This window comes from Salvelinus fontinalis, chromosome 11 (assembly GCF_029448725.1).
Source record: "Salvelinus fontinalis isolate EN_2023a chromosome 11, ASM2944872v1, whole genome shotgun sequence".
Classification (NCBI taxonomy): Eukaryota; Metazoa; Chordata; class Actinopteri; order Salmoniformes; family Salmonidae; genus Salvelinus; species Salvelinus fontinalis.
The window spans coordinates 31978112-32050200 of record NC_074675.1 but is presented as its reverse complement, the minus strand read 5'-3'; the positions used below and the strand labels follow the sequence as shown (position 1 = coordinate 32050200).

Genomic DNA, 72089 nt, shown 5'->3' with positions numbered 1-72089 from the left:
TATATTCAGCGATAGTAACGTGTGGGCCTACTATATTAGGTTAGCCTACTATATTAAATCGACATGTTGTGGTTGGATGGTAGTGGGTCGGAGAATTAGACGAGAGATAGAGAGAATAGAGAGATGGAGAGAAGGGATAGCAAATGTATTCCTTTATTTAAAATAAGTGTAACTTTAAACCCAGACATGCCACACTCACAGCAGTGTTTATGGTTTAGAGGTTTTCCCTATATAGTGCACTACACTTTAAACCAGAAGCCCTGTTAAAAAATTGTGCCAACAGTGGCGCAAATTTGGTTTTAGAAGTGGGGGGGCAGATACATATTTGAATTATAAACTGGGTGGTTATATACCTGAATGCTGATTGGCTGACAGCCGTGGTATATCGTATAACACGGGTATGACAAAATTAATTAATTAAAAGTTAATCAAAAGTTAATTAAAAATTAACTAATTACATTGGTAACCAGTTTATAATAGCAATGAGGCACCTAATTGTTCTTAAGCACATTGCGTCACGCCTAAGAACAGCCTTTAGCCGTGGTATATTGGCCATATATCACACACCCTCGTGCCTTATTGCTAATTGATATTTTTTTAATCCAGTCGGATAAACACTCCAAACAGGCTACCCGACCGCTCGGAGGTGTCTGCATGGTCCTAAAGCACACTTTTGATTTGTTTTGTATCACATTCCAATGATAAAACTGGTGGGGACAAAAATGCAATTTCAGACTGTGGGGGGACACAGTGGAAGTTTCACCCCAGGATATCGTGATATGAAATGTGAATACCTACCGCCAAAACGTTTTAAGTGCAATAAGCAGTGGTTGACCCGTCATACAGCCCCACATTTTTAGCAAAAAAATGTATACAAATGTATATATAGATAGATATTTAAAATTTTTGGGGCTTGCTTGTTTTGCATGTTATTTTGCCATTAATATGTGTCACGAAGCAGTTTGCAAACACTGTAAAAAAAATATATAATTCAGTTGATTAATAAAGTTGCATATACACATGGTCTCTTTTTTGTTTTCTTGAGTAAGGCAGCTCCAAAATGCAGGTGTTTCAGCTTAGCTCTGTGCTTTCTGTGGTGGGGTGAGCCAGCAGAAAACAGGAGCATTGTGCTGTGATTGGCTCAGTGTTCTGCCAATCATGGGGACAGTATGTCATCGCCAAGTTTAAGTCCTTAGTAAGGGTAGACATCCAAAATATCATCACTTTGGGGCCTGCCATAGAGTTATATAAAAGTGCCCTTCCAAGAAGGCTCAATTTCATTGGCCACAGATAAAATTACATCAAATCACGTTATATGTACAGTAGCTTTGATTGGACTGATCATGTCAACATCTTACTTTCAAAGTCTTAGCTAGCAGTCATCATCATGAATCAAGTCAACAATCTACTGGCAAATCCTTTTTAATCCTTGTCATATGAAGAGAAATAATGAAGAAAAATGATAGATAAAACGTATCGGTGCCCATCGGCCATAAAGATTACACAAAAGTTGGAAATCTCAAATTCAACAATGAGTCGTTTGGAAGGAATCAGTGGCTAACTGCAAGCATTGCAAAGCAATCACTAACGTTAGCCTGATATTCAATGGAGTGGCTGTGTGTTTTCCCCCCCGAGTTCCCACCATAAATCCAGAGAATGACAGACTTTGATGACAAAATTAGCCCACAAAGGACCGCTGCGCCACCTTCACAAGGTGAGTCCAAAAATGTATTGTATGCTGCTGCATAAATGATGTAATATTCCAGGGAGGTATACTGTAGCTAAGAAAGTAATACTAAGTGTATGTTGTGTAGTAAGCTGTTAGTAGCCCATGTGCCTCACCTAAATAATTTGGTCTATTTTCACCAACGAGGTATTGTTAACACATTGTTCGTGGCCCGGTGTGTGCTTGTTTGCCAACTTTTTTTTACAGCTTTGACAGTGCTACTGATGGTAGTGCTAGTGCTTGGCTTGCACGTGCAAATTCAGCACACACAACATTTTGTAATAGAATTGTGTTACTTGACGTTTCAAATTAAAAGCTTATGTAACACATCAAATAGTGTTATATGATGTGTATAGTTTTTGACACGCAAAGACCCAAATGGCGTTCAATGTGCCTCACCCTAATAAGTTGGTCTATTTTCACCTCTTAATTCCACCTACTGTTCTAATTTGGTGGTGCACGTGTGGCCTATAACCTGTTTTTAGAGAAATGCATTAATCGAATATTGTAAGAGCTTTCATTGTCTGCTTATATGCCCCCTTTATTTATCCTACGGTTCTGACTTGTTGTACAGGGAGTACACTGTAAGAACGGCCCATGTTCTGAATTCTGTCGCTGTACATATCAAAAGTGCTGAACAAATAGGTATATTGAGAACGTCCATCGTCGCTCACTCATTATTGTCTTAATCGAAATTACGGAAATTACTTGTCGCCCCCTTATGCCATAGTTTGTACATCTCAATTGTCAGTAGAAACCACATTTGTTTAAGCCATATCAGCTATGCTTTTTTAAAAGGCAGTAAATGAGGCTGAATGAACTGTTTTGCTGCCAGACAAGGCTCCGCTGAAAGCCAGGTGTAGCAGTGGTAAGGTGTTGGGACTCTGCTGTTGGCTCTAACAGTTTGTGGGCACCGTTTGTCACCGTTATAGTGCAATTAATGTATTGTTTAGTGTTGTGATGTGTAGTGGCTTTGCTGGCATGCATCCCACTTTTTATTTTTGCCCCACCAAGATGTACATGCTAAAATCCCCACTGGCAATAAGTACAAATGTTTTATCCTAAAAATATATCTCAAGTTGAGAGAATAATAGTCCCGTTGTGGGTGTGTGTTCGGCAATACCATACAAGATGAGGAGAGGACTCATTTGTGTGTGTGTGTGGGGGGGGGGATTACTCTGCTTTGCACTGATAATCATTATTGTATGAATAAAAATGACAATATTACATATTAAATCGACTCCACAAGATGGGATGCAGATCCATTACTTTGTAATTACATATCGCCATTACATTAATATTGGACGTGACATAATGAAAATAGGTAGTTATAAAATCTAGATTGATTATTTTTATAATTTAGATTCATTATACCTGTAATTTATGCCTGCATATTATTTGATATCTATCAACAATGCATATACATTTGTCCAAATAGAGTATAGGCCCATGGTTTGCCTTATCGTTGTGCTCAAGAATAACAGTTGCATATTGTTTTTGACACTTGCAAATGATCATCCCGTTCTTGATTTACATACATCTAAAGGTGATGTCAGGTGGCCGTAGCAACATAGATACAGCACAATAACCAAACAGAAAACACAGAAATATCATATAGAAATGATCCAGGGACTTTGCAATGGATAATGAGTATGTCTTTTACAGATCTTGTCCCAAAGCCTTCAAATAAAGTGTTACCCAAGTTTGAATAGCACAGCAGATTAGGGTAGCCTAACCCAAAATAATTAGATGGTTGGATATGCAGAGGCGTTATATAATTTTCTCAACAGATTTCGACAGGATCCTGGATTATGTTTTCACGTGTTTTGCACACATTAATATTTTAAAATGTTTGTTTGACAATCATAGCACGCGTGCTGCCATGTGAAACTAAAACAAAAACGAGTCATGAAAAAACAATTTAGTCAACTGAAATAAAATAATTAACAAACCTGTTTGAAAAACAAAAATTATACTGAAACTATTATCTTTGACTCCAAAACTAATTCAATTAGATAAAAAAACATCATGAATTATGTTCAGTTTTAGTTTTTTCTATTTTAAATTTAGCCTTTTTTTGTAATGGGTTTTAATTTTCAAGTTTATGAACCTGGCTAGTACATGCTGCCAGGAGATGGCGATGTTTCAAATAGGCCTAGCTTATTTAGCATCACTATCACTATCACTAGCTATCTAGTCACTCTAGATCAGGGCTGCCCAACCTTCTTCCTGGAGATCTACCGTCCTGTGGGTTTTCAGTCCAACCCTAATTAAACACACCTGATTCTACTCATTAGCTGCTCAACAAGACCTTAGCTAGCTGAATCAGATATGCTAAATTAGGGTTGGACTGAAAATCTACAGGACAGTAGATCTCCAGGAAGAGGGTTGGGCAGCCCTGCTCTAGACAGACAGTTTGCCTCCCACAATGTACCTATATTCCAACATACACATCCTTACAAGTACCTGGACAGAGAGGAGGAGTCAGAATAGGGAAGACTGTCACTGCCTTATCCGGTGACGTCACCGCCTATCCGATTGTTGCCCTAGTGTGAACATCCCTGCCGGACATAAAGTAGTAGCTAGCTAGCGATATGGTTATTTTTAATGAGTGCATTTCGCTAGTGGCTAGTTTGCATAATCTACCTTCACTGAAACCACAGAAAAGGTTTTGCCCGAAAGCTTTGGTTTCAAATCATTCTGAGATGTCTGCCTCATTGACTGTACAGTATATGAATGGACCAAGCCATCAATGACATCACACTATTCATTCTTATGTGAAGACTCAATGGCTCATTTGAAGCTCAGGAAGTCGGTTTTAGCTTGGTAAGATGGCGTCTCATGGGGGGGGGATTCTCAAGACATGACATGCGCAGTTTGACCTACTCCAGGAAGTGATGTTGCAGGCTGCGACCAACTACCCCCTCCCTTTGAGTATCTCAAGTTGAAGGCCGACTGTGGTAATGCAGGCTGCCGGTAGCAACTAAATTATCCTTGTAACTCCTTCTGTGTGCGATTTTAAAATAATCGGCCCAAGGACATACATTTGGTGTAATAGAATAAATGATTGGTACCATGATTGTCTTCGATTTGTTTATTATTTACATGAATATTGAAGACAAAGATTGCTATTTTCCCATTGACTATAATGGGGGATCCTTCTTTCTGGATACAACAGCCTGCAGTACCCCGGTCAGCCTTGAACTTCATGGAGGGGGCAGTCATTCTCCCCTGTACTGCCAAAACGCTTCGGAAAGAGTTAGATTTTTCAGGCTTGGCCCGACCTACCCAAACTTGTGTTTTGTTGGGAGGGTTGTCTGTCTGAAGAGGATAATCCCCAGAACAGAAAATGTCCAAGAGAATCTGACATCCTCCCCAGACCTAGTGCTGTTGCTCTAGGTCTAGGATTTCCAAGATGGCTAGCTATCACTAGCTAACAGGAAGAAATAGAACCTACAACACATACATGCCTCCTAGCCTCCCATGCATAGGGTACTTTCTGTCCCTAACACTAAGACTGAAACAAAAATAATATAAAAATGAAACAGAATTCTTTTAATCAAACCTAAACTGAATCAAAACCAGTAAATCAAGTCAGAAAACAAACTAAGACGAAACTGAATTTCACATAAGAATCCTAAAATTAATAGAAATATAAACTAATATAAAAACACAAAACCATTATTGTCACAGCCGTTGTAAGAAGAGGACCAAGGTACAGCGTGGTGAGCGTACATTTTCTCTTTATTTGGAAAAGAGACGCCGAACAAAACAACCACTACAAAAACAAACCGTGAAGCTAAAAGCTATGTGCCCTAAACAAAGTCAACCTCCCACAAACACAGGTGGGAAAAAGGGCAGCCTAAGTATGGTTCTCAATCAGAGACAACGATAGACAGCTGTCCCTGATTGAGAACCCTACCTGGCCAAAACATAGAACTACAAAACATAGAACATAGAATACCCACCCCAACTCACGCCCTGACCAAACCAAAATAGAGACATAAAAAGGGTTTCTAAGGTCAGGGCGTGACAGTACCCCCCCCCCCCCCCCCCAAAGGTGCGTACTCCGACCGCAAAACCTAAACCTATAGGGGAGGGTCTGGGTGGGCATCTATCCGCGGTGGCGGCTCAGGTGCGGGACGCAGTCCCCGCTCCACCACTGGCTCACCCCACTTTGGTGGCACTTCTGGTGCGGGGACCCTCGTCGTCGACCCCGGACTGGGGACCCTCGTTGCGGACCCCGGACTGGGGACCCTCGTTGCGGACCCCGGACTGAGCACCCTCGTTGCGGGCTCCGGACTGAGCACCCTCGTTGCGGGCCCCGGACTGGGCACCGTCGCTGGAGGCTCCGGACTGGAAACCGTTGCTGGATGCTCCGGACTGGAGAACGTCGCTAGAGGCTCCGGACTGGAGACCTTCGTTGGAGGCTTTGTGCCATGACTCCTCACTGGAGGCTTCGTGCCATGGATCATCACTGGAGGCTTCTTGCCATGGATCATCACTGGAGGCTTCGTGCCATGGATCATCACTGGAGGCTTCTTGCCATGGATCATCACTGGAGGCTTCGTGCCATGGATCATCCCTGGAGGGAGGAGACGCATTGCCAGTCTGATACGTTGAGCTGCCACAGGGCTCACCAGGCTGGGGAGACATGCAGGAGAATTAGTTCTAGGCGCAGGCACAGGACTCACCAGGCTGGAGAGACATACAGGAGGCCCTGTCCTTCTGGGGACAGGCACAGGATACATTGGGACGTGGAGGCGCACTAGAGGTCTTGAGCGTAGAGCCTGCACAACCCGTCATGGCTGGATGGCTATTTTCGCCCTGCAGATGCGAGGCGCTGGCACAGGACGCACTGGGCTGTGCAGACGCACCGGAGACACAGTGCGCAGAGCCGGCGCAGGATATCCTGGGCCATAGAGACGTACTGGCGGCCAGATGCGCTGAGCCGACACCCTCCGACCTGGCTGGATGCCCACTCTAGCCCTGCCGATTCGGGGAACTGGAAGGTAGCGCACCGGGCTGTGCACGTGCACTGGAGACACCGTGCCCTCCACTGCATAACACGGTGCCACGGTAAGCACGGGGAGTTGGCTCAGGTCTCCAACCTGACTCAGCCACACTCCCCGTGTTACCCCCCCCAATGTTTTTGGGGAGCTGCCTCTCGGGCTTCCTTGCTAGCCGTGTCCCTTCGTAACGCTGACGCTCTGCTCTTGCTGCATCCAGTTCCTCCCGTGGACGGCGATACTCCCCAGCCTGCCTCCAGGGTCCCTTACCGTCCAGGATCTCCTCCCAAGTTCATGAATCCTGGACAACCTGCTCCTCCTTACCACGCTGCTTGGTTCGTTGTTGGTGGGAAGTTCTGTCACGGCTGTCGTAAGAAGATGACCAAGGTGCAGCGTGGTCAGCGTACATACTTTTAATAGTAGATGTTGCCAACAAAACAATAAACAATACCAAAACAAACCGTGAAGCTTAAGGCAATGTGCCATCAAACAAAGTTAACTTCCCACAAAGACAGGTGGAAAAAAGGGCTACCTAAGTATGGTTCTTAATCAGAGACAACGATAGACAGCTGCCTCTGATTGAGAACCACACCCGGCCAAACACAAAGAAATAGAAAACATAGAAATAAAGAAACTAGAATGCCCACCCTAGTCACACCCTGGCCTAACCAAAATAGAGAATAAAATCCTCTCTATGGCCAGGGCGTGACAATTATAACCTTGGTGTGTGTGTGTGTGTGTGTGTGTGTGTGTGTGTGTGTGTGTGTGTGTGTGTGTGTGTGTGTGTGTGTGTGTGTGTGTGTGTGTGTGTGTGTGTGTGTAGTTGTTCACCCCCAGGATAGTCTAATCGGGAAGTTCTCGTTTCCCATCACAAGATCAGCTTGTTTAGGAATAATAACAAAAAAGGCTCTCAGAGACGAACACACACACACACACACACACACACACACACACACACACACACACACACACACACACACACACACACACACACACACACACACACACACACACACACACACACCCACACCCTCCCTCCCTCCCTCCCTCCCTCCCTGATGGGCCATGCTCATCAAGGCTAGCTGAGAAAGAAGGAAGGGAAAGAAAGAAAATAAAAAATGTATAAATATATCTGATACAAAGAAGAAAAAAATGTAAGAGAAATAGCGGAGAGGAAGATTAAATGGTTTTAGGGTAATCTAGATTAAGAAAAATATGTACAGATTGCTGTTGTCGATACAAAAGTATTTTTGTTGTTGTGGATGCTGAAAGCTACTGTACAATATAGCCTAAACACATTTCTTCTAGTCATCTGATGGCCAGAGAACGATAGAGAGAGAGAGAGGGACTGTGTGTCTGAGTGTGTGCTTCTGTGTGTGTTCTATCCCTGGGCACTGGCTGTGATGTCGCTGAAAGGAACGCTTGTTGTAAGAGAGGGGGGAGGTGGAAGAGTAGACAGAAAAGAGAAACAATGAAAATGCAGAGTCATTCTGCCCCTCTCTTTCTCTCCTTTTAAACCCCTGTCGCTTTCTCTGGCTGACACTGATCTGACAGCACTGATTAGGGACTGGACAGTAGTTTGTGTGTGTGTGTGTGTGTGTGTGTGTTACTGTCTAAGTACCTAGACTGGTCTTTTTTAGATTAACACACATCACTAAGTACTAATTGGACATCAATAACAAGCATAAGGAAGTAAGGACTGCATGCTTAATATTGACATGTAATTAGTACTTAGAGATGTGTGTTCCGGTGGTAGGCAAGGCAACCCCTGCTCCTGAATTGCCTTCTGAGGTACTTCAGCTTTTTGAGTTGACCTTTTTTTTGTTGCTTTAAACCCTGGTAGACCATGTTCAGTCGGTGGTATTTATCCAGTCTGTCTGTTTCAGGGAGAATGTGTTGTTCAGAATGTGCCGTTGCAAAACGTAGCAAAAATGTTTTAGCCAACTGAGCGGAACCCATGCAGGTCTGAGCTGTGGTTCTTTAGTTACCGCCATCCATCCATCTCCATTTGTGTCCTCCCTAGTGCTGTGTGAGAGTCGATAAGGCCTGGGCCTTTATCCACGAAGCGTCTCGGAGTAGAACATTTGTCGTATTAAAGTGCGGAGAATAAAGACGTCGTACTCCTACACTTATGGGTATATGATCGATCCATAACTGATCTAGACCTACATCCAACAGTATCTCTTATGCCTTTGACAATTATTTTACGAGGACTATAACAAATAGGCTAATAAATGGGACCTCTCTGAAATGAACATGGATGGCCCTCCCTTCAGTAAAATATATTTTTACCTGAACACTTGGGGAAAAAACGATTGACCCTCCCCTGTAACCCAAAAATAATAATTAAAACATAAAGTGGATAGCAGAGGACATGACTACTGTTTACCCTCACTCCGGGGACAGACCAGAGCCTTTAGACATGCAGTTTTAGTAACTGTTCTTTGTTTTGTAAGCATTAGGCTACATGACAAAGTAGCTAGAGGTTGTGGATTCACATTCCACCGCAGACAAGGGTAGGGGTAAAAATATATCCATTACAGTAAAAGCACTGCTTGGATCTATCATCTTATTTGCGGTCTGATAAAAAAAAACATTTTTATAAACGCATTTAATGCAATTCTACATCATTAGACATGTCAGTATTATGCATGCAGTCTTTCCTTCTTTATGCTTGTTATTGATGTCCAATTAGTACTTGTGATGTGTGTTACGAAAGAAGACCAGCCTAGGTACTTAGTCAGTAAGACACACACACAAACTACTGTCCAGTCCCTAATCAGTGCTGTCAGATCAGTGTCAGCCAGAGAAAGCGACAGGGGTTTAAAAGGAGAGAAAGAGAGGGGCAGAATGACTCTGCATTTTCATTGTTTCTCTTTTCTGTCTGCTCTTCCCCCTCCCCCTTCTCTTACAAAAGCGTTCCTTTCAGCGACATCACAGCCAGTGCCCAGGGATAGAACAGAATAGTTTTTATTTAATGAATTTTTTACTTGTATCCCTTTTCCCTGATTTCCAATCCAGTCTTGTCCCAGCGCTGCAACTCCCCTAGAGACTCAGGAGAGGCGAGAGCAATATGTCCTCCAAAACACAACCCTGCCCGCACACACTGCTCGCTTAACCCGGAAGCCAGTCGCACCAATGTGTCGGAGGAAACACCATCCAGCTGGCGACCGGAGTCAGCTTGCAGGGACCCGACCCACCACAAGGAGTTCCTAGAGTGTGGTGGGATAAGGAAATCCCGACCGGCCAAACCCTCCCGATGCTGGGTCAATTGTGCACCACCTCATGGGTCTCCCGGTCATGGCCAGCTGTGACACAGCCTGGAATCAAACCCAGGTCTGTAGTGACGCCTCAAGCACTGCAAGGCCTTAGCCCGCTGCGCCACTCGGGAGGCCCTAATAAGAATCTTGAAATACCGCAACAGAGCATGACATCGAATGAGTGTATGTTGGTTTCTATATCGGCTATTGTTAAAAAAGAGGATAGTCAGGAACAGTGCTGAAGATGTCTATCAACGGGAAAAATGTAGCGCAACAGAACCAGTTACAACTGAAGTATCTAATCATCAATGAATTCGAGAAAAATACATTTGTTTTTTTAACACAGCAGCCGCAAAACATCAGGTAGGCATATATGCACTTGTAACTATTTTTCATTCCTGGAAATTATCATTTTCTAATTTATTCTATTTTATTATGATAATGTTGTTAGAAAATAGATTTGCGTTTAGGGCATGGAAATATAAGCGCATCTCCTAGGCTAAATTAACAAACTAGGCATGCATAGCTCACCACATGATCTTCAAACCAAAGACTGGACAAACTCGTGTTTCTAAAACTGAATTCTAAGGCACTGTAGAATGACTGTATAGCCTAATAAGGAAGTTTTTGTTTCATTATTATTTCAATTTCATTTTATACAGACTAAATGCAAAGTGTATAGGCATGTTGTTGAAGTGCTGGTGTTGATGTGTTGTTGAATAGCAGAATCACACATTACTTCCCAAGCAAAGTGCATTTTTGTCTCCTCGGCTATAGAAGGTTGTAGCGCAGCATTTGAATGTTATAGCGTCAAACCGAAGATATCCCATATCCATTGGAGTCACGTTTTTCATTGCTATCGATCACTTTATATAATCAGATCCATCAAAAGAAAAAAATCTTCACCTAACAAGTGGTAGGCTTATGCTTTTACCCATTTTCTTTAACAAAAGCAACAATACCCTCACCCCCCCCCCCCCCTTCAATTCAGAAAACAGTGAGCTGACGTTCCCTTTTTATCTACAGTATGTGGGGTACAGAGATGAGGTAGTCGTTCAAAAATCATGTTAAACACTATTGTTGCACACAGAGTGAGTCCATGCAACTTATTATGCGACTTGTTAAGCATATTTTTACTCCTGAACTTATTTAGGCTTGCCATAACAAAGGGGTTGAATACTTATTGACTCAAGACATTTCAGCTTTTCATTTTTAATTAATTTGTAAAAAATGTCTAAAAACCTAATTCCACTTTGACATTATGGGGTATTGTGTGTAGATTGATGAGGAAAAACCCAAATGTAATCCTTTTTTAATAAGGCTGTAACTTACCAAAATGTGGAAAAAGTCAAGGGGTCAGGAATACTTTCCGAAGGTACTGTATCTATTGTAGGCTAGCCTATATTATTTTAGCCATGCTTTGGAGGTGTGTAAAACCCCCTCCATGATGTAGGCTACATGTGTCCATGCCCATCATGAAACGAGAGATGAGAACCTCGGTGAATACCGGTAAACCTCGTATTTAGAAGTTATTTTCCTGTAACAATTGCTTGCTTCCAGTATCACATTTTTAAAACCCAAATCCCTCATTAGGCTACCCATATCCTAGGCCTACTATAATGAAGGCTGGTTCAACAGCAATGCGTCGTCGTTTTTTTTCCTGGCCTATTTTATGATATTATACAATTTTACGTACATTTACTGTTGTTGTTGAAAAAAAGACGAACAAAGATTGCTTGTTTTTCATTGAATTTGATTCTAACTAAACTTAGAATGATTCACACTATCCTGGTTGTATGGCGAGAACGTCCTTGGTGCGTATGCAATGTCACTTCTAGAGAAATGTGATATATACAGTATATAAAACATTCAAGTTGGGAGCAGCATCACTGTGAGTGGACATTCTCCCTTTCTCTTTATATTAGATATTATTCCAGCTATTGTGAAAAGTTTGGATGTCTTAAAACCCTGTCTATGTTGTTTTAATATTATATGCCCATAGGGAGAAATTATGGTGCCTGTAAGTGTATTTAGACATAGCCTAGTTGTTGTGTTGTTTAGAATTTGATTTGAATGATCTCTTTTTAGGCCTGAATTTTATCTTGCTTATTGACAGTGTTTGGCATGTCCCTGCTCAGCCATAATGACATTTACAGTAGGCCTAGCCCCAATATCAGTGTGTATGCTTTGTGCATATTTCCACATTAAAGCTATGCAATTAATTAGACCAATTTTAGGTTTGTTAATCGATTACAAATTACATGACCCTCCTCTGGACTAAATAAAAAAAATGTAAACCCTCCCCCTGACTGAAATGGAAAAATAATGACCCTCCCCCATTTTCCTCTGGGTAACAATTGTGTACATTTTGACCACTCCCTTATTGCAATTGGTAATTCCCCATCATTTGCAACAATAGCTACAGTTGAATTTGGAAGTTCACATACACATTAGCTAAATACATTTAAACTCAGTTTTTCACAATTCATGACATTTAATCCTAGTAAGAATTCCCTGTCTTAGGTCAGTTAGGATCACCACTTTATTTTAAGAATGTAAAATGTCAGAATAATAGCAGAGAGGATGATTTATTTCAGCTTTTATTTCTTTCATCACATTCCCAGTGGGTCAGTAGTTTACATACACTCAATTAGAATTTGGTAGCATTGTGTTTAAATTGTTTAACTTGGGTCAAACGTTTTGGGTAGACTTCCACAAGCTTCCCACAATAAATTCCCAATCTGCCCCTCAAACCATCATGGTCACCTAATAATCCCCAGTTTACAATTGGCTCATTCATCCCCCTCCTCTCCCCTGTAACTATTCCCCAGGTCGTTGCTGCAAATGAGAACGTGTTCTCAGTCAACTTACCTGGTAAAATAACGGTAAAATAAAAAAAAAATAAGTTGGGTGAATTTTGGCCCATTCCTCCTGACAGAGCTGGTGTAACTGAGTCAGGTTTGTAGGCCTCCTTGCTCACACACGCTTTTTCAGTTCTGCCCACACATTTTCTATAGGATTGAGGTCAGAGCTTTGTGATGGCCACTCAAATAGTTTGACTTTGTTGTCCTTAAGCCATTTTGCCACAACTTTGGAAGTATGCTTGGGGTCATTGTCCATTTGGAAGACCCATTTGCGACCAAGCTTTAACTTCCTGACTGATGTCTTGAGATGTTGCTTCAATATATCCACCTAATTGTCCCTCCTCATGATGCCATCTATTTTGTGAAGTGCACCAGTCCCTCCTGCAGCAAAGTACCGCCGCAACATGATGCTGCCACCCCTGTGCTTCACGGTTGGGATAGTGCTCTTCGGCTTGCAAGTGTTGGCTCCACTTTTCTGAGCTCTGTTATTTACTTAACAAATAAGGATTACTTAAAATGTGCATATATAAAATTAAGATATTTTAATTAGAATATAGACATAGACAGAAGTCAAAGATCAACATACAGCTTATGTCTCTCCTGAGTTCTGCCTCGAACAAAAGAAAGACAGCATCTTATATCCCCGGGATCACACCTTATCCTATATCAAACCCTGCATGTGCAGCTAAAAGAACAAGTTATTCTTAACACAAGGTTTCTGAGAACCTGTCTCAGCGGTATGCAAATCTGCCCTTGTTTCAGAGAAAAACAGACGCTGTCTTTCTGTGTCTCGCTATCACCCTCAGTCTCTTTTCTCACCTTTTCTCACAGACACGGGGCTGCGTGTTTTGGCAGAGAGCTAGACACAGACGGAGGCCTCAATATTCAGCTATACAGTGAGCATAAGTACAATGGCATGTAAGCAAATTAATAACACATAATCAATGGTGGGGGTCTTTAGAAGACCCCCAAAATCAACTTTAACCCTACACAAGCCTCCCCTTTTTCCTCCAAACATAACGATGGTCATTATGGCCAAACAGTTCTATTTTTGTTTCATCAGACCAGAGGACATTTCTTCAAAAAGTTTGATCTTTGTCCCCATGTGCAGTTGCAAACTGTAGTCTGTCTTTTTTATGGTGGTTTAGGACTTGTTTTACTGTGGATATAGATACTTTTGTACCTGTTTCCTCCAACATCTTCACAAGGTCATTTGCTGTTGTTCTGGGATTAATTTGCACATTTCGCACCAAAATACATTCGTATCTAGGAGACAGAACGCGTCTCCTTCCTGAGCGGTATGACGGCTGCGTGGTCCCATGGTGTTTATACTTGCGTACTATTGTTTGTACAGATGAACGTGGTACCTTCAGGCGTTTGGAAATTACTCCCAAGGATGAACCAGACTTGTGGAGGTCTACCATTGTATTTTCTGAGGTCTTGACTGATTTCCTTTGATTTTCCCATGATGTCAAGCAAATAGGCACTGAGTTTGAAGGTAGGCCTTGAAATACATCCACAGGTACACCTTCAATTGACTCAAATGATGTCAATTAGCCTATCAGAAGCTTCTAAAGCCATGACATCATTTTCTGAAATTTTCCAAGCTGTTTAAAGGAACAGTCAATTTAGTGTATGTAAACTTCTGACCCACTGGAATTGTGATACAGTGAATTATAAGTGAAATAATCTGTCTGTAAACAATTGTTGGAAAAATGACTTGTGTTATGCACGAAGTAGATGTCATAACCAACTTGCCAAAACTATAGTTTGTTAAGAAGAAATTTGTGGAGTGATTGAAAAACGAGTTTTAATGACTCCAACCTAAGTGTATGTAAACTTCCGACAGCAACTGTACGTTTCCCTGAACTTTTTGGGGTTGACATTTAGGGAAGTTCACATAAAAAAATAGATGCAACAATTCCATTTAACCATCTTGTGTCGATGAAAACATCTGGAAATAATGACGTCACACCTATGAAAAAAATGAACATCTACAAAATCCTAGTGTTTCGATTACCCATTCAAACTAACTGCTCATTAATAAATTGGCGACAGCCTGTATACCCTCCCACCTGTCTGCTCCATGTCACAGGTAGCCCACGAAAGCCAGCATGAATAGAATGCAATAATAGACTAATATTTGCCATTTTCTAATACTTCTCATGTGCCAACATATCGCCAAGGTCCGTGCCATGGTGAAACTTGCACTCCCGAAGGTCGGAAATAATTGGATGATGAAACTTGCCAGCCAACCAGAAAAGGCAAAGCAATTTAAGCATTCTTGAAAGTCAGGAAACATTTTTTCCTGAAAAAACCCCCAAAACAATTATAGTTGAAAAAATGGAATTTGCCAGACAGGCATTTAGAATGAAATGTGGAGCTTTATAGTTAGGCGGTGACATCATGTGCCCCACGTACCTTCAAAATGATTTGTCAATCATCATTTATTCAAAAAACACCATTGACATCATCATTTGTTGCAATAAGAATAGATAAAAATATTGTTGATCTTTAGAAAATGTATCCTATATCTGCGGTTTCCATTACACATGTCGCAAATACTTTTTTTGCGACATTGCTTTTGTCGAATAAACCTGGGTCAATGGAAACCTGCCTAATGTCAATGAGCGTCATCAATATCTTTCCTTTGCCGTACCTCAAACTGTCATGATTACCTGCTGAGATAAACCTTTATGAGTTGATTTCACTCCTGGCTCAGAGTTTGACTGGGCAGTGTCTTAACAGCATCCTTAAACTTACTCTGAGCTGGGATTTGTTTTCTTAAAACAGATTATATCAGCATTCCTAAGACCTTTTCTGAGATGCTTTGTAGATACGGGCCCTGGTCTAACATCGCTGTCTCAAATGGAACCCTATTCCCTATGTAGTGTACTACTTTTGACCTGGGGCTCGCAGGGCTTTGGTAATTTTTTTCTTCACTTTATAGGAAATGGGGTGCCATTTGGGAGATAGCCCAGGTCTAAGGTCTGAGTGTGACACTAATTAGTTTCCATTACCAGCAGCTCATTAATGAGGCCCCTCCCCCGGGGTAGTCAATTTTCTTCTACTACTTCTATGAGTTGGTAAACAAACTGAAAGAGTGCATACTGCCACCTGTAGTCTGTTTTTTGAACAGGTATAAAGCCAAGGTTGGTGATTTACTGCCACCTACACTTATGGAATTATGTGATCCTTCCTTAACCCATAGGAAGTCGCACCCAGTTGACTACTTCAAAACGGCGAAAGTCCTCAGTGGCGCTGCCAATGCTAAAACTGGCTTTTGGGCACGTGAGTTCTCTATACATCTCTATGGGTTTACCTCATGAATTTAGATGGGGTTTCACGTTAGGGACAGAAGAAGGCAGAAACTGAGGTTTTGTTTGCAAGTGAGTCGGGTGAAGCTAATAGCACAGAATGTGAGAATGAGTGGGTTACAGTGACGAAGAAAAGGGGAAACAAGAGAAGTAAAGCTATGTTGGAAAATAGGAAAACACTAGACTCGTTTTTTAGTCGGAGTCAGGGTTTTGGATCAATGCCACTTAGGAAATCTGTTTAACGTCTCCCAGAAAATCTGGAATGTGTTGGAGGACAGTGTGGAGTCAGTGAGAGTCACAAGAAGTGGTCTTATTTAGATTTTTTTGTGTGTCTGCGGAGCAGAAGAAGCGTGTTTTAAGACAAAAAGATATCGGAGTGGAATGTTTCCTGCATGGATTTTCGTAGCAGGGCACCTATCAAGGGGCTTATTTCTGGGGTGGCGCAAGAAATTAAGGCAAAGGATATAACTGAAGACATCGATGGAGTGGTTGGTGCTTATTATCTATGCACTTTAACTCTACATATTACCTCAATTACCTTGACTAACCTGTGCCCCCGCACATTGACTCTGTACCGCTACCCCCCGTATAAAACCTCGCTACTGTTATTTTACTGCTGCTCTTTAATATATTTTTTATTTTTCACTTATCTATTTTTTTACTTAACACATATTTTTCGTAAAACTGCATTGTTGGTTAAGGGTTTGTAATAAGCATATTCGGCGCATGTAACAAATACAATTTAATTTGATTTGCACGTCGACTGACCTGTATGGTGGACGGCGAACATGAGCCTGAATTCTTGGAGTGCCCTGTTAGTGTGAGGGAGAATGAGGTGGCGAGGGTAAGTAGTGTCCAGCGTGTCGCCTATCCGGAGGCGGTGAGAAGATTGAAAGGATCGAGTGGCGGGGACGAAAGGGAAAGGGGGATACCTAGTCAGTTGTACAACTGAATGCCAACTCAAATGTGTCTTCTGCATTTAACCCAACTCCTCTGAATCAGAGAGGTGCGGGGGGTTTCCTTAATCGACATCCACGTCTAAGCAATGGATAGTGGAGCCACCACGACCAGTGAAGGTTTCTCATCAACCAAGGGATAGTGAAATGATACATGTTAAAAAGGTGGACTTTGTATTATTTATTGTAATGGTCATAAACTGTACAGCACAAGCAGAGAACAAGTCTAAGAAAATTGGAATCATTGTGAAATGCTGCTGAACGTTTTTTGGGTCTTCGTGATTTCACAGCCGAAGCCGTGCAAGAAATCCCGTCGGTGAATGTACCCCCATCACAGGCCCCTAAGTCTGTGTAGGGATGTATTTTGGAGTGGACTCCGATTGAAGTGTGATGGGTTTTCTTAGTTGACGTGTTTTATTTTGTATGATGTCGTTTTCCCCCTTTCCCGAAATGTTTTCTTTTTTTCAGGTAATGCCCCATTAACATTGGATGCCAAACGCCGGTAAACCCCATCGAAGAAGAAGAAGATTCATTTAGATGCCAAAAAGGCTGCTGTGTTTGTGTTGGTGGAGGGAGAAGATCCAAAATAGCTGCAGTTTCAGTTTGGCACAGGCAGAGGAAGAAGATCCAAAATGGCTGCAGTTTCAGTTTGGCACAGGCAGAGGAAGAAAATCCCAAATGGCTGCAGTTTCAGTTTGGCACAGGCAGAGGGAGAAGATCCAAAATGGCTGCGGTTTCAGTGAGATGCAGAGAAAAAATGTAATGGTGGGTTGCAAAACTAGAGCCAGTTAAATGAATGTTCTGCTTCTTTATGATTTGTTTTATTGACTTTGTAACAATATACAAAACAAGTGTCAATACAAATGCATGTTACAGTATATTTTGAGTGTGAAATGGCTGCTTTGAGTTCATTCAAGGTTGACTAGAATTGAGGAAAGCGTTGACATTTGAGGAACTGAAGTGATTGGCTGATTGGACAAAGATATTTTCCACAGAAAGTGGCCTCTGAACTGCTCTTTGGTTAAAGAACCCTCTGCCTCAGATCTGGCTCTTTAGTGTGTGTGTGTGTGTGTGTGTGTGTGTGTGTGTGTGTGTGTGTGTGTGTGTGTGTGTGTGTGTGTGTGTGTGTGTGTCTTTAGTGTGTTTGACATAGTTACATTGACTGAGGAAAATGTATTTCATTCAAGGACGACACACACACACACAAACACACACACACACACACACACACACCTCCACCAATTATCAACACCAACTGTTCAATTGGAGCCTTGATTTTTTTCATTCTGTCAGGTTCTGCAGTTACCAAGCAACATGTTGTCCCCGAGTCCCAACTGTCAAAGAATCTTTCAATTTTTACAGTTACTTTGTTCCAAATGGCAACCTATTCCCTATGGGCCCTGGTCAAACGTATTGCAGTCTAGGGTCCCATTTAGGATGCAAACAGTGACTAACACTTGTCATCCTGAAATATGGAATATAATGTAAATATGTGTCAGACCTGAGTACAAATACTTTTTGAAGTCTTTCAAATACTTTGAGCGTTTTGGTCTAGTCTGCGTGGAGTGCCAGATGAGCAGGATTTTCAGTGCGAGGACTATTGGTCCATTAAAGCTCAGTCAAGCACAGATAAAGCATTTGAAACACTTTCAGATAGTATTAACCCAGGTCTAATAGAAGGCTTCTACAAGGATAGTGATTTTGATAGCAATACAAGGCAGTCAAAATCATCTGTATTCTATAACACGCACTACCCTTTTCAAAATCTCTGTAGAATGACAACGTAACACTCCACAGGCTGTGGTGCGCGCGCATGTGTGTCTGAGTGTGCGTGTGTGTGTCTGTGGCTGTCTTACACACTTTTCTGCCATTTCTGGTTGCCTGGACACCAGTGCAAAAGGCTGGCACAGGTTTCCCGAACCCATTTGGTGAGCTCGCAGCAGAGGAGAATGAGAGACACACACACACACACACACACACACACACACACACACACACACACACACACACACACACACACACACACACACACACACACACACACACACACACACACACACACACACACACACACACACACACACACACACACACACACACACACACACACACATATACTGCTTAGCAACGTTTAGGCTAGCATACGTACCGTGGGGGCGAGCCACAGAGGGGGAGTAGGCGCTAAGGCCATTACTGTTCCAGCAGGTTGTTTATTTGTGAGTGCGTGTTTGTGTGCGCTTGCGAGTTTGGTATGTTATAGTCTGTGTTCCTGTTTGCTTTTAGGGGCTGTGGTGGGATAAGGCGGGTATGCGGGTTAAGTGATCTGATGGATCTGAGGTTCAAGCTGACATCAATACGGACTGTTCTGAAAGGTGTGTGTTTTATTTTGTGTCTGTGTGTGTAAGCATGCAGAGCATTTATGAGCTTGCGTGTGTGCAAATGTGTGTGTATGGATATGCGTGTATGTGTGTGTGTGCGAATATACAGTATATGTGTGCCCATGCAAGATATGCGTGCGTGTGCACGCACGTGTTTGTGTGCACTATACACAGTCGCAGCGAGTCTTTCAGTGTGTCTCTACTGAGTGCAATTACTGCGATACATAGCAAGCCAGAGAGACAACTTATATTTTCTTCATAATCATTTTTTATTCTCTCATAGAATCAAAACGGCAATGTCTGTCTAAAACACATTTTATGGATTTCCCCTCATTATCGGTTTCTTACCCTCGCCCTCTTTCTCTTTCTCTCGTTCTCTTTCTCATCATCTCTCTTTCCCTCTTAATCTCCCTGCCTCTCTCTTTGTCTCCCTTTGTCTCTCTCTCTCTCTGTATTCCTGACTCGCTCTCTTTTTCTCTCATTTTCACCACTTCCCTCCCTCCGCTAGCACTCATTAGCACTGTAAGTCGAAGTGTGACATTCCCAGTTCCCACCATGCATCTGGTCTTAAGGAGGTGACAGGATGTACAGTACACGTATCATACTGTGCATTTCACAAGGCTTGATTTAGATGAACAGAGTACATTCATTCACTTATTTAAGGATAAATAATTTTAGTTCACCTTGCATTGTTTTGATATCAGAGGTTATTATAACTTTAATATAGTATAGGTTGATTGCTTTGCTTATATTTTATCTTCCACTTTATTTACCTTGTATACCTCCAAGATTGGTAAAATGACTATCACATTTGTGTAAACAATGCCATCTCCTCTGTCTTCATTTGTTTGACAGCAAACACAATTTACAATGACCACAGCAGCCTACCATGTAACAGACTAGGAGAACCAGACTAGGTGGGAGCGAAGGAAACTGTGTGCTAGCTTAGACAGCTACCCTACGGAGTACTCCAGAGCACTGGGGCTGGGGAGGCTGGGGCGATAGGCTGGGGCGATACCGTGTGCTAATTAGCTAACTAGCAAGCTAGCACACTGTGTCGGTAGCACACAGTGTCGCCCCTGCCTCCCGCCTGCTGTATACCAGAGTAGCTAGAGGTAGGTTGGGGCGACACCGGTAGACAGTGTCCCTGGCCTTGCCTGTCAGGCACAGTTTTCTCGGGTACACAACAGGCAGGGGTGACACTGTGTGCTAGCTAACTAGCAAGCTAGCACATGGTGTCGCTAACTAGCAAGCGGTGTTGCTCCACTAATGGGATGCTCTAGGGAACGCCCCGAATTGCGGGCTGCAGTTGCATACTGTTGAACATTTTGGGCGACTTGACCAAATGAACACAGTCATGCAATCTCCATAGACAAAAATTGGCAGTAGAATGGCCTTACTAAAGAGCTCAGTGACTTTCAACGTGGCACTGTTATAGGATGTCACCTTTCCAACAAGTCAGTTCTGCACCGGTCATCTGTAAGTGCTGTTATTTTGAAGTGGACACGTTGAGGAGCAACAACGGCTCAGCCGCGAATTGGTAGGCCACACAAGCTCACAGAACGGGACCGCCAAGTGCTGAAGCGCATAGCGTGTAAAAAGCATCTTTCCTCAGTTGCAACTTTCGACATTCTCTGGAGTGATGAATCACGCCACACCATCTGGCAGTCTGACAGATGAATCTGAGTTTGGCGGATGCCAGAAGGACGCAACCTGCCCCAATGCATAGTGCCAACTGTAAAGTTTGGTGGGGGAGGAATAATGGTCGGGGGTTGTTTTCATGGTTTGGGCTAGGCCCCTTAGTTACAGTGAAGGGAAATCTTAACTCTACAGCATACAATGACATTCTAGGGACAATTCGGATTTTCCAACTTTGTGGCAACAGTTTGGGGAAGGCCCTTTCCTGTTTCAGCATGACAATGCCCCCGTCCACAAAGCGAGGTCCATACAGAAATGGTCTGTCGAGATCGGTGTGGAAGAACTTGACTGTCCTGCACAGAGCCCTGACCTCAACCCCATCGAACACCTTTGGGATGAATTGGAACGCCGACTGCGAGCCAGGCCTAATCGCCCAACATCAGTGCCCTACCTCACTAATGTTCTTGTGGCTGAATGGAAGCATGTCCCCGCAGCAATGTTCCAACATCTAGTAGAAAACCTTCCCAGAAGAGTGGACACTGTTATAGCAGCAAAGGGGGACCAACTCCATATTAATGCCCATGATTTTAGAAAGAGAGGTTCAACGAGCAGGTGTCCACATTATTTTGGTCATGTAGTGTATTTCACAGCTGTTTCGATGGTACAATGATTCTCTACACTATACATTTCTTGTTTTGTCACATAAATTGAAATTCAGCGAATTATTGCAATTTTAGTAACCAGGGATTGGTGTAGCGATTTCTGCATATTGCACCTTTAAGATGCACTGAATGCCATAATATGATGCTATTAAGTGCCTGTATATGCAAAGCAACTGACTGATAATCATAGTGATTGAGATGTTTCAACATGTATGGTGCCATTACTGCTATGGCCAGAGGAGGGTGCTGTTTTCCACTGAGGTACACTACGGTCGTCATTTCCTAGGGGGGATTGTCCTAGTACACACACACACACACACACACACACACACACACACCACAAGCATTCATGCACGCATGCACATGCAGGATTGGTTGTCGACCATCAAATATACACACACACACACGCACACACGCACACACGCACACACGCACACACACACACACACACACACACACACACACACACACACACACACACACACACACACACACACACACACACACACACACACACTCTCACTCTCACACACCACCAATAAAATATAAGTTATTCCAATCTTCATTTAACTTCCCCATATACTGTACCTACCAACCCCTCTGCCCCTGTCTGCCTGGCATCTACATAGGCACAAACTGTATGAGCCAGCATATGACATGGAGGAGGAGAGGATCAGGTTGCAAACTGTTATTAATAACTCTCCTCTCCTTTTCTACTTGGTAAACTAAAATCTGACATGCACTCTCTCTCTTTAGCTCTCTCTCCTTCTCTCTAGCTCTCTCTCTCTCTCTTTGGCTCTCGCTCCTCTCTAGATATCTCTCTCTCTAGCTCTCTCTCCTGTCTATCTCTCTCTCTCTTGCTCTAACTCTGTCTCTAGCTCTCTCTCCTTCTCTCTAGCTCTCTCTCCTTCTCTCTATCTCGCTCTGGCTCTAGTGCTCTCTCTCTCGCTCTAGCTTCGTCTCTCTATCTCGCTGTCTCCAAGATCCCCTAAATATATATACACTCACTCGTGCATATACTGTACCTAGGCTACATGTGTAAACACACACAATACTAGCTAACATATTACTGAGTGTAAACAAATTAGGAACACCCACTCTTTCCATGACATAGACTGAGATCCCTTATTGATGTCACCTGTTAAATCCACTTCAATCAGTGTAGATGAGGGGGAGAAGAAAGGTTAAAGAAGGATTTTTAAGCCTTGAGACAATTGAGAGATGGAATGTGTGTGTGTGCCATTCAGAGGGTGAATGGGCATGACAAAAGATTTAAGTGCCTTTGAACGGAGTATGGTAGTAGGTGCCGGGCGTACCGGTGTAAGTGTGTCAAGCACTGCAACGCTGCTGGGGATTTCACACACAACAGTTTTCTGTGTGTATCAAGAACGGTCCATCACGCAAAGGACATAAAAAAAAAAAAAAATCGACCAACTTGACAAACTGGAGGGAAACACTGGAGTCAACATGGGCCAGCATCCCTATGGATGCCTTGACGAATTGAGGCTGTTCTGAGAGCAAAAGGGGGTGAAACTCAATATTAATGTTTTGTACACAGTGTATATAATGAGTAAGTTTCACTAATGCTGTAGAGGTAGAATGGTTTGGTTTAAAGTCAGATTGAAATGGTGAAATGAAATGAAATGTATGTACTGATACATTTGGGAATGTATTCATTTCTCACGGATTTTTGCTATTGAACAAATGACTGATATAGGTCTATAGTTCTTTGGGTCTAAGGGAGTTTCCACCTTTATGAAGAGAGGGGTCACTCGGGCACATTTCCGAACAAAAGGTATTTCACCAGTCGTAAAAGACATGTGGAAAGATGTGCTAGAGCAGGTATTCCCAAACTGCATACGCGCAATGCCGTCGGGGGTACACCGAATCAAAATGTGATTCACATTTAAATGTTTTTTTTTTGGGTAATTTTCTTTCATTTTTTTCTTCTTCATATTTTCAAACAGTCCATTTATATTTTTTCAACAGGGCTATACATTTGGGTGAGTTTTTTTTCTCACCTGAGTAGCCTCGTTTCACTGCCAAAAATAAAATTAAACCATCTAGTGTTCAGCGAAATAACAACACAATGTCAAATACAGGTAGCCTGGTCAAATAATGAACATCCAATCACATTAACCTCTCTTGCGGGAATTCCACTAACGGTCCGTATGTAGCTAAACGTAGCTGCTGCTCATGTTGGTATCTGTACTGATGGTGCAAAGCCATGGCAGGGAGACATAGTGGAGTGGTAACACGCGTGCAAGCAGTTGCTCCCGACGTCACTTGGGTACACTGCAGCATCTACCGAGAGGCTCTTACTGCCAAGGGAATGCTTGAAAGACGTTTTGGACACTACTATGAAAATGGTTAACTCTGTTTAAGCAAGGCCCCTGAACTCTCGTGTATTTTCTGCAGTATGCAATGATATGGGCAGTGACTATGTAACGCTTTTACAACATACAGAAGTGCGCTGGTTATCAAGGGGCAGAGTATTGACACGCCTGCATGTCGAGTTTCTCACACGACTGGCCTATCTGGGTGGAGTTTTTTTTCGCTTGAATGATCTGAATCTAGGATTACAGGACTCTCCGCAACTATATTCAATGTACGGGACAAAATTGAGGCATTGATGACGAAGTTGTAGCTCTTCTCTGTCTGCATTAACAAGGACAACACACAGGTCTTTCCATCATTGTGTGATTTTTTGTGTGCAGATGAACTCAAGCTTACGGATAATGTAAAATCTGATTTAGCGAAGCACCTGAGTGACTTGGGTGCGCAATTACGCAGGTACTTTCCCGAAACGGTTGACACAAACAACTGGATTCATCATCCCTTTCATGCCTTGCCTCCAGTCCATTTACCAATATCTGAACAAGAGAGCCTCATCGAAATGGTAACAAGCGGTTCTGTGAAAATGAATTTATTCAGAAGCCACTGCCAGAGTTTCTTGCAGTGCCAGAGTTTCTGGCAAATCACGATAAGACACTCATGCCCTTTGCAACCACGTACCTATGTGAGAGTGGATGCTCGGCCCTCACTAGCATGAAAACTAAATACAGGCACAGACTGTGTGTGGAAAATTATTTAAGACTGAGACTCTCCAATACAACCCAAAATTGCAGATTTATGTGCATCCTTTCAAGCACACCCTTCTCATTAACCTATGGTGAGTTATTCACAAATTTCGATGAACAAATAAGGGTTGTGACAAAAACTCACACTCATTCTTATGTTTAATAAATGTCTCGTATAGTGTGTGTGTGTCTGGCAGGCTTACAATGATGGCAAAAAAAAACATTTGAGAGTACGCTGACCCTGGTGCTAGAGGGGGTACGCAGCCGGAAGTTGAATGTTTGAAAGGGTACGGGACTATAAAATGTTTGGGAACCACTGTGCTAGAGGATAGATTATAACATTAGCAGACCACTTTATACATGTGGGTTCCAGTCCATCTAGGCCAGCTCCTTTGTTGATATTTCATTGAGGAGAGGCAGTATAAAAACATCAGCTATATCTGGTTGGCTCTTGAATGACATGGTCATTTACAATTACTTGCTATAGAGTTATAGAGTCAGCACCCCAGGAGTAAATGTCAGTTGGCTTTTCATAGCCAAGCATTCAAAGGTTGAGAGAGAGAGAGAGAGAGAGAGAGAGAGAGAGAGAGAGAGAGAGAGAGAGAGAGAGAGAGAGAGAGAGAGAGAGAGAGGAGAGAGAGAGAGAGAGAGAGAGAGAGAGAGAGAGAGAGAGAGAGAGAGAGAGAGAGAGAGAGAGAGAGAGAGAGAGAGAGAGAGAGAGAGAGAGAGAGAGAGAGAGAGAGAGAGAGAGAGAGAGAGGAAACAGCAGGTCCGGGGAAAAGGTAGCACGTCCGGTGAACAAGTCAGGGTTCAATAGGCAGAATTGAAGAAACTGGATCAGCAGCACAACCAGGTGGACTGGGAACAGGGGAAGCCAGGAGTCATCACCATAACTCTAAATGTACAGTACTTCAAGGCCTTTACGCTGTGCCAAAGAATCTCTCTCTCTCTCTCTCTCTCTCTCTCTCTCTCTCTCTCTCTCTCTCTCTCTCTCTCTCTCTCTCTCTCTCTCTCATCCAACAGGTGGCCATGTGATCCAAAGATAGCCCCTCCCACGTTTCCATCCATTTGCTATTTTCTAACCCCCCCCCCCAAACCCATCGTCATCAAGCCCCCCCATCCCCCTCCCACTTGCTCTCCCTACTTTTTGGTTGCCCACTCTCCCCAGGTTGCAGCCTGCTTCTCTCTCCCTCCAACTCGCCCTCGTCGTTGGAACCCCACCCCTCACTCACCCCCTTGGACAGTAGTGTTTGAGCCCGCGTGTAAAAGGGGGGGTTCAACTCTCCGACCTGCTCTTCTCTGGCCGGCGTCGAAACGAAGTGGACCTTGTTCCTAAGTGGCGTTTTTTTTATTTTTTATTTTAGGAACAACGCAAAAATTAAAAAAATTCCGCAACATTAAACAATTCAGTAATTGACGTCCAAGTCGTGGGAGACCTGAGTGGGGGGAACCAACAATAATCTGGAACAATGAAGTGGGGTTGGGTGTTTCTGGGGGCCCTGCTCTCTTTGGGGAACATTTCCTGGGGAGAGAAGGGTCTGGAGATCCCCGAGTATGATGGGAAAGACCGCGTCCATGATCTCAACGCTAAGAACTACAAGTCTGTGATGAAGAAGTACGATGTCATGGTGATCTACTACCATGCACATGTGGAGAACAACAAAAACGCCCAGAAAGCATTCGAGATGGAGGAGCTCGCCCTGGAGGTGGGTTCTTTGGAGGGAATGGATGGAGGAATGGAGGGGAAGAGGGAGTAAGGATGAGTGAGATGGAGGAGTTGACCCTGGACGTGGGTGTTGGGACAGCATGACGAAACTGAGGGATAAGGGGGAAAAAGGGGATGAAGGGTTGAGGGAGGACTTATGAGGGAGATGGAGGAGAAGGTACCTGAGGCTAGATAACATGACCCCTGATGTGGGGCAAAAGGATGATGAGAAAGAGGGGGAGAGTGGATAGAGGGAAACTGAGGGATGAGAGAATGGAGGGAGGGGCAACAATGAGGGAGAGAGACATGGCATAATTTGTGCTGCAGGTATGTTCCAGGAAGCCAGCAGTATCATCAACCCAGGGGGAAATGGAGGGAAGAGGGGATGAGGGAGAGAGAGAAAGAGACAAGGTGGCAGGGTAGAACACTACACGCTGAGAGATGCTAAAAAAGCACCTTAATAGAAAATATAGTCGGTCTTTCCTAAGAATATTAGGAGCCTGGTTAGTTCGACTGAACCAGGATGTGGAGCACTCCAAATGGTTGGGCCTTGGACACGTCATGTTACTGGTCGTTGGAAAACAAGAGTTGAAGCTGGTCTGGTCTGGTCTGCGTAGCTGAGTCCTAAATCCATAGGTTTTTGCTTCGGGGTTCTCTGTGCTATCTAGCTCTGCTTGAGGGTGTCCAAGCGGCTCGTGGGTATATGGGTATGTGTGCGTGCATACAGGTACGGTATGTGGGTTGTAGCGGATGAACTATCAAACTGCTGAATTCAAAGAGGATCAAAATTAGACTATGACATCATAACAACAACCCGATATCTACCCCTGCAGTTCTTCTGCACACAGCACCTCACGCCCACAGCAGATCAGGGTAAGTCTGGCTCTGTATGTATCAAGCGTCTCAAAGAAGGAGTGCTGATCGAGTATCCGTTTTTTTGATCATAGTCTATAAGATTACATGGACAGGAGGGACCTGTGGCTGTTTGTATCAAGAGTATCGAAGTAAGAGTACTGATCTAGGATCAGGCCCCCCCCCCCTATCCATGTCATCTTATTCATTGTGATCAAAAAGGGAAAATGTATCCTATATCAGCACTCATACTTTGAGATGCTTGACACATACAGTGTCTTCTTACAGGTTTAGAGTAGCGCTAGCTGTCACAACTGTAAATAGCTCTGGACAGGGATGGCGCAGTTACCAAGAAGGCGAAAAGCCTTCCGGGGAGAGACGGAGAGACATATGTCACAGCTCTAACTTCTATCCGTGCTTTCAATGCTCTCCCGGCACCATAATACACAACGCTAGGCCGCAGGTGAACATCTTAACCTTTCACCGCAGAGGGCTAAATCAGGGTTCTTCTTCTTTTTTTAAACAAATCTACTTTGAGACAAAAGTATACAGCTCACACATATGGCTATGAGCTTAAAAATAGAAGACACCTGTACCATGTCAGATATAGAGTTGAATTGTATTATATATTTTTAGTTTGCATCTCAATATTACACTTGATATAAATCACAGAACACTGGAATATAACAAAACTGTTTAACATAGAAACACCGGATTTTCTGCGTCTTCAAAAATATATATGTTTATTAATTATGAAATTATGAAAAATATGAATAACATTCCACCCATGAGGCCACTAGGTCATTTGACTGCAGAACGGGCTACACCATCCTTTATGTACCTACCACACTTCGAATACGATAGATTGACTGCAAGCCCGTGTGTGCCCATGTGCAGCCATGTAGCTGAGTTGAGTAGGGTGTGTGTGTGTGTGTGTGTGTGTGTGTGTGTGTGTGTGTGTGTGTGTGTGTGTGTGTGTGTGTGTGTGTGTGTGTGTGTGTGTGTGTGTGTGTGTGTGAGTAGCTAGACTGCTGAGTTGCTGAGTAGCTTGACCCTTCACTGTCTTACTGCTGACTACTGGTCAATGTGGAGCGTTCGTTAGCCAATCAGAAACAAGCTTTCAGGGGTCTAAAATACATACTGAAAATAGCATTTCCACCAAACAGCATATATTAATTATTAAATGATGCACCCTGACAAAATCAGAGGTAATTGGATTTTTAAGAGTACAAAACTCAATATCCACCAGTATATAAAAATATGTGAATAGTTTAATTGCAGGAAAGACCACAATATCTCAAGATACTGATCAGAGGACTGGTCCAGCACGACGGTTTATGTTGTGTGACTTGCTCTGATGCATTTCACAGATGGAAAACATCATATGATTTCACTTCAACCCTGTAATGTTCAGTAATGCTATTGGACAGATGAGTAGCACAAGGTGTGTAATCCAATGTACTCTATCCGTAGTAATGAGGCTCCTGAGCTGCTGTCTCCTCATGGATGTCTCAAACCATAAATAGTGTGGATGACAACGATTCAGCCATATACAAATTAGAGTAGTCCCACAATTTCTAGATTTATCTTGTTTCTTTAGACTGAGCGTTGTTGAGGTTGTGGTGGTGTCTGCATTCAAAAGCGGTGCTTATGTGAACAATTGAAGAAAATGGTAATCTAGAGGTTTTGGTGCCATACAGTAATTGTTACGAGTGTTGAGGGAGAGAGATAGAAAGTTAAAATGCAGAGGCACCAGAAACACTGACAGTTAAAGAGATTGAACGGAATCGTAAGCAGTTAGAAATTCATAACGTATTATACAAATTGGAATTTGTAACATATCAAACGAATTGCGGAATTAAAAAATGAATTATTTAAAATATACACTGCTCAAAAAAATAAAGGGAACACTTAAACAACACAATGTAACTCCAAGTGAATCACACTTCTGTGAAATCAAACTGTCCACTTAGGAAGCAACACTGATTGACAATAAATTGCACATGCTGTTGTGCAAATGGAATAGACAAAAGGTGGAAATGATAGGCAATTAGCAAGACACCCCCAAAAAAGGAGTGATTCTGCAGGTGGTGACCACAGACCACTTCTCAGTTCCTATGCTTCCTGGCTGATGTTTTGGTCACTTTTGAATGCTGGCGGTGCTCTCACTCTAGTGGTAGCATGAGACGGAGTCTACAACCTACACAAGTGGCTCAGGTAGTGCAGTTCATCCACGATGGCACATCAATGCGAGCTGTGGCAAAAAGGTTTGCTGTGTCTGTCAGCGTAGTGTCCAGAGCATGGAGGCGCTACCAGGAGACAGGCCAGTACATCAGGAGACGTGGAGGAGGCCGTAGGAGGGCAACAACCCAGCAGCAGGACCGCTACCTCTGCCTTTGTGCAAGGAGGTGCACTGCCAGCGCCCTGCAAAATGACCTCCAGCAGGCCACAAATGTGCATTTTGGGTGTCTTGCTAATTGCCTATAATTTCCACCTTTTGTCTATTCCATTTGCACAACAGCATGTGAAATTTATTGTCAATCAGTGTTGCTTCCTAAGTGGACAGTTTGATTTCACAGAAGTGTGATTCACTTGGAGTTACATTGTGTTGTTTAAGTGTTCCCTTTATTTTTTTGAGCAGTGTATATATTTTTTTAACTTGTGAGTGCTATTTTCAAAACTACTGGCTGAAATTATACAAAAACTCTGCTGCGTCGCTTTAAGACAGATAGCCTGAGCAAGATTACAAAAACAACCTCCGGTTACCATCTTCTTGCCTGCGACTTCCCTACCCCACCTAGCCTGGCGAGAAAGTAATCCTCCTCGGCATCTTCTTCTCTGAGAGGTCAAAGGTCAGAACGCTAGCCAGTGTCTCCCCGGCCAATCACACCTGAAATGTCACCCCTCTAAGAGTCAGATTACTGGAGTCAGATTATCTCTCTCTCGGTCAAAAACAAGATAATGGAGATGAAGATCCTATATCTATATGCGGTTGGGCGTTGATTTTGGAGCTGTGTTGGTTTTTGGGTTTATGTGACGTTAAGGGGTGTATGAGGATACTTGAAGATGATTTGGGTGTGGGAGAGTGTTCACGCGGGTGAAGTTTGTGTTTATGAGGTGTAATAATAACAATCCTGATTGAATGATTTGCGTATTTGCAAGGAGGAGATGAGATATGCAGAGAGAGAGAGAGAGAGAGACAGAGGAGGAGAGAGAAATAGAGAGAGTTCTTTGTTCTCAAGGAAAGTCCCATGTCATGTTGCCTACTGTAATTTGGTCCAGATCGCAGCTGTTTGGTCACTATGGAGATTTGTATTCATTTGAGTCAGTCAGTGACTAATGCTAGCTAAGCTAGCATCGCTGCACTAGACCTAATAACAGAGACTCATGCTAGCTGCCATTGTTGTACTGTACTAGGCTCAATCAACAGACCCCAACTAACAACAAACGTTCTCACAACTTTAAGGAACGTTCTCTTAAGAGTTGCATTAGGTTATTACCTTCAGTTTTCATAGGAATGTTCCAGTGATGTGCTAGGACTGTTTCCAAGAGACCATTTTCTCAAAGTTAACCGGAACCCAGAACATGGTTACCATGTTCTCAGAACATTTAATATTAATGTTCTAGACACGTTTCATGGGAATGTTGCAAGAACGTTCCTGTGTCTAGTTTTCTGAGGGATAGGAGAATATTCCATCAACGTCACACCAAACACACACAAAACATGGTTACCATGTTCTTAGAATATAAGATGTTAATATTCTAGACAGGTTTTATGGGCATGTTGCAAGAACATTCCTGTGTCCAATGTCATTTAAAACACAGGACATTCTGTTGTGGTCCCCTGGAGGTTTTTGTCTTGTTCCCAGCTTGTTTCAGGTACGTCCCTAAATACGTTTTTAAGATGTCACCTGATGGTCCCTTAGAAATGTAAAAAAAAAATATATATATATCTTTACAGACCACCCCTTTTTACTGTTGCCAAGCCTATCAGGGCCCTGATTGGTTGAACCACTGATCCATTCACAGATGTTTGTTGGCAAGGATAGGGACAAACAGTTCTTTCAACATGCAGCGTTTTCAACTTACATATTTGACATATAGTACTTTCAGAAAGTATTCACACCCCTTGACCTTTTCCACATTGTGTTGTGTTACCGCCTAAATTTCAAATGTATTACATTTAGATTTTGTGTCGCTGAGCTACACACAATGCCCCATAATGTCGAAGTGGAATTATGTTTTTAGAAATTTTAACAAATTAATAAAAAATTAAAAGCTGAAATGTTTTGAGCCAATAAATATTCAACCGCTCTGTTATGGCAAGCCTAAATAAATTCATGAGTAAATATTTGCTTAACAAGTCACATAATAAGTTGCATGAACTCACTGTGTGCAATAATAGTGCTTAACATGATTTTTGAATGACTACCTCATCACTGAGGTGGGCAACAGCGCAGCCTAGTGGTTAGAGCGGTAGACTAGCAACCGAAAGGTTGCAAGATCAAATCCCCGATCCGAAAGGTACAAATCTGTCATTCTGCCCCTGGCTGTCATTGAAAATAAGAATTTGTTCTTAACTGACTTGCCTTGTTAAATAAAGGTAAAATACTGTACACCACGCATACAATTATCTGTAAGGTCCCTCAATTGAGCAGTGAATTTACTGGCAGATGGGTAAAAAAAAAGCAGACATTGAATATCCCTTTGAGCATGGTGAAGTTATTAGTTACATTTTAGATGGTGTATCAATACACCCAGTAACTACAAAGCTATAGGCGTCCTTCCTAACTCTTTTGCCCGGAGAGGAATGGAACCACTCAGGGATTTCACCATGAAGCCAATGGTGACTTGAAAACAGTTACAGAGTTTAATGGCTGTGATAACGGAGGATCGTTCAACAACATTGTAGTTACTACACAATACTAACTTAAATACTAACCTAATTACAGAGTGAAAAGAAGGAAGCCTGTACATAATACAAATATTCCAAAACATGCATCCTGTTTGTAATAAGGCACTATATTAAAACTGCAAAGAATGTGTCAAAGAAATGAACTTTATGTCCTGAATACAAAGTGTTATGTTTGGGGCAAACACAATACATTACTGAGTACCACTCTTCATATTTTCAAGCGTGGTGGTGGCAGCATCATGTTATGGGTATGCTTGTCATTGGCTAGGACTAGTGAGTTTTTTTTGTCTATAAAAATAAATGGAATAGAGCTAAGTACAGGCAAAATCCTCGAGGACAACCTGGTTCAGCCTCCTTTCCAACAGACACCGGGAGACAAATTCCCCCTTCAGCAGGAGGATAATAACCTAAAACACAATCCCAAATATACGTACACTGGAGCTGCTTACATTTTCTTACCTGGGATTTAAACTCATAACCTCTTGGTTCACGGCATTCATATCTTCCTGCTATGCCACCATGTATGTGTCAGCTATCAGTTAATCTAACTATTCTCTCATCAATGATTTAATTTACTTATTTCAGAAATGTTAGGGTTTTCTGTATAGTGCTCTAATGTTGGTGTGGCATATTACTCTCTTTTAATGTTACTCCTTTATCACTAAGATAAATACAATTGTTTTTCTTGAGTGCACTTTTAACCAAGCTGAGATTTAATTAAAAGTGCAAAGTGTAGCAATACAGGGGAATCCAGTCACTGACACAGACATGGTGGTGTAGCAGGAAGATGGGAATGCCATGAACCAAGAGGTTGTGAGTTCAAATCCCAGGTGAATCCCATGTTAAATAATAGTTACTGTATAAATGAACATGCACAATGTAATTGAGATGAAAAATCTGTCAATGGGCCCTTGAGCAAGGCACTTAATCCTAATTTCCTCCAGGGGCACTGTACTTCTATGGCTGACCCTGTATAACAGCACATTTCACTGCACCTATCAGGTGTATGAAACATATTTTTATTTACATGCTAGCTAAGCTGGCATTAGTACACGGTGGATGGTGGATTCTGTGTACATTTAGGGTATGAGTCACATCTAGAGTGTGTATAGCATGGCTGTACTTGACTGTGTGTAACATTTTATGAAAATATATCTATGTCTGCCTGGCTGGGCATTTCATTGTTGCAGCATCTACTGTCCCACAGGATTGCATTAAAAGTATGCTGAATCCTCTCTATGTCTTTGAAGGGGAGCAGCAAGCAGTTAAGCTTTTATGGATCACTGGCTTTGAACAGGGAAATAGTGAAAAATAGATGCATCTATCAGTGGTGAAGTCCAAATGATACGTTTTCATAGGTCAAAGTGGGGTGTAGTTTGTACTCTTCTTTGGGATAGGTATGGAGCTAGCCTGACATGAAATGGGATATGGGGCAGCGGGCTTAAATCCTATTTTGACCAACAGGTAAAAAACTATGTTAATTGTGTCGATAATCCTCCAAGAAAACCAATGGTTCAACCCTCATGTGTCTATGACAATCTGTTCAAAGGTTATTGGTTTTTACCCTTGTAGGATGGACAGAATGAGGGTGACTAAATCAATGGAGGCCAGAGAAAAACAGTGGTACAAAAATCATAAAGCATCGTGTCGTCCAGGCTGGACGCCGTGCGAGAATAATGGCTACCTGACAGTCTCACTTTCCCGTTGAACTCATCATCTTTCTTTTCGCATGTACAGGACATAAAAACAACATAGAGGTAGGATAGATATTGATTTTGAGTCATGACATTTTTTAGTAAAAGCTTTCCATATTATTACAAGATACCTGTTCTTTTTTTAAAGAGGATTTCTCTCAAAAACAAACGTATCTCTGTGAAATGTCACTGGAGCACTGAGTGAGCATACTGCGAGCTTTTTTATTTTCAAAGCATTTTGCATTTCTTTCAGTTCAAAAACCGTTACACACTGTGTCCCTCAATGACTGAGATTGATTGGCCACCCCTGAAGCTACCTGTGGATAATACTACATTAGCTAGTTCCTCTACATCTTTCTTACATGACTAGCTGCATCTTTTACAGGACCATGTGGAATAGACATTCTCTGCAGTATTGAGCTGAACGTTCAGACCATCGTCATGGCAACCGTGTCACTCTTCTGGCACCATTCTGCTGATGCGAAATAACATCATCACTGCTCATTAGGCAGCAACACCAACAACAATACTTGTATTACTGCCAGTTCTCATGAGAGTAGTGATGTAATGCAAGCCCAAAGCTACTAACTAACAAATTGAAACGGTTTTAGAAGTGGTTGAGTACAACATTTGGGGATGATTACAGTGTTACAAAGGATAAAGTATCCTATGGTTAAGTTTGGATATTGTGAAGGTCAATAAACGGTGCGTCTTGGGCTTCATAGTTTGCGATTGATTTATTCTATTCAATCCATTACTCTAAATTGTGATAATTTAATTTGAACACAGTTCCATGGTCCTGCTCTTCCTTATAGCTCTCTACTTCCTGACTGTATGCTCCATACTTTTGAGTAAGATGCCGCCGACAGATATGGCAGCTCTGCTTCTAGCGCCTAAGCAACTTTGCAGTATTTTGTTTTTGTGTGTGTTATTTCATTATTAGCCCAGATGTTTTTTTGTGTTATTACATACAGCCGGATGTTTTGGGGGGGATATCAGAGCGGCGGTAACTCACCAGTATTAAAACCAGGAATACGACTTTCCCGAATTGTATCCTTTGTTCGTACCCCCCAGGGCAATTTAACTTATTCCAGAGGCTGCTCCAAAACACCGCCGGCGGAGAAGAGGTATTCGGAGTGGGCTTCCAGTCTAACTCAGGAGGCATGCACACCATCCACCGCTTCCGAGTAACAGACAACACAATACCTCATAATGACAAAGCGAAAACAGAATTTTAGAAATTTTAGCAAATGTACAGTACCAGTCAAAAGTTTGGAAACACCTACTCATTCAATGTTTTTTCTTTATTTGGACTATTTTCTACATTGTAGAAGAACAGTGATTACTTCAAAACTATGAAATAACACATATGGAATCATGTAGTAACCAAAAAAGTGTTAAACAAATCAAAATATATTTTAGATTCTTCAAAGTAGCCAGCCTTTGCCTTGATGACAGCTTTGCACACTCTTGTCATTTACACAACCAGCTTCACCTGGAATGCTTTTCCAACAGTCTTGAAGGAGTTCCCATATATGCTGAGTACTTGTTTGCTGCTTTTCCTTCACTCTGCGGTTCAACTCATCCCGAAGCACCTCAATTAGGTTGAGGTCGGGGATTGTGGAGGCCAGGTCATCTGATGCAGCACTCCATCACTCTCCTTCTTGGTCAAATAGCCCTTGCACAGCCTGGAGGTGTGTTGGATCATTGTCTTGTTGAAAAACAAATGATAGTCCCACTAAGCGCAAAACAGATGTGATGGCGTATCGCTGCAGGATGCTGTGGTAGCCATGCTGGTTAAGTGTGCCTTGAATTCCATTAGATCACTGACAGTATCACCAGTAAAACACCCCCACACCATCACACCTCCTCCTCCATGCTTCACAGTGGGAACCACATATGCAGAGATCATCCGTTCACCTACTCTCCTTCTCACAAAGACACGGCGGTTAGAAGCAAAAATCTACTAATTTGGACTCAGACCAAAGGACCACCGGTCTAATTTCCATTGCTTGTGTTTCTTAGCCCAAGCAAATCTCTTCGTTTTTATGCCCTTTAGTAATGGTTTCTTTGCAGCAATTCGACCATGAAGGCCTGATTCACGCAGTCTACTCTGAACAGTAAATGTTGAAACGTGTCTGTTACTTGAATTCTGTAAATCTCTGCAATTTCTGAGGCTGGTAATCCTCTGCAGCAAAGGAAACTCTGGGTCTTCCTTTCCTGTGGCGGTCCTCATGAAAGGCAGTGTCATCAGAGCACTGAAAGTTTTTTGCGACTACACTTGAAGAAACTTTCAAAGTTCTTAAAATTTTCCGCATTGACTGACCTTCATGTCTTAAAGTAATGATTTGCTGTCATTTCTCTTTGCTTACTTGAGCTGTTCTTGCCATAATATGGACTTGGTCTTTTACCAAATAGGACAATCTTCTGTATACCCCACCTACCTTGTCACAATGCAACTGATTGGCTCAAATGCATTAAGAAGGAAAGAAATTCCACAAATTAACTTTTAACACGGCGCACCTGTTAATTGAAATGCATTCCAGGTGACTACCTCATGAAGCTGGTTGAGAGAATGCCAAGAGTGTGCAAAGCTGTCATCAAGGCAAAGGGTGGCTACTTTGAAGAATCTCAAATCTAAAATATATTTTGATTTGTTAAACACTTTTTTGGTTACTACATGATTCCATATGTGTTATTTGATAGTTTTGATGTCTTCACTATTATTCTACAATGTGGTATATAGTAAACATAAAGAAAAACCTTTAAATGAGTAAGTGTGTCCAAACTTTTGACTGGTACTGTATTAAAAATGTAAAACAGAAATACCTTATTTACATAAATATTCAGACCCTTTACTATGAGACCGAAATTGATATATGGTCAATTCAATTGATTGGATATGATTTGGAAAGGCATACACCTGTATATATAAGGTCCCACAGTTGACAGTGCATGTGAGAGCAAACACAAAGCCATGAGGTTGAAAGAACTGTCGGTAGAGCGCCGAAACAGGATTGTGTCGAGGCACAGATCTGGGGAAGAGTACCAAAAAATGTCTGTAGCATTGAAAGTCCCCAAGAACACAGTGGCCTCCATCATTCTTAAATGAAAGAAGTTTGGAACCACCAAGACTCTTCCTAGAGCTGGCCGCCTGGCCAAACCGAGCAATCGGGGAGAAGGGCCTTGGTCAGGGAGGTGACCAATAACCCAATGGTCACTCTGACAGAGCTCCAGCATTCTTCTGTGGAGATGGGAGAACCTTCCAGAAAGTCAATGATCTCTGCGGCACTCCACCAATCAGGCCTTTATGGAGAGTGGCTAGATGGAAGCCACTCCTTAGTAAGTGTCACATGACAGCCCGCTTGGAGTTTGCCAAAAGGCACCTAAAGGACTCTCAGACCTTGAGAAACAAGATTCTCTGGTCTTCTGACACCAAGATTGAACTCTTTGGCCTGAATGCCAAGCTTTACGTCAGGAGTAATCCTGGCACCACCCCTATGGTGAAGCATAGTGGTGGCAGCATCATGCTGTGGGGATGTTTTTCAGTGGCAGGGACTGGGAGACTAGTCAGGATCGAGGGAAAGATGAACGGAGCAAAGTACAGAGGACCTCAGACTTGGTTGAAGGTTCACCGTCCATCAGGACAATGACCCTAAGCACACAGCCAAGACAAGGAGTGGCTTCGGGTCAAGTCTCTGAATGTCCTTGAGTGGCCTAGCCAGAGCCCGGACTTGAACCCAATTTAGCATCTCTGGAGAGACTTGAAAATAGCTGTGCAGCGACGCTCCCCACCCACCTGACAGAGGTTGAGAGGATCTGCAGAGAAGAGAGGGAGAAACTCCGCAAATACAGGTGTGCCAAGCTTGTAGCATCATACCCAAGACGACTCGAGGCTGAAGGTCGCTGCCAAAGGTTCTTCTACCCAGTACTGAGTAAAGGGTCTGGAAACTTATGTAAACGTGATATTTGAAAACATTTCTAAAAACCTGTTTTTGCTTTGTAATTATTGGGTATTGTGTGTAGATTGATGGTGGGGGGGGTCAATTGAATCTATTTTAGAATTAAGCTGTAACGTAACAAAATGTGGAAAAAGTCTAAATACTTTCCGAATGCATTGTATTTATTTATGTGTGTGTATGTATGTGTATGTGTGGTTGTTTTTGCTTCATCCCATGTGACAACATGTGACCAGACAAAAACAACTTTATTAATATCTTGTTATTTAGCATGATCATTTTAGAACTTCTAGAACTATAGTTCCTCCCTGTGTTTTTGTACGCGAGCATGTGCAACGTGTACGCTGGGAGTCGGGAAGCAAGTGCAGGGAGTGACAATGTAATAATAAGTAAAACATGGAACGAAACACGAATAGCGTACAGACGTGAAACAGAAACAATAACTCCTGAGGAAAGAACCAAGGGGAGTGACAGAGCCATCTGAGGCGCGGGAGCCTGAAGAGCCGGCTGAGACGCGGGAGCCTGACAAGCCGGTTGAGGCGCGGGAGCCTGACTAGCCGGTTGAGGCGCGGGAGCCTGATGAGTGGGCTGAGGCATCCCCGGTTGCTTGGACCCGAGGTCACTGGTAAAAATAAAAAGATCCTTGTTGCTTCCCCTTGGTGAGGCGTTATTCTGTAACGTGTACGCTGGGAGTCGGGAAGCAAGTACAGCAGTGAAAATGTAATAATAAATAAAACATGGAACAAAACACGAATAGTGTACAGACATGAAACAGAATCAGAATCAATAACGCCTGAGGAAAGAACCAAAGGGAGTAACAGATATAGGAGAGGTAATCAGGAAGGTGATAGAGTCCAGGTGAGTGTCATGAGGCGCAGGTGCGTGTAACGATGGTGGCAGGTGTGCGTAACGATGGTGGCAGGTGTGCGTAATTATAAGACAACTGGCGACATTGAGCGCCGGAGAGGGTGTAAACGTAACTGTACCCCCTCCCTGATGCGCGGCCCCAGTCGCCGAACGACGCCGACCAGAGGGACGGTCCCAAGGACCAGGAGCGGGCCGGTCGCTTCTGCTGAGGCACGGGAACATGTAGAGCCGGCTGAGGCGCGGGAGCCTGACAAGCCGGCTGAGGCGCTGGAGCCTGACGAGCCGGCTGAGGCATCCGCGGTTGCTTCGGCAGTGGCATTTGGACCCAACTTCACCAGTAAAAAAATTAAAAAAGGTCCCTGTTACTTCCCCTTGGTGAGGCGTTATTCAGTAACATGTACGCTGGGAGTCGGGAAGCAAGTAACGGAGTGCATTTCATGGCATAGCTATGTTACTATCAGCCATAGAAAGTTTACTATGTTTATTCTAACACTTAACCTAACCCTAAATGTAACCCTTCTAAGCGGTTACATATAAACAGATATGCAGTTTGTTTTCATAGTTTGGGCATGTAGACCTCATTCCATGGAGGGCCGAGTGCCTGCAGGCTTTTGGTTTCTCCTTTCAATTAAGCCCTAGACAACAAGGTGTGGGGAGTTCCTTACTAATTAGCTACTTTAATTCATCAATCAAGAACAACGGAGGCGCGAAAACCCGCAGACACTCGGCCCTCCGTGGAATGAGTTTGACACCTGTGATCTACATTTACATTTACATTTACATTTAAGTCATTTAGCAGACGCTCTTATCCAGAGCGACTTACAAATTGGTGCATTCACCTAATGACATCCAGTGGAACAGCCACTTTACAGTAGTGCATCTAAATCTTTTAAGGGGGGGGGGGGGGGGCAGAAGGATTGCTTTATCCTATCCTAGGTATTCCTTGAAGAGGTGGGGTTTCAGGTGTCTCCGGAAGGTGGTGATTGACTCCGCTGTCCTGGCGTCGTGAGGGAGTTTGTTCCACCATTGGGGTGCCAGAGCAGCGAACAGTTTTGACTGGGCTGAGCGGGAACTGTACTTCCTCAGTGGTAGGGAGGCGAGCAGGCCAGAGGTGGATGAACGCAGTGCCCTTGTTTGGGTGTAGGGCCTGATCAGAGCCTGAAGGTACTGAGGTGCCGTTCCCCTCACAGCTCCGTAGGCAAGCACCATGGTCTTGTAGCGGATGCGAGCTTCAACTGGAAGCCAGTGGAGAGAGCGGAGGAGCGGGGTGACGTGAGAGAACTTGGGAAGGTTGAACACCAGACGGGCTGCGGAGTTCTGGATGAGTTGTAGGGGTTTGATGGCACAGGCAGGGAGCCCAGCCAACAGCGAGTTGCAGTAATCCAGACGGGAGATGACAAGTGCCTGGATTAGGACCTGCGCCGCTTCCTGTGTGAGGCAGGGTCGTACTCTGCGGATGTTGTAGAGCATGAACCTACAGGAACGGGCCACCGCCTTGATGTTAGTTGAGAACGACAGGGTGTTGTCCAGGATCACGCCAAGGTTCTTAGCGCTCTGGGAGGAGGACACAATGGAGTTGTCAACCGTGATGGCGAGATCATGGAACGGGCAGTCCTTCCCCGGGAGGAAGAGCAGCTCCGTCTTGCCGAGGTTCAGCTTGAGGTGGTGATCCGTCATCCACACTGATATGTCTGCCAGACATGCAGAGATGCGATTCGCCACCTGGTCATCAGAAGGGGGAAAGGAGAAGATTAATTGTGTGTCGTCTGCATAGCAATGATAGGAGAGACCATGTGAGGTTATGACAGAGCCAAGTGACTTGGTGTATAGCGAGAATAGGAGAGGGCCTAGAACAGAGCCCTGGGGGACACCAGTGGTGAGAGCGCGTGGTGAGGAGACAGATTCTCGCCACGCCACCTGGTAGGAGCGACCTGTCAGGTAGGACGCAATCCAAGCGTGGGCCGCGCCGGAGATGCCCAACTCGGAGAGGGTGGAGAGGAGGATCTGATGGTTCACAGTATCGAAGGCAGCCGATAGGTCTAGAAGGATGAGAGCAGAGGAAAGAGAGTTAGCTTTAGCAGTGCGGAGCGCCTCCGTGATACAGAGAAGAGCAGTCTCAGTTGAGTGACTAGTCTTGAAACCTGACTGATTTGGATCAAGAAGGTCATTCTGAGAGAGATAGCAGGAGAGCTGGCCAAGGACGGCACGTTCAAGAGTTTTGGAGAGAAAAGAAAGAAGGGATACTGGTCTGTAGTTGTTGACATCGGAGGGATCGAGTGTAGGTTTTTTCAGAAGGGGTGCAACTCTCGCTCTCTTGAAGACGGAAGGGACGTAGCCAGCGTTCAGGGATGAGTTGATGAGCGAGGTGAGGTAAGGGAGAAGGTCTCCGGAAATGGTCTGGAGAAGAGAGGAGGGGATAGGGTCAAGCGGGCAGGTTGTTGGGCGGCCGGCCGTCACAAGACGCGAGATTTCATCTGGAGAGAGAGGAGAGAAAGAGGTCAAAGCACAGGGTAGGGCAGTGTGAGCAGAACCAGCGGTGTCGTTTGACTTAGCAAACGAGGATCGGATGTCGTCGACCTTCTTTTCAAAATGGTTGACGAAGTCGTCTGCAGAGAGGGAGGAGGGGGGGGGGGGGGGGAGGAGGATTCAGGAGGGAGGAGAAGGTGGCAAAGAGCTTCCTAGGGTTAGAGGCAGATGCTTGGAATTTAGAGTGGTAGAAAGTGGCTTTAGCAGCAGAGACAGAAGAGGAAAATGTAGAGAGGAGGGAGTGAAAGGATGCCAGGTCCGCAGGGAGGCGAGTTTTCCTCCATTTCCGCTCGGCTGCCCGGAGCCCTGTTCTGTGAGTTCGCAATGAGTCGTCGAGCCACGGAGCGGGAGGGGAGGACCGAGCCGGCCTGGAGGATAGGGGACATAGAGAGTCAAAGGATGCAGAAAGGGAGGAGAGGAGGGTTGAGGAGGCAGAATCAGGAGATAGGTTGGAGAAGGTTTGGGCAGAGGGAAGAGATGATAGGATGGAAGAGGAGAGAGTAGCGGGGGAGAGAGAGCGAAGGTTGGGACGGCGCGATACCATCCGAGTAGGGGCAGTGTGGGAAGTGTTGGATGAGAGCGAGAGGGAAAAGGATACAAGGTAGTGGTCGGAGACTTGGAGGGGAGTTGCAATGAGGTTAGTGGAAGAACAGCATCTAGTAAAGATGAGGTCAAGCGTATTGCCTGCCTTGTGAGTAGGGGGGGAAGGTGAGAGGGTGAGGTCAAAAGAGGAGAGGAGTGGAAAGAAGGAGGCAGAGAGGAATGAGTCAAAGGTAGACATGGGGAGGTTAAAGTCACCCAGAACTGTGAGAGGTGAGCCGTCCTCAGGAAAGGAGCTTATCAAGGCATCAAGCTCATTGATGAACTCTCCAAGGGAACCTGGAGGGCGATAAATGATAAGGATGTTAAGCTTGAAAGGGCTGGTAACTGTGACAGCATGGAATTCAAAGGAGGCGATAGACAGATGGGTAAGGGGAGAAAGAGAGAATGACCACTTGGGAGAGATGAGGATCCCGGTGCCACCACCCCGCTGACCAGAAGCTCTCGGGGTGTGCGAGAACACGTGGGCAGACGAAGAGAGAGCAGTAGGAGTAGCAGTGTTATCTGTGGTGAGCCATGTTTCCGTCAGTGCCAAGAAGTCGAGGGACTGGAGGGACGCATAGGCTGAGATGAGCTCTGCCTTGTTGGCCGCGGATCGGCAGTTCCAGAGGCTACCGGAGACCTGGAACTCCACGTGGGTCGTGCGGGCTGGGACCACCAGGTTAGGGTGGGCGCGGCCACGCGGTGTGAAGCGTTTGTATGGTCTGTGCAGAGAGGAGAGAACAGGGATAGACAGACACATAGTTGACAGGCTACAGAAGAGGCTACGCTAAAGCAAAGGAGATTAGAATGACAAGTGGGCTACACGTCTCGAATGTTCAGAAAGTTAAGCTTACGTTGCAAAAAATCAATAAAATTAAAAATCTTATTGACTAAAATGATATAGTACTGCTGGCTGGTGAAGTAGCCTGGCTAGCAGTAGCTGCGTTGTTGAAAGTGAAGCTGGCTAGGTGACCTCGACAGTTTCTCTAAATTTCTCTAAACTACACAATTATCATGGATACAAGGACAGCAAAGACAACTAGCTAACACTACGCTAATCAAGTCGTTCCGTTGTAATGTAAGTTTCTACAGTGCTGCTATTCGGTAGAAGTTGGCTAGCTAGCAGTGTTAGCTAGCAGTGTTGGCTAGGTAGGAGGACGGCAGCGCGGCAGGCGAAAATAGCTGGCTAGCTAACCGATAATTACTCAAAGTTACACAATTATCTTAGATACAAAGCTAGCAAAGAAAACTATGTAGCTAGCTAACACTACACAAAACAAGTCGTTCCGTTGTAATGTAATCGTTTCTACAGTGCTGCTAATCGGTGGCTAGCTGGCTAGCTAGCAGGGTTGACTACCTTACGTTACGTTAGGACGAGAATACCTGGCTAGCGAACCTCAGCGAACCTCGATAACTACACAATTATCTTTGATACAAAGACGGCTATGTAGCCAGCTAAGTAGCTAGCTAAGATCAAACAAATCAAAGATAGCAAAGACAACTGTGTAGCCAGCTAACACTACACTAATCAAGTCGTTCCGTTGTAATGCACTCGTTTCTACAATGCTATTCGGTGGCAAGCTGGCTAGCTAGCAGTGTTGGCTACGTTGCGTTAAGTTCGGACGAAAATAGCTGGCTAGCGAACCTCAATAACGACGCAATTATGTTTGATAAAAAGACGGCTATGTAGCTAGCTAAGATCAAACAAATCAAACCGTTGTACTGTAATGAAAATGAAAATCAGACCGTTGTACTATAATGAAATGTAATGAAAAGTTATACTACTATTCGGTAGACGGTGGACGTTTGCTAGCTGCTGGGCAGATAGCAGTGTGGACAACGAGACGACGAAATACGATAATTACGCAATTATCTTTGATACACAGACGGCTATGTAGCTAGTTAAGAAGAAATTGCTAAGGTTGGACAAATTAAACCGTTGTACTATAATGAAATGTAATGAAAAGTTATACTACCTGCAGAGCGAATGCAAATGCGACCGCTCGCTCCAAACCGGATGTCAATTAACGATTAATTAATTAACGATTAATTATCTATAGGGTACTACTCAAGTAAAGTGTGACCTAAATAGGTTACACAGCATAGGAGGTTACACACTATCTAGAACCTAAAAGGGTTCTTCGAATGTCCCGATAGGAGAACTCTTTGAATAACCCTTTTTTGATCCAGGTAGAACCCTTTTGGTTCCATGTAGAAATCTTTTGGATTCCATGTAGAACCCTTTCCACAGAGGGTTCTATATGGAACCCAAAAGGGTTCTACCTGAAACGAAAATGGGTTATCCTATGGAGACAGCCGAAGAACCCTTTTGGAACCCTTTTTTATGTGTACTATCAGTCATAGAAAGATGTGTGTGTTCATGCAATGTCGTCTTTCTTTATTGAGGTCCCCATTAGCTGACAACATGATGACAGCAAGTCTACCTGGAGTTACTATCAGTCATACTCATCATTACTGTGTTTACGTAATGCCAAGTGACCCTTGCACTATCCTCACACCAACCAACCAATGAAGACACTATGGATGCATCTCAAATGGCCCTCTATATAACGGTACTACTTAATCATTATACTTATGTAACTGATGTGAAATGGCTAGCTAGTTAGCGGTGTATGCTAGTAGCAGCATTCAATCATTGATGCCATTTGCTCGGAGACCTTGAAGTAGTTGCCAGACGCACCAATGTGTTTGGATGAAACACCTTTCAACTGACGACCAAAGTCAGCCTGCAGATGCCCAGCCCGCCACAGGGAGTCGCTAGAGCATGATGAGCCAAGTAAAGCCTCCCCCCCCCTAACCTGGACGACGCTGGTCCAATTGTGCGCCGCCCTACGGGACTCCCGGTCATGGCCGGTTGTAACGTGTACGCTGGATTCGAACCCGGGTCTGTAGTGATGCATCAAGCTCTGCGATGCAGTGGCTTAGACTGGTGTGCCACTCGGGAAGCCCCACACCCCAGTTTTGTAACCTAGCAGATAATCAGACTCCTATCCCCAGATTCTGGACACACATACACACAAATTCTGCAGCGTTGGCTGTAGCAGACAGCTATGGGGGTTCAGTACTATACTTGTCAGCAAGTCTCCAAAGCCTTGCCAAGAAAGTCGCTGATGAAGCCAGAGAACCGGTCGTCCAGCTGCTCTCTCTCTGTCTGTGTGGAGCGACATTTAACCTACCTACCATGCCATCTCCACTAACACATGGTGCAGTTGATGGTGGCGACTAGGTTGCTGAGCTTGAGTTGATTTCTACGGTCTTCTCTGGAATAGCTTCTTTTTTTCTTTTTTAAAACTATGTTTTTATTTTAGGACCATTACCGTGAATATCTGGGTGAATATCCTCTGCTGTCTGAATAGCATATGTATAGTCTGAGGTGGAATTCAGAAGAATGTTGTACATTCAGAGCCTACGATGTCTTTAATGTCTCAAAGGGAATACATTTTCATTGTTGCGCTTCCATGAGGTGAATTTGACCTCAGTGCAGGTTCCTTGAGGTTGTGGTTCCCAGATTTAGTCACAAGTGACAGGCAACGTGACACACTGTTGTTCCATTGCGTTTGTACTGTAAGGACTAGACTCTAGAGGACACACACATGCACAGACACACACACACACACAACGTTTCTGTTGTGTTATAATAGCCTGTACTTCATGTTGTGCCTAATGATTAATAGATGACCCTCCGCTCTCTCCGTAGGCCTCCTGAATGTTGGAATGTATTGTCATATCTTATTCATAGGAGAGGTAATGTCAGGGAAAGGGGTGCAAACACGCACGCAAAGAGGGGCAGTATTTCTGATACCTCAACTGTAATTCGATGTCATTGGTATTTTAGTTTGATACACTAGTCTTTAGAGAATCTTGTATTTCTAACAAGATACATGTTTATGTATATTTTGCCCATCTCTGCACACACGCACACACACGAAAAGGCAAACGCGCAAAAAAAGTGCCTGGTTAAAGTTTAAAACTCACATTTTTGAATTTTGTCGAGCACACGGTTTACATTCCCTGTTTCATCCCCTCGAGCTAGAACTAGAGAGAGAGCCAAAGTAGGAAAGGCTGTAAGGGTTGTCACTTGTTGGTGTCATGGTTACTTTGGAGTATAAACATTATAAACACCTGTTCTTTGGCGTATCATGTGGTAACGTCTTGGGCTTAATATGCCAACTATCTCGAGCACCAGTGGAGGCTGCTGAGGGGAGGACGGCTCATGATAACGGCTGGAACGGAGTGAATGGAATGACATCCAACACATGGGAACCCTGTGTGTTGATGTATTTGACAGCATTCCGCCTACTCCACTCCAGTCATTACCACGAGCCCATCCTCCCCAATTAAGGTGCCACCAACCTCCTGTGTTGAGCACGTTTGGTGCGATACACAATATACAGTACACAATATACAATACACAATATACAGTACAGGTTGGTAAATAAATGAGCTGTAGTTCTAAGTAGTGTTGTAGGTCCTGGAGTTTTGCCAGTTCAAGTCACGTGGTCTGGAAAAACTCATGGTCCTATCTATAAGTAGTCAAGTTGAACCCAGTTCTGTGCATTATTGGACTTCTGACATCCAGGTAAAACAGCCAGAATGATGTACTCCAGGAGAATAGACCGTTTCTGATAACGCTTTGCCACAAAGCCTCACTGTTCTCGCCGATTGATTTATCCTGCTTGGCTAAACAGCAGCTGACGCCCGCAGAGTGATGTGTGGTGCGATGAGAACATTGGCTGGTTTCTTGTGTGACATATTTGCAATGGAGCTCCTGCTGTGTAGGGAGCATGAGTCACTCACAGTCGGTGACAGACAAACCTGCTTAACTCCTTCACACTCCTCCAGACTCCGATCCGCACTCCTCAGCTATTTACCAGGAGATACTGTAGTATGTGCTGGTGTGAAGTCCGATATGACTTGGAATGGACATTCAATATCATGCAAAACTGATGTGATAGGATATTAAAGGTGCATTTGTAACTTTCAATTCGTTTGAATTCCACAGTGGAATGAGATAGGACTAATAAAAAATTGGGCTAAATTAGGCCAAGACCTCTACAATCATCAAGACCCAAGAACAGGGGCAACACTTTTGACCAGAAATAAAAGTTTCAGAAATCACATATTTCATACCCGGACAGCTTTTTTATTACATATATGTCTATTTTAGGGCATTTATTTTAGCCACACCTACAGTATGTGACTGTAGCAACGTGTACACATCTGTTGTTTAACTCTGTAATGCCCACCCTGCTCAGTGTTGTTGTAACATGTCGGTGTGGGCTGTAGGGATGTCCTGGTGTGTTAGAGCTACATTGTCACACACACACACAGGCACACACAAACACACACACACACACACACACACACACACACACACACACACACACACACACACACACACACACACACACACACACACACACACACACACACACACACACACACACACACACACTTATTGACACTATCGCTGGAAGCGGATACAATAGAACTGAAAGGCTACAGGCCATCTTTTAGTATATACCCCCCCCCCCCCCCCCCCCCCCCCCACACACACACAGGATCAGAAAGGGAGGGTCTTCCACCCTCACGGTGTCATGATAAATCCACCATCTCCCCCTGCTAGTGTCGGTTCCTGCTGGTGCTGGGATACATTCTGTACACACATCACTTTTGTTATGTGTTTGAAAAGTTTGTTTCCTGGTCTGGAAATGGGGAGAAGAGCACTCTGAGTTTCTTTGCGTCTCAGGGTACAAAGATTGAATTGTGAAAAGCCTTCGGGATATCTGGGGTGTGACGTTGAACCGAGGCTGAGTAGAGAAGCTCTGACATACGGCAGGCTGAGATGGAGTGAGAGAACAGACCAAATGGGAGATTCTACATCTTGCTAAAATCATGGCATGTTAAAGCTGTGGAGATGGTTCTGCGTTTGAATGATGAGGATGGTTTGTGTTTGAATAAAGCTGCGAAACGTTGCAACGGTAGTCATAGAAACAGGGAAGGATGCACATTCAGCCATTACCACACACAACCTACAACCCCCCCCCCCCCCCCCCCCCCCCCCCCCCCCCCCCCCCCCCCCCCCAACACACACACACACTCCTTTCTCACTCTCCTTTCTCACTCTATATACTGGCGCAGTCGATAAATAACAACAACATCGTCATCATACAGACTATCCCCGTGAGTGGCTCATAGGTGACGCACACACAGATGTGTGGTGACTCATCGAACAACGTGCACTTACAACCACATTGGCAGCGAACAGTTGTACTGCACTGCCACACAACAAAGTTGAGGTGACCTGATAGAGCGACAGCTGTACTGTAACCATGAGTTATTTTAGTTTATGGACATGACGTGAATGCATGATTTACAGGAAATTACGGATCTACTATACTAGATGTGTTTTCCATGCACTTCGTCCGTCCCCTCATTCAAACATAGAATATGAATGAGGTTGCCTCAAAACATTGATACAGAGGCTGACACTTCTTCAACCCTCTTGGGATGATCGAAAGTTGGGTAATCTGATCCAAGATCTGTGGTTAGGAGGAACTTCTACCACGTCACCGTCAGATCCACCCTCTTTTCCCTTTAGTCCCCTCAGCCAACACCTCTCACCTGTGGCTGGACAGTGAGAGAGGGAACCAGGAAGTCACACCTTCTCTTGGCACATACATTAGCAGAGCATGGTGGAGAGAAAAAGAGAGAGATTGTGTGAGAGAGAGACAGACAGAGAGAAATATTGAGAGCGAAAGAGAGAGTGCTAAAGAGAGAGGTCACAATGAGTTAGATAGAAGCTGCAGTCAGAGAGAAACAGAAAGTGAGACTAACCTCTCTGTGAGAGATGATTGATAGTCTGACAGACTAGAGTGAATGATAGTCGTGTATCAGCTATCCTTCTCCCTCCCTTCTCCTCCCTCCTGTCCCTCCCCCTACCATATGTATCGAAGCTTCACATCTTCTCCGGTCTCCTTCCCCTCCCACTTTCTCTCCCTTCTCCACCCCCCCCCCCCTTCACGTATTTCCCGGTCTCTCTCTGCGCTCCCCAGAAGGCCTTATATAGCTGTAGGACTGTCTTGCCCAGCTCCTCCCAGTTCAGTCTCAGTCTCTCTTATAAATACCCCTGCTTAGACTAATATGGAAGTGTCTTGGCGGTATCGGATGGATAGCCTGTGATGGAGGAGGATAAGTTGGAGGGGGCTGTGGGGGGGGGGGGGGGGGGGGAGACCTTTAGTGGGGCACAAGTGCCTTAATTTTCTGCAAAAACACAGTCTTCACACATTGTAGGCTAAGCAAGCTAGAACAACAGATTAAAGGGTGCTGAAGCGTGTCGTGCGTAAAAATCGTCTGTCCTCGGTTGCAACACTCACTTCCCAACTGCCTCTGGAAGCAGCGTCAGCACAAGAACTGTTTGTCGGGAGCTTTATGAAATGGGTTTCCATGGCAGAGCAGCCGCACACAAGCCTAAGATCACCATGCGCAATGCCAAGCATCGGCTGGAATGGTGTAAAGCTCGCCACCATTGGAGCAGTGGAAACACATTCTCTGGAGTGATGAATCACCATCTGGCAGTCCGAAGGATGAATCTGGGTTTGGCGGATGCCAGGAGAACGCTAACTGCCCGAATGCATAGTGCCAACTATAAAGTTTGGTAGAGGATAAATAATGGTCTGGAGCTGTTTTTCATGGTTCGGGCTAGGCCCTTTAGTTCCAGTGAAGGGAAATCTTAACGCTACAGCATACAATGACCTTCTAGATGATTCTGTGCTTCCAACTTTCAGGCAACAGTTTGGGGAAGGCCCTTTCGTGTTTCAGCATGACAATGCCCTGTGTACAATGCAAGGTCCATACAGAAATGGTTTGTCGAGATTTGTGTGGAAGAACTTGACTGGCCTGCACAGAGCCCTGACCTTAACCCCATCAAACACCTTTGGGATGAATTGGAACGCCAACTGCGAGCCAGCCTAATCGCCCAATATGGGTTCCCGACCTCACTAATGCTCTTGTGGCTGAATGGAAGCAAGTCCCCACACCAATGTTCAAACATAGTGGAAAGTCTTCCCAGAAGAGTGGAGGCTGTTACAGCAGCAAAGGGGGGACCAACTCAATATTAATGCCCATGATTTTGAAATGAGATGTGCGACGAGCAGGTGTCCACATGCTTTTGGTCATGTAGTGTGTCTTGAACCACTACTGGAGTGGGCTATATCAGCTAATCATCGCTAATGTGGGCTAGATAAATCAGCTAGTTAGCACAGCTATGCTGTCAATACAAGCGAGTCTTCACTTTTTTTAAATGTGTCCTGCTAATGGCATGCAGTAGAACTGCAGTTGCCCCTTTCCCTCACTGTGAGTCCAGACATGCTAGCAACTCCAAAGTAACTTACTACTGGCGGTATTTATTTCAAACTCACTGCTGTGAGCTGGTGGGTAGCTCACGCATGCTACCAGGACGCAATGCACTGGCGCGTTCGCGGTGGCAGAAGGGGCGGGGGATGGGATTTTTTTCAAGATTCATGAGTTTATGAGAACTGATCTACTTTAAACCTCTACAGGATCGGTGGGTCCCCCGCGGGACGGTTGAGCTAACGTAGGCTAATGTGACTTAGCATGAGGTTGTAAGTAACAAGAAAATTTCCCCGGACATAGATATATCTGATATTGGCAGAAAGCTTAAATTCTTGTTAATCTAACTGCATTTTCCAATTTACAGAAGCTATTATAGTGAAAGAATACCATGCTATTGTTCGAGAAGAGTGCACAAAATGTATTAATAAACCAATTAGGCACATTTGGGCAGTCTTGATACAACATTTTGAATGGTTCATTGGATCAGTCTTAAACGTTGCACATACACTGCTGCCATCTAGTGGCCAAAATCTAAATTGTGCCTGGGCTGGAATAATACATTATGGCCTCTCTCTTGCGTTTCAAAGATGATGGTATAAAAAAATACAAAATAATTTATGTTTTTTTCTTTTGTATTTGCTTTTACTAGATCTAATGCGATATACTCTCCTACATTAATTAAACATTTCCACAAACTTCAAAGTGTTTCCTTTCAAATTGTCTCAAGAATATGCATATCTTTGCTTCAGGTCCTGAGCTTCAGGTCCTCAGCTACAGGCTACAGCTACAGTTAGATTTGGGTATGTAATTTTAGGTGAAAATTGAAAAAAAGGGGCCGATCCTTAAGAGGCAAGCAATTTGTTGCATTTAAAGTTACAAGGGATAAGAGACTAAACATTTTATACAAAGCAATTCCTTTTTTTTTAAACGCCACCCATCAAAAGTGCACTTTGTCCTTAGGAGGGCAAATACTTAGGGAATACGGGCCCTGAACTATAATCTTTCAGTCTGTTGTTGGAAGAGCAGTTGCGCTTATTCTGAATCTCAGTTGTCTGTTGAAGTTGGATTATTCTGTACTCTGCGTCTTGACCTGTTAGCATATCTGTGTACTATTGACAGTACTGTATGGTGGAAATATTCTGCAATCTATATACCATCCGGTTATGCCATGACCAAATGTCCTAATATACACAGAGTGTACAAAACATTAGGAACACTTGCTCTTTCCATGACATAGATTGACTAGTTGAATCCAGGTGAAAGCTATTATCCCTTGTTGATGTCACCTGTTAAATCCACTTCAATCAGTGTAGATGAAGGGGAGGTGCAGGTTAAAGAATGATTTTTAAGCCTCGAGAGAATTGAGGCATGGATTGTGGTTGTGTGCCATTCAGAGGGCAAATGAGCACGATTTAAGTGCCTTTGAACGGGGTATGGTAGTATATGCCAGGCCCTCCGGTTTGAGTGTGTCAAGAACTGCAACGCTGCGGTTTTTTTTATGCTCAACAGTTTCCCGTGTGTATCAAGAATGGTCCAACACCCAATGGACATCAGCCAACTTGACCCAATTGTTGGAAGCAATGAAGTCATCATGGGACAGCATCCCTGTGGAACGCTTTCGACACCTTGTAGAATCCATGCCTTGACGAAGTGAGGCTATTCTGACGGCGAAAGGGGGTGCAACTACCATACTAACATACCAAAATGAATGACGACGTAATAAAATTGACAAGCATAGTAGTGGATTAGTATCCAGATTAGTTCAAATTATTAAAAGCAATACTGTGACTAGGCACAATATGTTAGTCTGGATATTGGGACACATACACTCTGTGTTATGCTTTGTTTAAGGTCATTTTTTTACAGTCCTGTTGAATGAGGGTCTTGATATAGTCTTGTAATAGTCTCTGAAGGTGAATGACTATGGCCAGGATTCAATCAAAAACACATTGTCGACAATGTACCTTCTGAAGGCAACTTCCAGACGTTCGTGGAGATCGCATTCACGGTAACTCTGCGGAAGTTGGCTCAAGGGTAAATGACCTTTAAAGTCAAGCGCCGTGTGCTTGTCAAGGATGCACCTTTGATTGAATCGCAGCCTATATGTGAATGTCCTGTGCTAAAGCAAGACTTCTCTCTACAGTTACTCACCAGTCCAGCCGCCCTGACGTACCAGGTATGTTCAGGCCCTCGAAACACCCCTCTAGAAAGCTGCTGTCCTACAGCAACCCCTCAGCAGCTTTCTTTCAATGCTCTGTGGCTGTGTGTGTCCCAAATGGCACCCTATTCTCTAATTATTTGCTCTACATTTTACCAGAGCCGTAGGGCCCAGGTCAAAGTAGTGCACGATATAGGGAATAGGTTGCCATTTGGGAGGCAGGCTAAGATTGTGCACAAATGGACTGCAGTAATGAATGTAATGTTGCAAGTAAAGATGTCCTATACTCACCACAGCTGAGAAAGAAATAAGCAAAACAAATGAAATAGGTGATAGCTGGTCTAACCCCTTCATCCCTTCATTCATTTGTTCTTTCATTTGTTTGTTTGTTCGTCCATCCATCCATCCATCCATCCATCCATCCACCCACCCACCCATCCATCCATCCATCCACCCAACCACCCACCCACCCACCCACCCACCCACCCACCCACTCCTTTAACAAATGTTTGCAAAACAGAGATGCTGGCCGCAAGGTATTGCTTGACAAGAGAGCAGAACTTGTACCATTGGCTTTACTGTAAACCAAAGTCACATGATAGCGGCCATCTAGGTTTAGCGGCCATCTTGCTGCCAAATTCAGGGTTGCTGTGGGAGGCTGGTTTGGCTGAGGTGGAGTAGAGGCTTGGGCTGAACCATGACCTGGCTCGAAAGGGTGTAAATATTCCCCAGCTGACTGTTTCCCCGAGTTGATGTTATCTGAGCTGGATATATTAACACAACTTTTTTTTATGGATATTGGCTGCTTTTAAATTATACATATTCTGCAATGAAAGAGTACAATGTTTTTTCTACTGATGACATGTGTTTCACATATTGCCATAGATTGGTGGCGTCTAGTGGATAAGAAGAGAACAAAATGTGTGTGTCTCTGTGGGTGTGTGTGCGTGCGTGCGTGCATGCGTGTGTGTGCAAGTGTGTGTGTGTTTGCGAGTGTGTGCTAGTGAGTTTGCGTATGTAGGCAATAACCACACAGTATGTGAGTTTACTTTCCCATAGCCTGAGCCCTTCTCCTTTCCGCTGCCCACTGCACCTGTCGTGACCACGTCTTTTCCCGTCGACACACTCACACTATGTCCCATACCACCGCCCCCCCCCTTTTCATTACTCTGCCCTCTCATTGGCCGGGCTAGCTGTCCGTCAACGGGTCCAGTTTCACACAGATTTAGAAAGTGCAAGGCAGCGCTCTAAAGCTGTTGCTTTTAAGGCCTTGAAAGTAGGAAGAAATACCACGGATGGGGGGTTGGGAGTGGGGGTCCTTATACACAGAGTATGTGGGAAATATATTTTTCATTCAGGCAAGCGGAGTGCAGTGCGGTCATATGTGTCTAGGGCTGGACTGGAGTGCTGAGCACCTCATTCTTAAGTGAGGGACGGCACAGCTTTAAACATAGACTACAGGTATAAGTTTAGCCAATAGGAACCTCTTTCAAGCTGAACAGGCGGGTTGGGGGGGGGGGGGGGGGGGGGGGGATTGTGTTGGCTCACACACATATCTACTCTGTTCTAAATCAACCCCATGCCCCTATAGGCACTTGTGTAGATCTGAAATGATATGATAGGCATAAGCAATATGGCGAAGATTCCACTTAGCCTATCAGAGGGCAAGGTTGAGCTACTAAGTTATTGCTAATAACTATCGGATCTATTCAGGATCGTTCAGTGCGCAAACAGGGCTAGTGATCTATTTGAAATGGAGCGATAAACATTAGGGCTCTGACACTGCTCCGTCTCTTACACTCTCTTTCTTTCTCTCTCTCTCTTCTCTGCAGCTTGCAGCCCAGGTTCTGGATGATCTCGACGATGAAGACATTGGCTTCGGCCTTGTGGATGAGAAGAAGGACCTCTCTGTTGCCAAGAAGCTGGGTAAGACCGCACTCATCTCTTGACCCCTTTTTCATCATCATTAAAATGCCAGCTCTTCGGTCTGACTTCGCATGAAATCCGGATCTGTCCTGCCCTCTTCTGCCTGAGGAGTGGTATCACTCCTGTTGGAATAGACTGAAGTAGACAGGCATGGCATTTACAGTAACTTGGGACCCAAAATAAAGGCAATGTTTTAACGTATATTTGTAGCTTAAACTTTAATATGGAACGTATCATATGGGTCCTGAGTTTTTCCTGACAAGGAATGTTCTTGGCCCTAGTTGAGGGCCATAGCTATAGTCATGAAAAATGACGTTCATGATACGCGGTTAGGAAACACTCAGGGCCCTAGAGACCAGACACATACAGTAAACACCTCAGTATCACCTACAGGACATTATTCAGCCACCAGAGAGCTGTAGAGGTCTAAAAAACATCCCTAGCAGAGATCTAAGGCTCTAACATTCAGTTTCTTACTAACTTGCTGCTTCTCTACACAACCTATGTCTCTTTGTCATATAAATCGTATCCTTTTCTCATACTGTCACGCCCCTGGGCGAATAAAAGTCGAAGAGGGTCAGTCACCGGTATGCAATAAAACAACAAAAGCATTCTACTTTCAGAGGGAGGCATTCACATGATGGTTATACAGTGTATTAAAAAAAAATTACATTGTTTTACAAGCGAGGTCAAAGTCTCCTTTTTGACATACTTACAGTATGAGTCATGCAACTGTAAATGGTGAATCCTACTGGGGTCAAACTTGGTTCAGGCAATAAACAACATTGTCTGGATGGAATTCATTCAATCACAGATAACTTTGTTAACCACATTGCTGTATTTTATTCGGGCGAAGTGTGGTTTCAAGCCCATATTCAAAATCCAATGGAAAAAATCCTCTGCAAGAAGAATGGCTTGCCGTTACCAACTAACTTGCCCCATCGCTTCCCTAGCCCCTATTTCTGACCTCCTAGCTAGAAATCCTTACCTGTCCCCTCTAAACTTCAGCCCCTAACCAGAGTTCCTAACCTGTCCGCTAAACCCTAGCCCCCTAAGTAGAGTTTCCTAACCTGTCCGCTAACACCTAGCCCCTACCCAGAGTTTCTAACCTGCCCCATTCCTCCCCCAAGCCCCCATCCATTTCTTAGTCCCTAGCCCCTAAAGAAAGTCTCTAACCTGTCCTTCTCTTATATCCCAGGTCTGGATGAGGTGGAGAGCATCTATATCTTTGTCGATAATGAGATCATTGAGTACGATGGTGAGCTGGCCGCTGACACCCTGGTGGAGTTTCTCTATGATGTGAGTGACTATAATAACATTATATCGTTATTTGGTTGTCGTCACTTTACTTTATTTTGGTTGCAATCATTTGGTTGTAACTTTACTAAAGTGCTCTTACTCTGTGTAAACCCAAAATTGTAATTACAATGCTGAATATGAGGTATTGTTACAATCTATTTACTAATGTAATTTCATAATAATATCAATACTTAGAAATATTGTTTGAAAAAGAGTTTAATTTGTCAAAGAAGGCAAAAAATGATTGCCTAATACTATATACATTGTCAGTGTCAAATCTCTTCTAATCTGCTCCTCATATAAATCTTCTCTCTCCACCTCTTCTCTCCCTCTTCCTTCACCTCTCTTCTCTCTCTCTCTCTCTCTCCCCATGTCTCTTCCGCTCTGCAGGTGATTGAGGACCCTGTGGAGATCATTGATAATGAGCGTGAGCTCAAGGGCTTCCACAACATTGATGAGGACATCAAGCTGGTCGGCTACTTCAAGAGTGAGAAATCCCCCCGTAAGTACAGCCAATCAACTCTGCAGGAAAGACCCGAGAAATCAGGACTAAAGTTGCTTGGATATGGAAAGCTAGCCTGGTACCAGAACTGTTTGTGTTGTCATGCTAGCTCCTGTGGTCATTGTCACACAATTGTCACAAACAGATCTGGGATCAGTCTAACGGGATGCTAGTCACAGCACCTACAGTATATTTGTGAACCACATACAGGTACTCGATGCTGTATTCTGACAATTTCCTCTTATCAAGTATGTCAAGGGGAATCTCACATTAGGTTCGTGTTATTTTTTTCTCTTTTACAGACTTCATTGAGTATGACGATGCTGCCGAGGAGTTCCACCCCTTCATCAAATTCTTTGCCACCTTTGATGCCAAGGTATGGAACCACAGAGGGCTGAATTAGATTCAGCTATATTCTAAACTCCATTCTGGAAAAGTGTCATTGTTCCCATTGCAAACTGACCCTTTCCTTATGCTGTAACATTTTTAGTTTTTTTTCAAATTGAAGACAAAAGTTACCAAAATGCCTTCACGTTTTAAGTTGAGTCAACTCAATCAATTAAGTGGAGTTACATTACAATTTAAGTTACATTACAAGAAACAACTTTTGTCAGTGAGGTAAACTCATCTTTTTAAATTCAAACGCAAATTATGTACAGCCTAACTGATGGTCTTTGTCCCCATCCAGATTGCCAAGAAGCTAAAGATGAAACTGAATGAGGTTGACTTCTATGAACCCTTCATGGAGGAGCCAGTGACCATCCCAGGACAGCCCTACTCTGAGGCTGAGCTTGTAGACTACATCGAGGAGCATGACAGGTGAGTTTGGCCCTACAGTACAGCTGACCTACAATGCAAAGCCGGAAGTCCTATGGTAGGTTATGAGGAGATTTACTTCACACATGTAGACAAAATGCGGTTCAAACTACATTTCTTGTTTTTCCTGCCCACTGTGCTCTTGCTTCTGCCTTTGCTTGCTTGCTCTTTAGGGTCTAGGCCCGGGTTACTGTAAAAGTACTTTGTGAAAACTGATGTAAAAAGGGCTTTATAAATAAATGTGATTGATTGACTGATGTCATTCTCATTCCAGGCCCACTCTGAGGAAGCTTGAGCCCCACAGCATGTATGAGACCTGGGTAAGATTTCTTCACTCACTATTGAACTGGAACTATACAGTAAGCCTACTTTTCATGGAGATGTACAGTAGAACGGAGTCTCATCCCTTTCTTTCTTTCCTTCAGGAGGATGACATAGATGGAGAGCACATTGTTGCCTTTGCTGAGGAGGATGACCCTGGTAATGTACATTGTACTAGTTGAAAGTAAAGCTGGGGAAAAAACGGAAGTGGGAACTGAACTGTTTTTCAGGCGTCATTCTACGGCTGCTACATGTATGTTAGTTTAGGTCATAAAATGATTGCTGGAAAATAGTTTGAAAGGTTGAGAATTGAATTGTCTTTCAATGAAGAAAGGTAACAGGGGGGGAAAAACAGCAGTACCTGACCTTTGACCTTTTCCCAGATGGTTATGAGTTCCTGGAGATCCTAAAGGAGGTGGCCCGTGAGAACACTGACAACGCTGACCTCAGCATCATTTGGATTGACCCCGACGATTTCCCCCTGGTAAGACCTGAATAAATCGGATGCATATGTGCCTGAGCAATGGAGTAAACGGAGCAGCTGCAGACCCACTTTAAAAATAGGCGTGCAAAAGTATTTTTTGCACACCTACTTTTTTAGCAGAAAATGATCATGATCCATTGGGAAATTTGACATTTTTCATAATAAATAATGTTTCGAGCTTGTCTATATTAAAACAGATATGTACATTATAATATGTTATATAATAATTAACAGATTACATTTTGCACTTCCTCCCCTATGCTCCTGCATGCCACAGTGCATTTTCACTAGTTGCACCAGCACCACTGATAAAAAGGCAGACGCAATTTAAAAAAAATCTGTTTTGCTGTTCTATTGTTCTATTTGTATCGTTGTTTCATGTCCGATGCACTGAGGTTGTGTTGTTACATATCATTTGAGCGGTGCACACCACAAGCAAATTCATTGTATCCTTTCACCTCACTTGTGAAATGTTGGAAGGGAAAGCGGTGATGTTTTTGCTGAAACAACACTTTTGCTATTCCTCATACTTTTTCATGATAATACTGTTTTTCACGATTTGTTGTCAAATACGTAGCCGACTCACTGTGGTGTGTTGTTCAAAAGCACACTATTAAACACAATGAGAATCTAAAAAATATTTGAAAATAATTGATAGTAGGCATAGCATAGGCCTAGAACTACGGGCTACATATTTGTTCAAATGATTTGTTTTTATTTTTCTCTTTAAAAAGCAATATTCAAAAATGTATGCTACAGTATAATGATTTGTGGTTTTAAGAACCAAAACGCAATTAGATTATGTGTGCCGTGCCGTTCTTTGTTTCTATCACAGGACGTTGGTGGCACCTAAATTGGAGAAGACGGGCTCGTGGTAATGGCTGGAGCGTATAAGTGGAATGGTATCAAATACACAAAACACATGGTTTCCATGTGTTTGATGCCATTCCATTCGCTCCGTTCCAGCCATTATTATGAGCCGTCCTCCCCTCAACAGCCTCCACTGGTTTGTATTCATATTCATTCAAATTAGGCCTACAGTCGTGGCCAAAAGTTTTGAGAATGACACAAATATTAATTTACACAAAGTCTGCTGCTTCAGTTTGTATGATGGCAATTTGCATATACTCCAGAATGTTATGAAGAGTGATCAGATGAATTGCAAAGTCCCTCTGCCATGCAAATTAACTGAATCCCCCAAAAAACATTTCCACTGCATTTCAGCCCTGCCACAAAAGGACCAGCTGACATCATGTCAGTGATTCTCTCGTTAACACAGGTGTGAGTGTTGACGAGGACAGGGCTGGAGATCACTCTGTCATGCTGATTGAGTTCGAATAACAGACTGGAAGCTTTTAAAGGAGGGTGGTGCTTGGAATCATTGTTCTTCCTCTGTCAACCATTGTTACCTGCAAGGAAACACGTGCAGTCATCATTGCTTTGCACAAAAAGGGCTTCACAGGCAAGGATATTGCTGCCAGTAAGATTGCACCTAAATCAACCATTTATCGGATCATCAAGAACTTTAAGGAGAGCGGTTCAATTGTTGTGAAGAAGGCTTCAGGGTGCCCAAGAAAGTCCATGAAGCGCCAGGACTGTCTCCTAAAGTTGATTCAGCTGCGGGATCGGGGCACCACCAGTACAGAGCTTGCTCAGGAATGGCAGCAGGCAGGTGTGAGTGCATCTGTGAGGTGAAGACTTTTGGAGGACGGCCTGGTGTCAAGAAGGGCAGCAAAGAAGCCACTTCTCTCCAGGAAAAACATAAGGGACAGACTGATATTCTGCAAAAGGTACAGGGATTGGACTGCTGAGGACTGGGGTAAAGTCATTTTCTCTGATGAATCCCCTTTCCGATTGTTTGGGGCATCTGGAATAAAGCTTGTACGGAGAAGACAAGGTGAGCGCTACCATCAGTCCTGTGTCATGCCAACAGTAAAGCATCCTGAGACCATTCATGTGTGGGGTTACTTCTCAGCCAAGGGAGTGGGCTCACTCACAATTTTGCCTAAGAACACAGCCATGAATAAATAATGGTACCAACACATCCTCCGAGAGCATATTCTCCCAACCATTCAGGAACAGTTTGGTGACGAACAATGCCTTTTCCAACACGATGGAGCTCATTGCCATAAGGCAAAAGTGATAACTAAGTGGCTCGGGGAACAAAACATCGATATTTTGGGTCCATGGCCAGGAAACTCCCCAGACCTTAATCCCATTGAGAACTTGTGGTCAAGCCTGAAGAGGCGGGTGGACAAGCAAAATCCCACAAATTCTGACAAACTCCAAGCATTGATTATGCAAGAATGGGCTGCCATCATTCGGGGTGTGGCCCAGAAGTTAATTGACAGCATGCCAGGGTGGATTGCAGAGGTCTTGAAATAGAAGGGTCAACACTGCAAATATTGACTCTTTGCATCAACTTCATGTAATTGTCAATAAAAGCCTTTGACACTTATGAAATGCTTGTAATTATACTTCAGTATTCCATAGTAACATGTGACAAAAATATCTAAAGACACTGAAGCAGCAAACTTTGTGGAAATAAATATTTGTGTCATTCTCAAAACTTTTGGCCACGACTGTACACAATAACGAAATATGCAGGCTGTATATGAGTAGCTCTCAAAAAATGTATTGGGTATGAAATGACTCGTATGAAAGAAAATATTGGAGACCCCTGCTCTAGCCCAAACCGTTCAAAATATATATTATTCTATCGTGGATTCTGGGCAAATAAATTAATAATACGTTTGCAATATTATTTTTATGTGAACATAATCTATGTTTTTGTTCAATGCCCTACCAGATAACTGTACAAAATAAAGTACAAAGTTCTAATTCAAATCCTTATTGGATAAAACAATATTATTCCTTCCATTTTGATTTCCTTTGCACATTGTCATGCGTTATCCTGGCCACATTCTTAATAGTTTGCCTTGTCAATCAATCACTGTGGGTGGGATTGCCAAAAGAGGAACTGGATATTGAGAGTCACAGGATTGGTAGGGTTTCAAACCTGTCAATAAATTATTGGGGGTAACATTTTTAGGGAAGGGGGTAGATTATAATATAATTTATTGTGGCATAACCTACGAAACATAGCAGAAAAATTATTTTCTAAATTCTGCATTTCCTTTGCCTTTTTCTCTTTATTTCCTTCTCTCCTTTAGCTTGTGCCCTACTGGGAGAAGACATTTGGCATTGACCTTGGTTCTCCTCAAATCGGTGTCGTGGATGTGGAAGATGTAAGTCTGATCTTCTCATCCTTCCTGGTCTCTCTGCTGTCTTTAGTACAGTAATCTCATTATGCTGTTTCATCAGGCTCTACTGTACCTTTTCCTCCTTGCTCCCTGGGGATTGTTGCTGGTCTATTTTCAGCCTTCTCGTTAGTTTCAATGCCTATCTGTCTTTAGCCTATTTAGTGTCCATCTTGTGTGTGTTCTCACTGTGTATTCCCTCTCAGGCTGATAGTGTGTGGATGGAGATGGATGATGATGAGGACATGCCCACTGCTGATGAGCTTGAGGACTGGATCGAGGACGTGCTGTCTGGAAAGATCGACCCAGACGATGATGATGACGATGATGACGATGATGACGATGACGACGATGATGATGACGACGACGATGATGATGACGATGATGACGATGATGATGACGACGATGATGACGACGACGATGATGATGATGACGATGATGATGACGATGATGACGACGACGAATAAATGATCGCTTGCCATCCTTGGGTTTACTCGGCTTTAACCAACAGTGGCCAAAAGCCGGCACCAATATTCTGTTTCCTAACATCTCGTCGTAAACACATGCTGTGTCCCTTCCTGTTTGCTTTCTGTATCTCTTTCTCAAAGCCCTGGTCAGATAGTCCAGTGACACGACCAAAGGGCAACACCTAAATCAATTTCACTGGGTAAGAAAAGACAGGAAAGCAGGGGGAAGTTTTTGTCTGTGATAAAAAGAATGGGTTGTGGTTGAAATGTAAGTTCAGTGTTCTTTGTTCAGTATGAAATGTTTGTCTCTCTCGGGGTTATAACTGTCTGTGTGTATGTGAGGACTAAGCTGAGGAAAACTAGCATGTTTGACCTGGTTTTGTTTATCTCGTTTAACACTAGTCAGGGATGCCCCCTTTCCCCTCCCTCCTTTATCCCATTTTTCTGTATTCTGGAACAACTACATGTTTTCTACTGGTAAAGAGAAGCAACAACCAACTTATTGTACAATTTTTTAAAGAAAAGGAGACATAACCTCTCTGAAACGTCTTAAGAATAACACAGTTTGAAAAAGTGATAAAGATCTTGGAATTCACAAAAAACACAAAATCATTTGATTGTTTCTGGTCCGATATTAGGAAAAAAATTAAATATTTAAAAATCCATTCTTGTTGTTTGTCATAATTTCTTAATGAATGTGAATGTGTGTGTGTGTGTGACACACTATCAAACAAATACATTTCCATTTCATAACAATTTCTAAACTACATAAGTGTGAACCTATAAAAAACAAATTCATATTGATGATGGTGAAGCTTTACAAATCAAAAACAATCTAATTCAAACATTTGAGAATGTCAGAGAGACAAGACTATGTTAGCTTCATGTTTCTGGGCAAAAATAAAAGCTGCAAAATTCCCACAACAGCAAACATTTGATAAGTCTGGCTCAGAGAGTATGTTACTGCTGTGATGACAGGAGGCATAAAACACATGGTATACAGGTATGTGTTATGATATAGCACACATAGAGTATGCATTATGCCTGCAGTAACTTAACTGGTTATGGTGAGGCAGCTTTCATATAAAGTACTCTACTGAGTAAGACAATCAAATACATTCTGTTGTCTTGATAAAACCTGAAGCCTCCCAGGTTCGCTACATGGTTCTTGTTGGAAAGCTCAACTGACTGATTACACATTAACTAGAGGAGCTACAGTATTGTATGTTGACTCTTTTAAAATCTCAGATGGCCATTCACAAAAAAAAATGCATTCAGATTTTGGTAAATGGGTACTTGGTATGAATCCTGTTTGACAGTAAAAGGGCTACACTGTATATACAGCAAAACCAGACAAATATGTACATAAGGTAGGTGTCTGAAAAATGATCACCATAAGATCTGGAAATCTCTCTCTCTTGCTCTCTCTCTCTCTCTCTCTCTCTCTCTCTCTCTCTCTCTCTCTCTCAATTTAATTTAAGGACTTTATTGGCATGGGAAACATATGTTAAGTAAAGTAGATAATAAACAAAAGTGAAATAAAAAATACAAACTAACAGTAAACATTATACTCACAAAAGACATTCAAATGTCATATTTTGTGCAAATAATGAAAGTACAAAAGGGAAAATAAATAAACATAAATATGGGTGGTGTTTACAATGGTGTTTGTTCTTCGCTGGTTGCCCTTTTCTTGTGGCAACAGGTCACACATCTTACTACTGTGATGGCACACTGTGGTATTTCACCCAATAGATGTGGGAGTTTATTTTGAGCCATTTTCATGTAGACTTGTGTGTTTTGGATCATTGTCTTGCTGCATGACCCAGCTATGCTTCTGACATTGCTTCTGACATTCTCCTATAGAATTCACTGATACAGAGCAGAATTCATGGTTCCTTCTATTAAGGCAAGTTGTCCAGGTCCTGAGGCAGCAAAGCATCCCCAAACCATCACTCTAATACCACAATGCTTGACCGTTGGTATGAGGTTCTTATTGTAGAATGCAGTATTTGGTTTTTGCCAGGCATAATGGTACCCATGTCATCGAAAAAGTTTACTCAAGTTTGACAAAAAGCACCCGGAGGCACCTGGAGGATCATGAAGACTTGGAAGAATGTTCTATGGACAGGTGATTCAAAAGTATAACTTTTTGGATGACACACATTCATTCTACACACACATCACAACTGCTGCTACCAGACTCTTATTGTTATTGCTAAATAGTGCACAACACTTGCCCCCCAATCCCCCCCTTCCCCAAAACACGTGTATAGTGGACTATAAATAGTGCCTTCCTGTATTATACTTATGCTAACATATTTATTATATTCTACTGAGCCATTTACTTTATGTTCATATTCTAAGCTTTCATTATTTGGTATTGTTGTTGCATTGTTGAGAAAGAACCTGCAAGTAAGCATTTTGTTGGACGGTGTATACAGTACCATGTGTATCCTGTACACATGACTAATAAAACTTGAAACTTGATAGTATGTCAATTGACATATAAAGGAATTGAATCTACTGAACGGTACACATGATGTTATAGATAATAAAATGTTAATGATCAATTACTGATATTTACAGAATATTTCTCACAAGTATTTATATTAAATATTAATTTACATCAAATAGTATCCTTGTCATTGTCTAAGTCAACTAATTCACACATATTGGAGGTACAGCTGTCTTATTATGATGAACATTTGGTATTTTATTTAACAAAAATACAATTTGCATGTGTTAAAAACAGTAAAATGTACAATTGTTACAATTATAGTGTTGTTCAAGATTAAATTAGCATTAGCTAGCTGATATAGCATTAGCATCTACCTTGGAACACATAGAAAGGTGTACCATAATATCCAGGACCACTGAGTCTAGTCTCCAGATCTTTCACAGTCAGCGTTTGCACTTTGCCATTGTTATCAGGACCAATATACCCTGCAGACTCTGTAGTGTGACTCTTACTAACACAACAGTATGCGCTCCAGTAGTACTTAGCCACTTTTACACCATCACCTATCTGGGTGTCACCAGGCACTATACCTGTGACCACATAGGCCTTGGAGCAGGCGTTATTCAGTAATTCAGCGAGGTCCTCTTCATGTACCCTCCACTGGCCCCGGTTGAAGCCTGGGTCTTGGGGTGCGGCGTTGGTCAAGGTGGAGGTGGCTATCATGGAGGAATGGGTGGAGGTGTGATGGACGGGGTATAGGTGGCCCTTGTCGTAGCCAGATTTCTCGTAGTCTCGGTTCAAGGCCTGGTGGTCACCCCTATTGTTGGACGGGATTTGGTTCAGTCCGCTCATGCAGAGGTGACTACCACCATCGAGCTGTGAGAGTCAAGAAAAGTCATTGATTACAGGCAACACATTTTTTTAGCAGTCTGTAGATACCTTTGGCAAAGGGAAATTCACAAAGTTAGAATTTTACAGCGATTTGTGTGACATGCACGTAAAACTTAAAATACAAAATATATACCATTTGTCACACCCTGACCTTAGAGATCCTTATTTATTCTCTATGTTTGGTTAGGTTAGGGTGTGACTCGGGTGGGAGAATCTATGTTTTCTATTTCTTTGTTGTTTTTGTCTAGTGTGGTTCCCAACCAGAGGCAGCTGTCTATCGTTGTCTCTGAATGGGGATCATATAATAGTTGTCCTTTTCCATTTGGGTTTTGTGGGGTGTTGTTTTCCGTTTAATATCTGTGCCTGACGGAACTGTTCGCTTTTGTTTTTGTATTCGTTATTTTTGTTTGAGTGATTCTTGACAATAAAGATCATGAACACTTTCCACACTGCGCTTTGGTTTCACAGCCGTTACAGAACACCCCACCAAAAAAGGACCAAGCAGCGTGACCAGGAGGAGCAGGGATCCTGGGCCCGGGAGAAAAGGGAGTGGAGGACATCCTGGAGCTGGGAGAAGGTAATGGCAGGGGACAAGACCCTACCAATGAAGCAGGCGGAGGCAGCGAAAGAGGAACGGTGACGATATGAGGAGTCAAGGCAACAACGGAAGTACGAGAGGCAGCCCCCAATTTTTTTTGGGGGGGGAGGCACACAGGGTGATTGGCGGAGGTAGGGTTTAGACCTGAGCCAACTCCCCATGCTTACCGTGGGGAGCGTGTGACTGGTCAGGCACCGTGTTATGCAGTGATGCGCACAGTGACGCCAGTACGCATTCATAGCCCGGTGCGCTCTGTTCCAGCTCCCCGCAGTTGCCGTGATAGAGTGGGCATTCAGCCAGGATGCATTGTGCCGGCTCAGCGCTACTGGCCTCCAGTGCGTCTCTTCGGTCCAGGATATCCTGCACCAGCTCTACGCACGGTATCCCCAGTTCCCCAGCACAGCCCAGTGCGGCCTGTTCCAGCTCCTCGCACTTGCCGTGCTACACGGGTTATTCAGCCAGGACGCGTTGTGCCAGCTCTGCGCTCTAGACCTCCAGTGCGCCTCCACAGCCCAGCATATCCTGCGCCAAAGCATATCCTGCGCCGGCTCTACGCACTATCCCTCCACTGCGCCTTCATAGCCCAGTGAGTCCCGTGCCAGCTCTCCACACTCACCGAGCTGGAGTGGGTATCCGGCCAGGACGTGTTGGGCCAGGCTTCCAGTACATCTCCTCAGTCCGGTGAGACCTGTTCCGGCTCCACGTACGAAGCCTCCAGTGATGATCCATGGTCCGAAGCCTCCAGTGATGATCCATGGCACGAAGCCTCCAGTGATGATCCATGGCTCGGAGCCTCTAGTGATAATCCATGGCACGAAGCCTCCAGTGATGATCCATGGCCCGGAGCCTCCAGTGATGATTTATGGCACGAAGCCTCCAGTGATGATCCATGGCCCGGAGGCTGTAGTGGTAATCCATGGCACGAAGCCTCCAGCGACGGTCCCCAGTCCGGAGCCTCCGGCGACGGTCCCCAGTCCGGAGCCTCTGGCGACGGTCCACAGTCCTGAGCTTCCGGCGACGGTTCCCAGTCCAGAGCCTCTGGCGACGATCTGCAGTCCCAAGCCTCCGGCGGCGATCTGCAGTCCCGAGCCTCCAGCGGCGATCTGCAATCCAGAGCCCCCTGTGGCGGTCTGCAGTCCAGTACCTCCGGCTATGATCTATGGTCCGGAGGTCCCGGTGACGATCCCTGCACCGGAGGCGCCACCGAAGTGGGGGGAGCCTATAGCGGGGCGGGATCTGCGTCCCGCACCGGAGCCCCCACCGGAGCCCCCACCGGAGCCCCCACCGGAGCCCCCACTGAGAGTAGATGCCCACCCGGACCCTCCCCTATAGGTTCAGGTTTGCGGCCGGAGTCCGCACCTTGGGGGGGGGGGGGGGGGTTGGGGGGGGGGGGGGGGGGGGGTTGGGGGGGGGGGGGGGGTGGTACTGTCACGCCCTGATCTTAGAGATCCTTATTTATTCTCTATGTTTGGTTAGGTCAGGGTGTGACTCGGGTGGGAGAATCTATGTTTTATATTTCTTTGTTGTTTTTGCCTAGTGTGGTTACCAATCAGAGGCAGCTGTCTATCTTTGTCTCTGCATGGGGATCATATAATAGTTGTCATTTTCCGTTTGGGTTTTGTGGGGTGTTGTTTTCCGTTTAGTATCTGTGCCTGACGGAACTGTTCGCTTTCGTTTTGTATTCGTTATTTTTGTTTGAGTGATTCTTGACAATAAAGATCATGAACACTGTCCACGCTGCGCTTTGGTCTCCTTCCGATAACAACCGTTACACCATTGTCTCTGTACCTTGTTGGTGAATGCACAACATACAGTATGTTTCCCAAAAAATATATAGACATTAATATATAGACATTTAGGTTACACTTTACTTGAAGGGGGTACACTCAAGACATTAACACCTTCATGGGTATTGCAATTTCCTTCATAACAAACTTCATAACACATTTATTCAACAGCATTCATAAGGAGTTTTCAAAAAAAAGAATAGTCCCTTCAAGTAGATCTTTATGTATCCATAGTACAACAGACATTTACATTTTTATAACCACAGTACCCAACCCCCCAAAATAACATAAATACAAATTTTTAGCTTATCTTGGCAGAGAACATGCTGTATGCCTAGTGCTTCAGAACTCGCTCTAGGCCAGGTACTCTGTTTTCTTCAGATCCGCCTTCTCCCGGATATCGTCTAAGAAAAGTACAGAATTTAATACAATAATTCATGATGATTCTAAGGAATGTTTGCCCAGTGGCATTCTACCAAATTGAGAGAATATCAGAGAGGATGTACAACAGTCACTCATCGCTAACCCTGTGCTAACTCCCAACCTGTTAAGTATGTTGACATTTATTGTCATGAAAATTGCCCTGGAGGCAGAATTGAACAATTTACGCTAGATGGGTCAGCTTGCAAACTCAGAATTGGCTATGTCTTAAAATTCATGAAAACAGAAATGGACTTTTTGGTCTTAAAATCAGATTTGAGGACTTTTATGAAAGCTAGTGACCACTCTGCAGAGCTGCCTCCAGTGCATGAGTCATCCCAATAAATGCCAACCTGCGCCTGTTACATTATTATGTGTCAGAGGGTTGGGTTCCGAAGCAGTAAAAATAAAAATGTACATTGTAAAATGGACGAATAAAGATCTAGTTTGAAAACTCCTTTTGAATGATATTGAATAAATGTGTACTGAAGGTTGTTATGGAAAATACTTCGACACTCATAAAGGTATACTGCCTTATGTACAGTATACCCACTCCAAGTAAACTGTTACAAAAATGTTAAGGTGTGAAAACAAATGTTATACATGTCAGTAAATACAATTCTGTGCCTACCTGAGGTTCGATATACCAATAGTCCTTTCGTTCAATGTCTGCAAGTTGAAGCTCGTAGGCAGAATACACAGGAATCTTATTATTGGTGTCGTAGAGTGTGGCATAGTAATATTGCACTATATTATTATTGTCCAGGAGACACTGGCATATTTGCTGGTAGCGATTATTGTTCGTAGGATCACTGAGAACCGTAGGAGGAACATGGTTCAGAAAGAACTGACTGCATTTTACGAACGAGGTCACTTCCCCCTGGGAAAGCAGAGGAAACAACAGCAAAACAAAAACTTCACACCGGAGCCCCATGGTGAAAGACGTTTGGTCAACGCTAGTGGAGATAAAATGGTGACTGGGCTGCGGTTCTATGGTGAGAAGTACCACAGGTTTTCCACTTACACTATATAAACAAAAGTATGTGAACACCCCTTCAAATGAGTGGATTCGGCTCTTTCAGCCACACCCATTGCTGACAGGTATCGAAAATCGAGCACACATCCATGCAATCTCCATAGACAAATATTGGCAGCAGAATGGCCTTACTGAAGAGCTCAGTGACTTTCAAAGTGGCAACGTCATAGGATGCCACCTTTCCAACAAATCAGTTGGTCAAATATCTGCCCTGCTAGAGCAGCCATGGTGAACTATAAGTGCTGTTATTATGAATTGGAAATGTCTAGGAGCAACAACGGCTCGGCCGCGGAGTGGTAGGCCACACAAGCTCACAAAACGAGGACGCACAGTGCTGAAGCGCGTAAAAATCATCTGTCACACACACCCGAGATCCATACTGCCTCTGGACGCAACGTCAGCACAATAACTGTTCGTCGGGAGCTTAATGAAATGTGTTTCCAAGGCCAAGCAGCCTGGAGCAGTGGAAACACGTTCTCTGGAATGGTGAATCACGCTTCACCGTCTGGCAGTCCGACGGCCGGATCTAGGTTTGGCGGATGCCAGGAGAACGCTATGTGTCTGAATGCATAGTGCCAACTGTAAAGTTTGGTAGAGGAGTAATAATAACGGTCTGGGGCTGTTTTTCATGGTTCGGGCTAGGCCCTTAGTTCCAGTGAATGGAAATCTTAACGCTACAGCATACAATGACATTCTAGATGATTCTGTGCTTCCAACTTTGTGGCAACAGTTTGGGGAAGGCCCTTTCCTGTTTCAGCATAACAATGTGCACAAATACAAAAATGGTTTGTCGAGATCGATGTGGACGAACTTGATTGGCCTGCACAGAATCCTGACCTCAAACCAATCGAACACCTTGGGGATGAATTTGGGATGAATTGGCCGACTGGGAGCCAGGCCTAATTGCCCAACATCAGTGCCCGACCTCACTAAAGCTCTTGTCGCTGAATGGGAGCAAGGCCCCGCAGCAATGTTCCAACATCTAGTGGAAAGCCTTCCCAGAAGAGTGGAGGCTGTTATAGCAGCAAAGGGGGGACCAACTCCATATTAATACCCATGATTTTGGAATGAGATGTTCGACGAGCAGGTGTCCACATACATTTGGTCATATAGTGCATGTTTTCCTGCACGTCCTGATACTGTCAAGCCTGGAAGTTCCCCAGGGTCAACATTATGGCTAAATTCCAGGCTGACTACCAGTGAGCGAAAGATTTTATGAGAAACAGTGACATACTATTGGTCTTTCACAGTCAGGCCAACCAAAGCTGTACTGTGCAAATAGTCTAATAGTAGGCTTACCATTGAAACAGATAAATGAGGCTGTCAACTAAGTCAGACATTTTTCCAAATTTTTTCTGGTTTCCACAAAAATGGTTAACTTCTTATGGCTGCAGTCCCGTTAACGGGATGATATGACAACAGCCAGTGAAAGTGCAGGGCGCCAAATTCAAAACAACAGAAATCTCATAATTAAAATTCCTCAGACATACATGTGTCTCATACCATTTTAAAGGTAATCTTGTTGTAAATCCCACCAAAGTGTCCGATTTCGAATATGCTTTTCAGTGAAAGCACCACAAACGATTATGTTATGTCACCACCAAGCCACAGAATAAGCACAGCCATTTTTCCAGCCAAAGATAGCAGTCACAAAAAGCACAAATAGAGATAAAATTAATCACTAACCTTTGATGATCTTCATCAGATGACACTCATAGGACTTCATGTTACACAATACATGTATGTTTTGTTTGATAAAGTTCATATTTATATAAAAAAATCAGAGTTTACATTGGCGTGTTACGTTCACTAGACCAATTTTGAGCTCTGGTTAAAATAAAATACATTTAGATTTTTTTGTGTGTAGTTAACCTCTAATTCAAGTGCACAGGCACCTAGCACTGTTGTTCGGTTAGCGGTGTTTGAGTTGGAGTAAAGCAAAACAATTGGCCACTGGTAGGCATAGGATACTTTGTACAGTAGCTAGTTAACATTTAATTCAGGTTTTGGAAAGCCTTCCATCTACCATAAGATGGTTAGACCTATCATTAGCGTCGTATATTTTTCCTGTTGTTTAATTGTTTGCAACCTGGACATTATACTTCATATTATGAGGTGTCTTACCTTGATCGAAAGTGGCCTACAGCCAAACTTCCACCATAGAAACATGGAAGCAATTATTTTATATAAAACTTCCTCATATGCATTTCTCCTGTTCCAGCCTATTAGTTTTCTTTCAACTTTCTTTCATTATCTAGCAGCCAAAGGCATTATCCTAGTCACATTATCAACATATGATAGTTGTTGCATCTTTAGATCTCCCCTCTAAATTACTAACGGATATTTCCAGCTTTGTCCATGAAACCACTCGCACGTGGGGTGCGCATTTTAGAACAGAGTTTCCTCCTGCTAAATTGTATTTTAGAACATTCTCACAGTTCTGGGCCTACCGCAGTGTGCACATTGCTGAGCTGAAATTGTGAAGAAATAATAATTAATCAACATTTTAAACAAAACATTCTGATCTGTTCCATCAGCCTTATTAATTGATATGGCGTATACCTCTGCCGCACTACTTTCATACGCATTGTGGGGATTAAGAAGTGAGTATGCGCAATGCCCACTGAAAATATGTGATATGGGTATAAGGCTTGCGTGTACCTTCCACTACACCAATGCCGACTACATTGCAGAAGCGTGCCAGATCTCACAACGCCTGGTTATGTGTTCAACAAATCAGTTAAGCACATCATTATGGTATAGCTATATGATGCCTGTCTGCTCAGTCAATGACGTGGCACCTTGGTTGATAGAATGCAACGCCTGCGATGTACTCGACCTGGAACATGTGTTTCCCATCTACGTGTTCCCATCTGTACGAACCAGTACATGATGTGTATTTGCCCAGATGGTAGCACTGTATGTGGCACTGAGGACTAACTGTGGAAAAGTATTTTTGCATCCAAAAGATACCTTTTATCTCAGAAGGTTAATGATTAGCAGGGTTGCACACCCGTGTGAATGTGAACAGATTTTGTGGCAACGACACAACTGTGCCCGTGTTCTGTCCTAAGAGGGCAAACCACATCTAGATCATTAATTTACCTAATTGAAACTAGTTCTGAACCTAAGGAAGCACACTATTTGTATATTTATATACATATGTTTCATATCTACATGGCTAGAATGAAACCTGAAAAATATATTTAATTTTTAAACTAAAAAAACATCCACAATCTGTCCAGAATAAATGTTGTAAATTGGCTTGGGTTTCTGTTGTGATTGCTGTTGTCACGA

General features: G+C 43.6%; 2 protein-coding genes across 3 annotated transcripts; one reads left to right on the top strand and one right to left on the bottom strand.

Moving 5' to 3' along the window:
* Positions 1-26051: 26051 nt before the first annotated feature.
* Positions 26052-62264, top strand: LOC129865542 (calsequestrin-1-like). Of its 2 annotated transcripts, XM_055938410.1 has the most exons (12): positions 26052-26596; positions 52510-52542; positions 54357-54450; positions 55649-55749; positions 56140-56251; positions 56554-56627; positions 56940-57070; positions 57342-57387; positions 57493-57547; positions 57772-57872; positions 61046-61120; positions 61339-62264. In XM_055938410.1, exons 1-12 carry the CDS (start codon positions 26360-26362, stop codon positions 61597-61599), a joined length of 1320 nt encoding a protein of 439 aa, XP_055794385.1. In that variant the 5' UTR covers positions 26052-26359; the 3' UTR covers positions 61600-62264. The 2 variants fall into 2 exon arrangements, with proteins under 2 accessions (XP_055794385.1, XP_055794386.1); XM_055938411.1 differs by lacking the exon at positions 52510-52542 and having other exon boundaries at positions 26053-26596.
* A 2159-nt stretch (positions 62265-64423) lies between these two features.
* Positions 64424-64912, bottom strand: LOC129864714 (endonuclease domain-containing 1 protein-like). The gene has a single exon (XM_055937019.1). The coding sequence runs from the start codon at positions 64910-64912 to the stop codon at positions 64424-64426; it is 489 nt and encodes a 162-aa protein (XP_055792994.1).
* Between the last annotated feature and the right edge of the window lie 7177 nt (positions 64913-72089).

Bases quoted from the DNA above. Each gene is read 5' to 3' on its own strand.
- LOC129865542 (XM_055938410.1), top strand. From the start codon at position 26,360: ATGAAGTGGGGTTGGGTGTTTCTGGGGGCCCTGCTCTCTTTGGGGAAC. The intron at 55,750-56,139 runs GTGAGTGACTAT...TCCGCTCTGCAG, and splicing joins TGGTGGAGTTTCTCTATGAT to GTGATTGAGGACCCTGTGGA. The intron at 57,548-57,771 runs GTAATGTACATT...ACCTTTTCCCAG, and splicing joins TGCTGAGGAGGATGACCCTG to ATGGTTATGAGTTCCTGGAG.
- LOC129864714 (XM_055937019.1), bottom strand. From the start codon at position 64,912: ATGAGCGGACTGAACCAAATCCCGTCCAACAATAGGGGTGACCACCAG.